Source organism: Mobula birostris, chromosome 5 (genome assembly GCF_030028105.1).
Source record: "Mobula birostris isolate sMobBir1 chromosome 5, sMobBir1.hap1, whole genome shotgun sequence".
Lineage (NCBI taxonomy): Eukaryota > Metazoa > Chordata > Chondrichthyes > Myliobatiformes > Myliobatidae > Mobula > Mobula birostris.
Genome location: NC_092374.1, coordinates 181,985,823 through 182,057,911, shown reverse-complemented (window position 1 = coordinate 182,057,911; position 72,089 = coordinate 181,985,823). Strand labels below are relative to the sequence as shown.

The window sequence follows — 72,089 nt, the reverse complement described above, 5'->3', positions numbered from 1 at the left end:
AGTCAACAACGACAGCATTTAATTTCCAGAATACTTTAATTTCTAATTATTACTAAACATGAAGAATTACAGTTAACAGCTGTAAGAATGTCTCATGATATGCTATGACTTGGTCCTCATAATCCCACTTCCGTTCTGGAGTGATGAAATACGGGTAAAATGGACGTGCGCACATTGGACAATGGGATATATCTGGTGAAATATGCTTAGTGCATAAAAGAAATGAAATTTCAACATGATCAGTTGAGTCTGGTTCGGATACAGGACACCATGTGATGTACTTGTACATTTATTTATTCTGTGCTTACATCAGTCTATGCAGAACACTGAGCCATTTCAATGATAGTTTGCACTCTCGATTTATTAAATTTCCGTAAAATTCCGTTGCAAGCTAATTTTCGCTTGGGGATTAGAGTGTGCACATTATCCAGTACACCGCGTGTTTGAAAAGGTAGCATTGAAGCAAGGAGAATCTTAAATTAATTTAAATAAAACTGAAAATCATAAATATAAATATTGGTATTAATTTAATAAGTCCAGATTCACATGAGTTTGTTATTCTACGTCGTAGAGTCACCAGTTTTTGCCACTACAGGATTTGAAATATGAACAAAATATGTCACCTTTTCTAAAGCAACACTCCAAACTATTCCAATTTTTCGATCCACGACTTTGCTTCCAGTAACCATAATTAATCCTCGCCAGTGCGGCGATCAAAGAATCTCCCGCGCGACAGCTTGTTTCTGTAGAAATGCCGCTCCAATTTATGACAGCAAGTTCTCTCTAACAACTTTAAAACGACCACTACGTAAACTTCATCTCGGACGTTACATTCACCTGTAAACGTTTTTTTTTTATCTGAATCGTGTATAATTATATTTTGTCTCCTGTTATAGGCAATCTAATGGCAATTATAATTCTCTCAAGAGGGACTTGCGGTCTTTCTAAATGCATCACTCGCTATATGGTTGCAATGGCCGTGGCGGATCTACTGGTGATAATATTTGATGTAATATTGTATGAGATTAATGACATGTATTTTCCGGGCTCACTCTTGGATTATACACCTATCTGCAGCCTCAACATCGCCCTAGTCTTTGCGGCCATCGATTGCTCCGTCTGGCTAACTGTTGCCTTCACGTTCGATCGATACATCGCCATTGGTTGTCCGAAGCTGAGGGGAAAATATTGCACAGAACGGACTGCCACAAAAGTTATTTTGATTGTCTTTGGACTAAGTTTTGTACAGAATATTCCAATTTTCTTTGAAAATGAACATGTGTATATTATTGACAATATACCGTATCTCTGCAAAGTGAAATCATATCTCTCTAGTTTAACGATATGGGTTGCATATTTTTTCGTTGACATTATATTAACACCGTTGGTACCATTTCTGTCGGTTGCGCTGCTTAATGCGCTGACAACCAGACACATTCTACAGGCCGCTAGAATAAGAAAGGGACTTAGAGGAAAGGGGAGTCTCGAGGATTACAATGATCCGGAAATTGTGAATCGCAGAAAATCGATCATATTGCTTCTCTCTATATCAAGCTGTTTCATACTGCTATGGCTGGTAACGTTTGTACATTCAATATGCACACAACTTGTAGGCGTTCAGTTTATGCTCACGGATTATAACCATCCTTTCGCCACCATGGAACACACTGGATATATGCTTCAGTGCCTGAGTTCGTGCACCAATACATTTATTTATGCTGTGGCTCAGGCTAAGTTCAGAGAAGCATTTGCGAAATCTGTTAAATATCCTTTCACTTTAGTTAAAAATATTTTTCAAGTCATTCAAACCTCACACTAGATGTCGCTTAGCATTAATCATAGCTTGGTATCCAAATTCGTTTACTTCTGACACATTACGAAATATGTTTCAACAGCCCAATGATGACAGGCCTTCTGAATTTCTAAAACTATTAAAACCACGAGATCATTGTTGAGGTACTTGTATCTAATTTAAATGACCCGGGCATTCAAAAAAAAAAAAATAATATGACTTGCCAATGTTATTCGTTTGAATTAAATTTGAATTGTCCCCATGGAGATCACTGAATGGATGTCCACATTTGTTTTGCTACAAAGATGGATCCAGAGTTTGCATGGAGGTAATATTGTACGATGCAAGAATGCTCTTACTAAAATCATCAAGTTTGCTGTACTCTTGCCATCCCCATCAAAACAATAAAAAATGTGTGCAGCTCCGGTGCAATGAATCTTAATTTGACGCAACAGAGGTGTAAATTATCTTCGACAGAACTTCTGAAATGCCACGGGAAATTCCACAAGGTGCATATTTTTCTTTGGATCCTGTAAGATGATGCCAATTTTTACGTTCTGCTCTCGGTATTGAACAGAAATCTTGAATCTGAGGAAACTGCTACTACAGTTGTGGCGAAGACATTATTTTTTCAAAACTTTGGGTGTTGTGCTTAGTATCAAACGATCAAGGTATCAGGGCAGATCCAGCGAGAACCTGCTACTGTTTTGCGCTCAGTGGCCACTTAATTCGGGCTATATTGCTGCTGTCGGTAAAATCTAATTCAAGGTCAATTTGTTTTGCGTTTAGAGATTATCCTCAGCACATCACTGTTGTAACACTCCGTTACTTGAGTTACTGCCTTGAACCTGTCTGGCAATTCCCCTCTCACCTCTTTCATTAACAAGGTGTTGTCAACCACAGAACTGTCGCTCACTTGATATTTTTGTTTGTTTTTCGAAACATTTTCTGTAAAGACTGCAGAGCCGGTTGTGCATGAAAATGTAAAAAAAAAACACAACAGTTTTTTGTCAACTTTCCACCCCGTCGGGCAACAGCAAACATTCCACAGACAAACTCGTTTCGATCACTTTCTTGCCCATTCCAATGTTTAGTCTGAACAACAACTGAAACTCTTGGCCATGACTGCATGTTCTTTAATGCACTGAGTTTCTGAAACATGGTTGGCTGATTAGGTTTTGTATTAGTAAGCAGGCTGATTAGGATTTGTATTGATAAGCAGGTGAATAGTGCAACTAATAAAGTGGCAAGTGAGTGTATAAATATAAAGTATATAATACCGGGACATGGAAGATTTCCTTTCCAACCTTTACAGCAACATCACACAACATACTTAATTCCCTTGGCAAAAGTGGGCATGCAGGAGCTTGAAGCTTTCAGAAAGTATGTCGTTAGCACTCAGTTTCGGAATGTTAATATTAGCCTTTATATAGATATAGTTAATTTTTGTAATGTACTTTGGTGTTATGAAGCAAACTCAAAACATTAAAGGATCATTAGGTTGTTGAATCACTTGGTGATTGTCCCAAATATCGAAAGAAGCCAATTCTTTGACCAGATGATGGAGTAGTAGACAATTTTAATATTTTGATTTGCGGTCAAAGTCTAGTGATTACATCATTACTACACACAACAAACATATCGTGGGCTACATGGCTTAAGATCAAAAGAGTTTTGAAGGTAAAAATATGTATAGCCGAGAAATGGGCACTTCCACCATCAAGTTTACGCCAGCCACCGATCATACTTTTTCACTGATCCCAATTTATTCTCTCCACATTCCCAGTAACTCATTCCATATTTCAGAAGACACGAACACGCTGGTGGAAAATTAACCTACCGGTCTGCACATCTATGGCATGAGGGAGAAGACAGGAACAACTGAAGCAAATTCAAAGTTTCTCTGCAGTCTTTTGAGCTTAATGATATTTCTCCAACATTAGGGTAATCAAAACAGTATCTAATCCTCCAAGTGCGCTCTCAGAAGCATATTCGACAACTGCAACCTAATATTCCAATTCATATACAGCTATGGATCTTGTCACTATCATTAATTACTCAGTTTTGTTATCCACTAATTAATTATCTATGGATCAAGAGGTTGGCCATGTATTACTGCGAGCTTGGTAAACGCCTGAAATCTCCAGTCTCCCTCTCTGTGCAGTCCTGTTTGCCATTAAAGGACTTGCATTCAGTGCCATCTTCTTGGAAGAAGTGAAGTATGAATAGTCAGTATGGAGTGAGAACCAGGATCCAAAGCATTGGCTGCATGTGTAGTCAGAGCTGGGATTCAGATGGGCAAAACTGAGAGTCAGGAATGTTGGTACAATTCGATCCTGAGATCTATCAGTATTGTGGGCTTGATGTGTAGTTTGGACCACAGGGGCTAGGAATATGGATAGGTTTACCTGAAAGCTGAAATTAAATGTTAAGAGCTGAAAACTACACAGAATTTATTGTATCCATGCAGAGAATGAAGCTTACTTTCATTGTATCTCTAGTTTCATTGGAAGTGGTGTTAATGGTTATGCCCATTTTAATGTTTGAATCTGGAAATCTGAACCCCTATCTCTCACATATAACAACACAGTTTACATATATTGATATATCAATATTTTTACATGTACCGAGATAGAGCAAAACACGTAGCTTGAATGAAAAGTTTGTACGTCTTTTTAACTTCTGAACTGTGTATAAGAAATAATATTAAACCATTGGAAAGAGATGACATAGAATTGGAAGGTGTAGGATCTCAATGGGTTGAGTTAAGAAATGGCAAGGGTAAAATGACCCTAATGACAGTTGTATACAGGCCTCCATACAGCAGCCTGGATGTGGATTACAAATTACAGCAGGAGATAGTAAAAACGTGACAGAAAGTCAATGTCTTGATAAATGTTGGGGATTTTAACATAAAAGTGGATTGGGAAAACCAGGTCAGTACTGGACCTCAAGAGATAAAATTTGTAGAATGTCTAAGGGATGGCTTTTTAGAACATTTTTTGTTGAGCCGAACATGGGATTGGCTAGACTAGATTGGGTGTTGTGCAATGATCCACGGGTGATAAGAGGGTTTAAGGTTAACGAACCCTTAGGGAACAGTGATCACAATGTGGTCGTGTTCACATTGAAAGTTGAAAGGGAAAAAATAAAATCCAGTGTGTCGGTATTTCAGTGGAATAAAGGAAATTACAATGGCATGAGAGGGAACTGACCAAGCTTGACTGGAAAGGGACTCTAGCAGAAAGGACAACAGTGCAGCAATAGCTGGGGTTTCTGTGAAAAATGAGGGAATGGCAAGACAGATACATTCCAAATAAGAATAAATTTTCAAAGGGAAAATTTTCAAAGGCGAATGCAATGTGGCATTCATTTCTAGAGGAATAGAGTATAAGAACAGGGATGTGATGTTGAGGCTCTATAAGGCACTGGTGAGACCTCACTTGGAGTACTGTTGGCAGTTTTGGTCTCCTTATTTAAGAAAGGATATGCTGACGTTGGAGAGGGTACAGAGAAGGTTCACTAGAATGATTCCGGGAATGAGAGGGTTAACATATGAGGAACGTTTGTCCACTCTTGGACTGTATTCCTTGGAGTTTAGAAGAATGAGGGGAGACCTCATAGAAACATTTCGAATGTTAAAAGGCATGCACAGAGTGGATGTGGCAAAGTTGTTTCCCATGATGGGGGAGTCTAGTACGAGAGGGCATGACTTAAGGATTGAAGGACGCCCTTTCAGAACAGAAATGCCAAGAAATTTTTTTTAGTCAGAGGGTGGTGAATCTATGGAATTTGTTGCCACGGGCAGCAGTGGAGGCCAAGTCATTGGGTGTATTTAAGGCAGAGATTGATAGGTATCTGAGTAGCCAGGGCATCAAAGGTTATGGTGAGAAGGCAGGGGAGTGGGACTAAATAGGAGAAAATGGATCAGCTCATGATAAAATGGCGGAGCAGACTCGATAGGCCGAATGGCCTACTCTGCTCCTTTGTCTTATGGTCTTATGGAAGAAGGACATTACCGTGTCTCACAAATGAAGTCGGAGTTAAAATAAAAGCAAAAGAAAGGGCATACAAGGAAGCCAGAGCTGGTGGGAAGATAAAGGATTGGGGGCTTTTAAAGACTTGCAGAAGGAAACTAAGAAGGTAATCAAGAAGGAAAAGATGAATTATGAAGGGAAGTTGGCAAGTAATATCAAAGAAGATACTAAAAGCTTTTTGAAGTATATAAAGGGCAAAAGGGAGTCGAGGGAAAATATAGGACCAAAATAAAATGTCACTGGAGATATTGTAATGAGATATGCAGAAATGGCAGAGGAACTGAATGTGTATTTTTCATCATTCTTCACTGTGGAAGACGTCTGCAGTATTCAAGACATTCAGAGTGTTAAGTAAGTGAAAGATCGTGCAGTGAAAATTATGACTGAGAAGGTGCACAGGAAGCTTAATAGTCAGAGGGTGGATAAATGTCTTGAACCTGATGGAACGTACACTCGGGTTCTGAAGGAAGTAGCTGGAGAGATTGTGGGGGCATTAAAGATGATCTTTCAAAAATCGATAGATTCTGGCATTGTACCGGATGATTGGAAAATTGTAAATGTTACTCCACTAACTAAGAGGGGTGGGAGCTAGCCGAAAGAAAACTATAAACCTGTCGGACTGATATCAGTGGTTGACAAGTTGTTGGATTCGATTGTTATGGATAATATTACGGGGTACGTGGAAGCACATGACAAGATATGCCAAAGCCAGCATGGTTCCCTGAAAGGAAAATCCTGCCTGACAAACATACTGTAATTCTTTGTGGAAATTACAAGCAGAGTAGACAAAGGAGATGCAGTAGACATGGTATACTTGGATTTTCAGAAGGACTTTGATGGGATGCGGCACATGAGGGTTCTTATCAAATAGGAACCCATAGAATTACAGGGAAGTTACTCGCATGGATGTAACATTAGCTGATTGGCAGAAAACAGAGAGTGGGAATAAAGGGATCCTGGCTGCTGGTTACCAGTGGAATTCCACAGGGGTCGGTATTGGGACTGCTGCTTTTTACGATGTCTGACAATGACTTGGACTATGGTATTACTGGATTTGTGGCTAAATTTGCCGATGATCCAAAGATAGATGGAGGAGCAGGTAGTGTTGAGGAAACAGAAAGACTTAGATAGTTTAGGGGAATGAGCAAAGCAGTTGCAAATGAAATACAATTTTGGAAAGTGTCTGATCATGCACTTTGGTGGAAGAAATAAACGGGCAGACTATTATTTAGATGGGGAAAGAATTCAAAACGTAGATATGCAAAGGGACTTGGGAGTCCTTGTGCAAGACAGCCTAATGGCTAACCTGGAGGTTGAGTTGGTGGAGAAGAAGGCGAATGCAATGTTGGCATTCATTTCTAGAGGTATAGAATATAAGACCAGGGATGTGATGTTGAGGCTCTATAAGGCACTGAAGAGACCACACTTGGAGTATTATGCGCAGTTTTGGTTTCCTGATTTTAGAAAGGGTATACAAACATTGGAGAGGGTTCAGAGAAGTTTCACAAGAATGATTCCAGGAATGAAAGGATTACTGACTGAGGAACGTCTAGCATCTCTTGGGCTGTATTCTCTGTAGTTCAGGAGAATGAGGGGGAATGTCATAGAAACATTCCTAATGTTAAAAGACAGATTATTTAAAGGTTGAAAATTATTTAAGAGACGGATGAGATATCACAAAGTTATTACCCATGGTAGGGGATTCTATGACAAGAGGATTGAAGGACATCCATTTAGAACTGAGATGTGGAGAAATTACTTTAGTCAGAGGGTGGTAAATCTGCGGATTTGTTGCCAGGAGCAGCTGTGGAGGCCAAGTCATTTGGATGTACTTAAGGCAGAGATAGATAGGTTCTTGATCAGCTGGGCATCAAAGTGTATAGGGTGAATGCAGGGGAGTGGGGATGACTGGAAGAATTGGGTCAGCCTATGATTGACTAACGGAGCAGACTCGATGGGCCGAATGACCTACTTCTGCTCCTATATCTTATAGTCTTATGGACTTTTGATCTTCATAGAGATCAATTAATTACAACAGTATATTAAGGTAGTACAAGGTAAGACAATGGTAGAATGCGGAATAAAGTATTTTGCAGTCCATAGCAAGTAGTGAGGTCAATAGTCCATTTCATCCTACTCAAGATTATTTAATAGTCTTATAACAACAGGACAAGAGCCTGGTGTTATATGTTTCAGGCGTTTGAATCTTCTTCTCTAAGGGAAGGCATAGAAGAGAGATCTTAAACACATGAAATTCTGCAGATGTTCGAGTTCCAAAGCAACACAAACAAAGTGCTGGAGAAACTCAGCAGGGTCTCAGCCTGAAACGCTGACTGTTTATTTATTTCCATAGATGTTACCTGATCTGCTGAGCAATTTGTTTGTGCTGGAGAAGAAATAATGTCTTGGCTTATGGGATCTACTTTACTGGGACAGCAGGAAGTGGAGACAGAGGCCATGGAGTGAGGTGGGTGCCACAGCTCGTTGCAGTTTCTTGCATTCAGAGGTAGAGCAATTGTACTTGGCACTAGCATTAATAATACAGGTTTTTACTGTTTGTATTCCCCTATTTCTTTGAGTGATATCGTTTTCTATTAACATAATCATCTTCACAAACTTCTTAGGAAATCTCTAAATATGAACATCGAAGCCAGCAGGAATGGTTCGACATGTACCTCTTTAATGGTCAGATTATCCATTGTTCCAACCCACTAACACTCTTCCAACATTCCAACTTCTATAGTGCACCAGAATTTTAAGTACCTTTTCCTTTACTACAATTATATTCTGAAGAATGTATTTATTTATTTTAAATTTAGAGATACAGTGTGAAGTAGGCCCTTCAAACCACTCTGTCCTGCAATCCCCGACACCACAATTATACCCTAACCTAATCACGGGACTCCCTACAATAACCAATTAAACTGCCCTGAATGTCATTGAATTGTTGGAAGAAACCAGAGCACCTGCGGGAAACCGATGCATTCCATAGAGGATATAAAGGTTCTTTATGTACGGGGTCTTTCTTTTGTTACATTTAAAATGGCGATTTTGTTATGTTAATCTGTGGAATGCAGCTTTGTTGTGTTTTAACGCTGCAGAGAGTTTGCGCTAACAGTTTGGTTTACTTTAAATGAGATAACCAGGTTCTATCAGCCAATGGGTGGTTATGTATCGTTTTGTTTTCGGATGCCATGCTGTATGATATGACTGTGGACTGAGTTTTGGCGGGGAGTCGGAGGAGAGACGAGGAGGACGGCGGACGTGCGGAGAGGCTCCGGTCGATCACTCCGGGTGGTCCCGAGCCGTGGGTCGACGGAATTCGGTGGTCGTCTGACGTCGAACTGAGCTCCAACGGTAGCGCGCGAAGAACTTGGACTTTGATAAGTGTTGGCGCCTTTTTTTTCCCCATTACTTTCCTTTCTGTATCAAATGTATACTAATGTCATAGAATTAGTAATATCTATAAAGTGTATGTGTTAAAATTTACTGGGTGTGCTGGCTGATGATTGATGTTTGTGATTGATTCGGGCGGTGACCAACCCTGTGGGGAGTGTTGAAGCAGGTGCTGGGCGGGATTTCCCCTAGACATACACGAGCCAATATAACGGAACGTTACATTTACAAATGACACTGGAACTGAATTCAGAACTCCAAGCTATAATAGTGTCACGCTAACCACTACACGACCGTGACGCGTACATTTTATCAATGTATCTGGCTTAAATGTCTGGGTTATCTCTCCACTCTCTTCATCTCATTTGTTCGTTTAGATGTTTTGTTAAGAAAATCCACAACACCCTTCCCATTCACACCCAGCACTCTCACCTTCTTCCTGTACAGGCCCTCCAGAATCTAACAGCTGCCCATGGTCCTTCACAACACCTCACCATCCTGATCATCTTTCGGTGAATCAGAAGCTAATGTTTTTCTTTTTTTCAAACACCGTGCTTACTGTCCGCAATTCAGCATGGGTGTGACCCAAGTGTCCAGGCTCCTGACATTATGTTTCAGATTCAATGATAACTAATCTCTCTTTCCTTGGTTTAACTGCACAAATCTCTTCATTTACTAATGAAGCTCGTTGGAAGTTTAAAGAACAGCATCTCATTTTACACATAGCCATTTGATAGCACTCAGACTGAGTTTCAAATTTCAGGGCATGATCACTGGAATCCTTTTTGCACGCTACTAGTGTAGGAAAGGACACATGGGACAGTCACGAGAACGCACACCAGTCGTTGTTGAGCAGTCAGCAGAGGAAAGGGTGAGCAGCATCAAGCTCCTGGATATCAATTTCTCACAGCCCCTTTCCTAGACCAAACATATTGAATAAGTCACGAGGATGGCAGTGACAAAACATCATGAGTATTTTGATTAGTTAGGATACGTCATCAAATACTCTTGCAAATTTCTAACAGTGTGCTGTGGAGACAATTCCCATTGATGACATCACTGCCTGATATGGAGTCTCCAATTCACAAGATAAAGAGAGGCTGTAGAGGTTTTCAAACTGTCAAATTTCTACTGGTGTACCATGTAGAGCATTCCCATCCACTGTATCGCTGCCTGGTATGGTAGCTCCAATGTGCACTCAAAAGAGTCTAGAACGGGTTGGGTTGTCAGAACAAACCTTCTCTAAATGCAATGTTGGCATTCCTTTCTAGAAGTATAGAATATACGTGCAGGGATGTGATGTTAAGGCTCTATAAGGCACTCGTGAGACTGCACTTAGAGTATTCTGTGCAGTTTTGGGCTCCTTATTTAAAAAAAAAGGATATACTGATATTGGAGAGGTTTCAGAGAAGATTCATGAGAATGATTTCAGTAATGAAAGGGTTACTGTATGAGGAACTTCTGGCAGCTCTTGGGCTGTATTGCCTGGAATTCGGAGAATGAGAATGAGGCGGGATCTCATAGAAACATTCCAAATGCTGAAAGGCCTGAAAATATTAGATATGTGAAAGTTATTTCCCATGGTAGGGGAGTCTAGGACCAGAGGGCACGACTTCAGGATTGAAGGATGTCCATTGAGAACAGAGATGTGGGGAAATTACTTTAGTCAAAGGGATGTAAATCTTGCTGCAAGTGGATAAGGAGGCCAAGTCATTGGGTGCATTTAGTCATAATAAAGCACAGCACAGAAACAGGCCCTTCAGCCCATCTAGTCGGTGCCAAGCAATGAACCAGTCTACTCCAATTTCGTATTTTTCATGTATATACAGTATCTGTAAGAAGATGAACCTGAAGTTAATATATAGTAACGTAGTCGTGTTTTGAGAATAAACTTACTTTTAAATCTGAACTTTGAAATGCACTGTAACAAAAAAGGTGAAACTTTCATTATCATTTCGGAAAAGACGGGACGTTTTAATTCCATCTGGGAGAGGACATGTGCACCGTTTTCAACATTGCAACCACACATCAGCTGCACCAATGGAGAATCACCAAAGGATCAGTCTGTGCTTCCAGATGGAGGGTAATGGGCCGCAACGTGGACTCTTTATTTCTCTGTATAGACGCTGCCTGACCCGCTGAGTTTCTGCAGTGAATGCTGAGCATTTCATTCTTAAGCCTCTAGTGCAGGGGCTCCCCACCTCGGGTCGACTGACCCCTTGGTTAATGGTAAGGGTCCATGGCATTTAAAAAAAAGGATGGGATCCCCTGTCCTGCTCCAGTGGGATTTGAACAGACCCATGAAAGTACTGCTGACCGACTGACAATGATGTCTATGTTGACTCAAGAACATGTAACATGCTGTAATGTTTCATGCTCGTGTAATGGTTTGTCTGCTGCAGCAGTGGTTGGGTTGTGATTAGAGATAACGGGGGCTTTGGAATGTGCGCTGGGCAATGAGGGAAGATGTTTTCTTTCTTGTGGGCCCGAGCGAAGTTTTCGCGGGCTTTTGTTCGGCGGAAGGTAGAGAGAGAAGATGCCAGAACGGGGAAGCCGTAGTCTGCAGGACGGAGTGGACGTGGAATGGGGTCGGGAGTTGACGCCCGAGGGGAAAATCGATGGATAACTAACAGACGGGAAAATAGTGAGCTCCAACGTTGCACATTAGACTGTTTCACGAGAATGGGCCTTTTTTCTTTTTTGTTTCTTTTCTAACATGTAGTCAAATTAAGAATTATAAAGCTCAATCGTTTAATTGCATATTGTGTACCATTTGTCATTTCGGGGTACTGATTTGTAACAGGGGAACACATCACGCAGCATCCACCCAGACATGATTCCTCAAGTTTAGCCAGGCCGGAGGCTGTCTTCCCCTAGATTAAGCTACTAGCTGAACCTGAGGATCACGAGCACATACATCAAGAGTAAATGTACTTTGAGCAGAGTCCCCACAAACAATCCCTCAAGTGCAGCTCGTAGAGAAACACGGCTGAAGGACGATCAGGACTAGAATCTGAATGATCGACTGCTCAAGGGTTCCTGGGCGTACATGGCTCCGAGGCCAAAACATATTGGTGCAATTACAAAGGATTTAACTAGGAGCTTGAGGATGTTCAGTATGTCATTAAAGACACTCGCAAATTTCTACTGATAGACCGTTGGGAGCATTCTAACTGTCTGCATTGCACGTCCGGTATTGAGGGGCCATGGCACAGGATAGGAAAAAAACTGCAGAAAGTTGCACTAGCCTCCCCAGCATTGAGAACACTTTCAAAAGGCATTGCCACAAAAAAAAAGCGGCATCAGTGATTAAGGACCCCGACACCCAGGATCCTGGGGCCTGAAGACACGCACCCAATGTTTTAGAAACGGATTCTTCCCCTCTGTCATCAGTTTTCTGCATGGACAATGAACCCTAAACACTATTTCACTGTCTACATTTTATACATCCAACTGAATCTTTATGTGCTTTCTATCTTGTGTGTGTTATGTGTGCTTTGGTCTGTGTATTACTGTTGGTGTTGTGTTTCGTACCTTGGCCCTGGAGGAACGCTGTCTCATTTGGCCATATTAATGGATATTCATATACGGTTGAATGAAAATTACACTTGAACTGAATTTATGTTAGGGGGAGGATCACTGGACTAAACACTAGTGTAAACATTCAGGCAACGACGATTTCAATGAGAAAATCCAGCTCTCACCCCCTGACGTTTATGGCAATTCCATCAGTGAACGCCCCACTATCAATCTTCTGGGGAATTACCATCGACCAGAGACTCAACTGGAATAACCATTTAAAGGAGAGATAGATAGGTTTTTGACTAGCCAGGACGTCAAAGGTTATGGGGAGAAGGCAGGAGAGAGGGGACGACTGGAAAATTGGATCAGCACACGATTGATTAGTGAAGCTGACTCGATGGGCCGGATGGCCTACTTCTGCGACTATATTTTATGATGGATATGGTCTTATGATGGACACAAGCATCCCACCTTTCAGGACATCTTCAGAACGTGGTGCAATAAGAAGCTATGATGCATTATTAAGAATCCTCTCCATCATGTACATGCTCTCTACTCATTACTACCATCAAGAGCATTTTAAAAACAGTTTCTTCACCTGTGCCATCAGATTGATGAACTGTCAGTGTGTTATTCCGCTATTGTACTGATGTATTTATTTACTTATTTCTTGTAACATAGTAATTCTCTGTGTCTTAACTAAACTACTGCCACAAAATAACAATTTTTTTACCCTAATGCCAATGTTAATAAATATGATCCTAATTCTGATTCTCAGAATATATATAACACATTTCTTTAATTCTAAGCAAAGATGGCGAAGAATACAGTTTTCATTGATGAATGCAAAGAGAAAGCTTTGATGAAAAGTGATTCTTAAATTCTTCCAATTTTTTAATCCAAATCTTCGTCGGAATACTAATACAAATGTATTACATGAAGCATCCCTCTTTGGGCAGCAAACCATATTTAAGCATAGCATAAGTAAACACTTCTCAAATATTCCTATCTCGGGCTCCAATAGATTAAATTCTCTGTGCAGAGAATGAAGTCTTTAGTTATTCAGACTTGGTTGGTGCCGATCATCTAAGGAAAAAACAATTCCACTTGTGTTCTGCACTGTAGCATACTCTACCATTTCTTTGGGAATGTGGATGTTCCTTTTTCCCTTGGTATGTTTAGGCCACCCCAGTTCAGCATATTGTGTGCCAGCTTCTTCGTATGTTTTCTGTTAAAAAGACAAACACATTACTGAAAAGTTCAATGCCATCAATTCTTCATTGAATAAATTCTGAAGGACATCAGTAAACAATCTGGATTTCTACAACAATAAACAAGCTGCTAGAGAAACTCAAAGAAATAAGCAGCACTTGTAAAGGGAATTGAACAGCTCACAGTTCATCTGAACTGAGATTTTAACAACAGTTCATCTCAGTCCATATTTACCATTAGTCTCATGTCATAGTTACCACTTACGAGGTTTGCGATTGCAATTTCAGGTATATTTGATTATAAGACTGTTTACCTCAGAATGAATCAAACTGTGGATTATATATTTCAGGTTTCTTGTGGTTGGTCCAATAATTCACCTGCATTAGAACGTCAATTATCAGAGGAACTCAGCTACTGACTTTAGAGGAGCAGCAAGGGAGTCAGAAAGATGATAAGAACAGTAGAGCAAAGATCCTGATGTCACTGATGAGAAGGAAGGAGAATATGGTGGAAGGACACACTCAGCTTGAATCTCCTATGCCAGAAGACCCACGATATGCTACCTGGGTGTAGACAACAGTGTGCGCATCTATCAGAGGCAGGTAAGGGGCTTGCGTTGATGGTGTTCTTTTGTCGTTGCTTTTCAGTTCTGAGAAGATGATTGGCATGCTATATTGGTACTGGGATGTGTGGCAACACTTGCAGCATGTCCCCAGCACACTCTTAGCTGTGTCAGTTGTGATGCCAATAATGCACCCTGTTATAGGTTTTGATACGCATGTGATAAATAAACAAATCTGACTGTGAATCTGATTCTGAGGATTTAAAAGGGATCACGTGAGTGTTTTTGCAGCTCACAGCTAGAAGAAACAAATTGCATCAAACTCTGAAATAGTAACACTTGCAAAAAAAATTGCAACTGTGTCCTGGCTTATTGCAGTTCAGTAAAAATAAGTTTCATTTAATTTATTTTTCCTTGTAACATAGTCTTGATGATAAGGCCAGTGTTCTGTCATTGCTAATTGGCCTTGCAAAGGTAGCAGTGAACCATCCTCTTGAACCCCTGCAATGCTTCTGAAGTAGATGCTCCCTGATACTGAAACAGGAGTCAACAGGTGTAATTTGTGGCTGAGCCTGGAGGTGGCGGTGTTCCCCTTCTGCAGTTCTTCCTTTCGAAGTTCGAGACTGTGAGTGTGGAAGCTGAATGTCTTCATAATCTAAGCAAGTCATTGCTGTGTGTTTTCTGAATAGTGCTAACTGCAATCAGCGTCTGTCAAAGGTGCAGGAAATGATATGTTGTGATAAGGATACCGTGATTCTACAAGGGGATGTGGACAGATTCATGGAAAAGTACAAGACTGGCAAGTTAAGGACAGGAAGTAAAGGACATGCGCTTTATTAAGATAAGCCGCAAGAGGAAGATTGGTAGTTACAGTAAATGGAGACAATTTGGAACTGGGAGAATTTCGAAAGGACCTAGGTGTTCTGGTGCATAAATCATAAAATGGTGGCAGGTAGCAAGTAGCAAAAAGTATTTTGGCCTTCACTGCAAATGGGTTTGAGTAAAAAAAAACAAAATGATTTATTTTCCAATTTGTGCAGAGCGTTGTTGATACCACACGAGAACTGAATAAAGTTTTGATCCAAAAGTCCATAACGCATGTGATCAGAATTAGGTCATTCAATGCATTGGTGTTTGTGCCCCATTCGATCTTGCCTGATTTATTTTCCATCTCAACCACATTCTCCTCTCTTCTCCCATAACCTTTGTTGCTTTCATTAATTATGTAGCTGCCAACCAGCACTTTAAATATCCTCACTGGCTTGGCCCCCACAGCTGTCTGTGGCAGTTAATTCCACAGATTCACCACCCTCTCACTGAAGAAATACCAACCAATCAGCATTCTAATCGAAGTCATGGAAGGGAGGTGACAGGTGAAGCCAAGTGGGCAGGAAAGGAAAAATGCTGGAGAGGAAAGATACCGATAGAAGAGGAGAGTGGACCATGGGAGACAACCCCTGCAGATTTATCTGTAAAGCTTTCCCTCACTGGAAGGAATGTTTGCGGACCTTAATGGAGGTGAATGGGAGGACAGAGTGCTTTTGTGGCTTGCAAGGATAAGTGCTGGGAGGGAGATAGGTGGGAAGAGACGAATGGAGAAGGGAAACTTGGAAGGTGTGATCGCTCCAGTGACTCTAATTTCTTCATCCAGCTTGCAATTTCTTCAGTGATTTGCAAGAGATACTTCAGGAAATGTTTCCACTTACAGATTATTTTATTGTGTGCCTCCAAGTATCCCAAAACCCCTTTAGCAATTGTGTTGCTGACCACTAATCTCAGGCAAAGTGTTCCACTTATGAACAAAAATGCAATGTAGTAAAACTGGAGGCTAAATGCAAACAAGTAGCTTATGTTACTAAGAAAGATGAAATAATTTAGATCTGTATTGGTTGGATTTTAGAAGAATGAGGGTTATGTCTTAAAATATCTATGATCCCAACAGGATTTGACAGGGCAGTTGTTGGAACACTTTCCCACTTTCTTGAGAAAAATGGATATAAAAACAAGGTAAGGAGTCGGTCATTTAAAATTGGCATACACAAAAATCCTGCTCACTGAGGATGTAAACATTTGGAAATACTCTTGCCTGAGGGTGTTTGAGACTAGATGACTAGAACCTTTTAAAGTAGCGATGATAGAGTGAAGAAAAGTTTTAGATAGACTGACGGATGAATAGAAGGATAGGGAGAGATGGCACTGAAGAGAAATTGAAGGAAGGATATTTAACGCTCTGCTCAAAAGTCATATGCATTAGTTTACGTAATGTGTTTATGTAAGAATTTATGTAAAGGCATATGTAATGCTAAGGTCATATCTAAGACTGTACTGCGAACGTTGTAGGATATTTCATTGAATGACTTTCTCTAGAAGCCGTGTGATCTGCTGTTTGTGTTTGAGGTACCACTAAATAAAAGGAGTTGTGAAGTTTATGCTTAGGAATGTCGTGTCCTCCAATCAGGATGATGGAACTCGGAGAAGGTTCTACAGTACGCTGCGCAGAGGAACATTGTATGGACACTGAGTTGGGTCGAGGTCTTTCTCGGTGGAAGAAGGAGAGAAAAAGCTCAAGATATCCAGCTGTCTGATCCGATCCAACAGGAATACACTTCTCGATGGAGGTGAAAGGGGAACTCCTACCAGTGAACAGTGAATAGGAGTTCGTGTCATGAGTACATCAGTCACATCAGATTGTGGAAGGTTTGAGCCCTAACCTGTGCACATTTGTTTTAGCTATGTAGGGCCCTTTTGTTTCTTTTTTTCTTTCTTCTTTAATTGTGGTTTGATTAAGTTAAAATTTATAAATATATTTTCTTTATAATTGTATGAAGTGCACGCTCTGTTATTTCTTGCCGAATGGCAATTGTCTGCGGGCAGCAGTTAAACAGTATTAACACGGATTGCGAGACATTCCAACTCCCCAGTTTTGGTAGGTATCAGGACATATAAACCCTAGATGTTCGGAGCCTGAAACAGGTAGTTTTCTCACTGCTGAGTCTGGTGGCTGCTAGCAAGGAACTAATGAGCTGCATCTTTAGAGATGCCCGGTATAAAGGGGCTTCACATAGATCAGGTCTGATCATACTGAATGACAGGAAAAGAACTGAAGGTGATATTGGTCTAATTTTCATACATTGCATTTCCTTGTGTTTTAGAATAAATATGTTAGAACATACACACAATGACCACTTTATTAAGCATATCAGCATACTTGCTTGTTAAAACAAATATCTAATCAGCCGAACTTGTGGCAGCAACTCAATGCATAGATGTCATGGTCCTTTCCGTGAAGTCGCATTCTGGTTCCATGGACTCAGGACTCCAGGTATTCCAGCAGACCCTTGTTTGGTTGTGCTAATCATAGGCACTTGATTCCCATCTTTGGGCTTGGATATAAGTAGCATTGGGGTTGAGTGTGGGCTGCTGGTGTGTCTTGTCAGTCGCCCTTGGAGCAAACTACAATGGAAGGCTATTAAAACCATTTGAGATCTCTAGGCCTGGTTGGAGAACCACAGCTTCATGGAGCCTTGTTGCCACTCGTTGGAGTAGACTTTGTGGTATGGATTCGGCTGCTTCCCGGGCCAGCTGAGTGGCCGTCAGCCACTCGGAGCTACATACGGATCCGACTGTTTCGTAGCCAGCGGAGGTTTCTGGCTGTAACTGCGACTCGGAGCAACCCCGAAGCAGAGATGGAACTATCTGTCGTTCTTTGGTGTTTGTCTCTTCTTGTCCTTGCCTCTGTGGAGAAAGCAGACCGTTTTGACGTTGCCCTGCGGGGGGATCTGTCTTGTCTTGTCCTCGCCTCCGCGGGGTAAGTCAGGCCGTTCTGCCGTTGCCCTGCGGGGGGCGGGGTTTCATGTCTTGTCTTGTCTCTGCCTCTGTTGGGTAAGTCCGGCCATTTTGCCGTTACCCAACAGGTGGACCTGTACCACCTTGGTGTGGAGGGGGGTGAGTCCCGGCTTGTCTAAGTATAAGTCCCGGCTCCATGTCTACGTACTGTCCTTTCTCATTTTCGTGTCGTGTTACCGATGCGTCCTGGCTTCTCGAAGGACAAGTCCCGCTCTACGTTGATGCTCAGTTTCCAGTTGGTCACTCAGGTCCAGCCTCCGAGTTATAAGCCTCCAACCCTCAAGATCAGTCCCCAGCCTCCCAGATCAAGACCCAAGGCCCCAGCCTGCAGCCAAGCTCAAGATCCAAGACCCCAGCCAGCAGCCAAGCTCAGGATCCCAGTCGCCAGCCGGCAGCCAAGCACAAGATCCCAGACCCCGGCCGGCAGCCAAGCTCAAGGTCCCAGACCCCAGCCGGCAGCCAAGCTCAAGATCCCAGACCCCGGCCGGCAGCCAAGCTCCAAGAATGCTAATCTCGAGGATCCCAAGCTAAGCTTCAAGAACACAAGCCCTGGAGGAACGCTGTCTCAGTTGGCCGTATTAATGGGTATTCATATACGGTTGAATGACAATTACACTTGAACTGAATTGATGTTAGGGGGAGGATCACTGGACTAAACACTAATATAAACATTCAGACAATGGTGATTTTCAATGAGAATATCCAGCTCTCACCCCCTGATGTTTATGGCATTTCCATCAGTGAACACCCCACTATCAATATCCTGGGCAATTACAATCGATCAGAGACTCAGCTGGAATTTCCATTTAAAGGAGAGATAGCAACACACATCAAAATTGCTGGTGAACGCGGCAGGTCAGGCAACATACCTAGGAAGAGGTACAGTCGACGTTTCAGGCCAAGACCCTTCGAGGGACTAACTGAAGGAAGAGATAGTAAGCGGGGCGGGGGGGGAGTTCCAAAATGAGAGGAGAAGACAGGAGGGGAAGATATGGAGCCAAGAGCTGGACAGGTGATTGGCAAAGGGGATATGAGAGGATCATGGCACAGGAGGCCCAGGGAGAGGGAAAAGGGGGAGGGGGAGGAACCCAGAGGGTGGGCAAGGGGTATAGTCAGAGGGACAGAGGGAGAAAAAGGGGAGTGAGAGAAAGAATGTGTGCATAAAAATAAATAACCGATGGGATACGAGGGGGAGGTGGGGCATTAGCGGAAGTTCGAGAAGTCTATGTTCATACCGACAGGTTGGAGGCTACCCTGACGGAATATAAGTTGTTGTTCCTCCAACCTGATTGTGGCTTCATCTTTACAGTAGAGGAGGCCGTGGATAGACATGTCGGAATGGGAATAGGATGTGGAATTAAAATGTGTGGCCACTGGGAGATCCTGCTTTCTCTGGCGGACAGAGCGTAGGTGTTCAGCAAAGCGGTCTCCCAGTCTGCGTCGGGTCTCGCCAATATATAGAAGGCCACATCGGGAGCACTGGACGCAGTATATCAGCCCAGCCGACTCACAGGTGAAGTGTCGCCTCACCTGGAAGGACTGTCTGGGGCCCTGAATGGTGGTAAGGGAGGAAGTGTAAGGGCATGTGTAGCACTTGTTCCGCTTACAAGGATAAGTGCCAGGAGGGAGATCAGTGGGGAGGGATGGGGGGAGGGGGGACGATTGGACAAGGGAGTCGCGTGGGGAGCGATCCCTGCGGAAAGCAGAGAAAAGAGGGGAGTGAAGGATGTACTTAGTTGTGGGATCCCGCTGGAGGTGGCGGAAGTTACTGAGAATAATATGTTGGACCCAGAGGCTGGTGGGGTGGTAGGTGAGGACCAGGAGAACCCTATTCCTAGTGGGGTGGCGGGCGGATGGAATGAGATCAGATGTGCATGAAATGGGGGAGATGCATTTGAGAGCAGAGTTGATGATGGAGGAAGGGAAGCCCCTTTCCTTAAAAAAGGACACCTCCCTCGTCCTGGAATGAAAAGCCTCATCCTGAGAGCAGATGCGGCAGAGATGGAGGATTTGCGAGAAGGGGATGGCAGTTTTGCAAGAGACAGGGTGAGAACAGGAATAGTCCAGATAGCTGTGAGAGTCAGTAGGCTTATAGTAGACATCAGTGGATAAGCTGTCTCCAGAGATAGAGACAGAAAGATCTAGAAAGGAGAGGCAGGTGTCGGAAATGGACCAGGTAAACTTGAGGGCAGGGTGAAAGTTGGAGGCAAAATTAATAAAGTCAACGAGCTCAGCATGCATGTAGGAAGCAGCGCCAATGCAGTCGTCGATGTAGCGAAGGAAAAGTGGAGGACAGATACCAGAATAGGTTCGGAACATAGATTGTTCCACAAAGCCAACAAAAAGACAGGCATAGCTAGGACCTGTACGGATGCCCGTAGTTACACATTTAGTTTGGAGGAAGTGGGAGGAGCCAAAGGAGAAACTACTAAGAGTAAGGACCAATTCACCTAGACGGAGCAGAGTGGTGGTAGAGGGGAATTGATAGGTCTGGAATCCAAAAACAAGTTGGGCCAGAATAGGTTCGGAACATAGACAGAACTAATCAGTTCCCCTCTACCATCCTCCCGCCACCCCACTAGGAATAGGGCTCCCCTGGTCCTCACCTAACACCCCACCAGCCTCCGGGTCCAACATATTATTCTCCGTAACTTCCGCCACCTCCAACGGGATCCCACCATATAGCGCATCTTTCCCTCCCCCTCCCGTTTTACACAGGGATCGTTCCCTACGCGACTCCCTTGTCCATTCATTCCCCACCCCCAACCCATCCCTCCCCACTGATCTCCCTCCTGGCTCTTATCCTTGTAAGCGGAACAAGTGCTACACATGCCCTTACACTTCCTCCCTTACCACCATTCAGGGTTCCAGACAGTCCTTCCAGGTGAGGCGACACTTCACCTGTGAGTCGGCTGGGGGGATATACTGCGCCCGTTGCGTCCGATATGGTCCTCTATATATTGGCGAGACCAGACGCAGATTGGGAGACCGTTTTGCTGAACACCTACGCTCTGTCCACCAGAGAAAGCAGGATCTCCCAGTAGCCACATATCTCAGTTCCACATCCCATTCCCATTCTGACATGTCTATCCACTGCCTCCTCTACTGTAAACATGAAGCCACACTCAGGTTGGAGGAACTACACCTTATATTCTGTCTGAGTAGCTTCCAACCTGATAGCATGAACATTGACTTCTCTAACTTCCGCTAATGCCCCACCTCCCCCTCGTACCCCATCCGTTATTTATTTTTTATGCACACGTTCTTTCTCTCACTCTCTTTATTCTCCCTATACACATTGCCCATACTCTGGGTTCCCCCCCTCCCCCTTTTCCTTCTCCCTGGGCCTCCTGTCCCATGATCCTCTCATATCCCCTTTGCCAATCACCTGTCAGCTCTTGGCTCCATCCCTCCCCCTCCTGACTTCTCCTATCATTTTGGATCTCCCCCTCCCCCTCCCACTTTCAAATCTCTTACTAACTCTTCCTTCAGTCAGTCCTGATGAAGGGTCACAGCCTGAAATGACGACTGTACCTATTCCTAGGCATGCGGCCTGGCCTGCTGCGTTCACCAGCAACTTTGATGTGTGTTGCTTGAATTTCCAGCATCTGCAGAATTCCTCTTGTTTGCTTTTTTAAAGGAGAGATAGACAGGTTTATGACTAGCCAGGACGCCAAAGGTTATGGGGAAAAGGGGGAAGAGAGGGGATCACTGAAAAAATTCGATCAGCACACGATTGATTAGTGAAGCTGACTCGATGGGCCTAATGGCCTACTTCTGCGACTATATTTTATGATGGGCATGGTCTTATGTTGGACACAAGCATCCCACCTTTCAGGACATCTTCAGAACGTGGTGCCATAAGAAGCTATGATGCATTATTAAGGATCCTCTCCATCATGTACATGCTCTCTACTCATTACTACCATCAAGAGCATTTTAAAAACAGTTTCTTCCCCTGTGCCATCAGATTTATGAACTGTCAATGTGTTATTCCTCTATTGTACTGATGTATTTATTTACTTACTTCTTGTAACATAGTAAATCTCTGTGTCTTCACTGCACTGCTGCACAAATTAACAACGTTTTACCCTATGCCAATGTTAATAAATCTGATCCTAATTCTGATTTTCAGAATATATATAACAAGTTTCTTCAATTCTAAGCAAAGATGGCAAAGAATACGGTTTTCATTGATGAATGCATATGGAAGAGAAAGCTTTGATGACAGGTAGTTCTTAAACTCTTCCAATTTTTTCAATCCAAATCTTCATCAGAATACTAATACAAATGTGTTGCAGGAATCATCCCTCTTTGGGCAGCAAAACCATAGTTAAGCATAACATAAGTAAACACTTCTCAAATATTCCTATCTCGGGCTCCAATAGATTAAAATCTCTGTGCAGAGAATGAAGTCTTCAGTTATTATGGTTGGTGCTGATCATCTAATGAAAAAAACAATTCCACTTGTGTTCCGCACTGTAGCATACTCTACCATTTCTTTGGGAATGCGGATGTTCCTTTTTCCCTTGGTATGTTTAGGCCACTCCAGTTCAGCATATTGTGTGGCAGCTTCTTCCTGTGTTTTCTGTTAAAAAGAAAAACACATAACTGAAATGTTCAAAGCCATCAATTCTTCACTGAATAAACTCTGAAGAACATCAGTAAACAATCTGGATTTCTACAACAATAAACAAGCTGCTAGAGAAACTCAAAGAAATAGGCAGCACTTGTAGAGGGAATTGAACAGCTCACAGTTCATCTGAACTGAGATTTTAACAACAGTTCATCTCAGTCCATATTTACCATTAGTCTCATGTCATAGTTACCATTTACGAGATTTGCGATTGCAATTTCAGGTATATTTGATTATAAGACTGTTTCCCTCAGAATGAATCAAACTGTGGATTATATATTTCAGGATTCTTGTAGCTGGTCCAATAATTCACCTGCATTAGAATGTCAATTATCAGAGGAACTCAGCTACTGACTTTAGAGGAGCAGCAAGGGAGTCAGAAAGACGACAAGAACAGTAGAGCAAAGAGCCTGCTGTCACTGATGAGAAGGAAGGAGAATATGGTGGAAGGACACACTCAGCTTGAATCTCCTATGCCAGAAGATCCATGATATGCTACCTGGGCGTAGAAAACAGTGTGCGCATCTATCAGAGGCAGGTAAGGGACTTGCGTTGATGGTGTTCTTTTGTTGTCGCTTTTCAGTTCTGAGAAGATGATGGGCATGCTATATTGGTACTGGGATGTGTGGCGACACTTGCAGGCTGTCCCCAGCACACACTTAGCTGTGTCAGTTGTGATGCCAATAATGCACCCTGTTATAGGTTTCGATACGCATGTGATAAGTAAACAAATCTGACTGAATCTGATTCTGAGGATTTAAAAGGGATCACGTGAGTATTTCTGCAGCTCACAGCTGGAAGAAAGAAGTTGCATCCAACTCTGAAATAGTAACACTTGCAAAAACTTTGCAACTGTGTCCTGACTTATTGTCGTTCAGTAAAAATAAACTTCATTTAATTTAGTTATCCTTGTAACATAGTCTCGATGATAGGCTAGTATCTTGTCATTGCTAATTGGCCTTGCAAAGGTAGCAGTGAACCATCCTCTTGAACCCCTGCAATGCTTCTGAAGTAGATGCTCCCTGATACTGAAACAACAGTCAGCAGGTGTAAATTGTGGCTGAGCCGAGAGGTGGCGGTGATCCCCTTCTGCAATTCTTCCTTTCGAAGTTCGAGACTGTGAGTGTGGAAGTTGAATGTCTTCATAATCTAAGCAAGTCATTGCTGTGTGTTTTCTGAATAGTGCTAACTGCAATCAGCATCTGCCAAAGGTGCAGGAAATGATATGTTGTGATAAGGATACTGTGATTCTACATTGTGATGGACAAGTACAAGACTGGCAGGTTAAGAACATGAAGTAAAAGGACATGCGCTTTATTAAGATAAGCCACAAGAGGAAGATTGATATTTACAGTAAATGGAGAGACTGTGGAACTGGGAGAATTTCGAAAGGACCTAGGTGTTCTGGTGCATGAATCATAAAATGATGGCAGGTAACAAGTAGCAAAAAGTATTTTGGCCTTCATGGCAAAGGGGTTTGAGTAAAAAAAAACAAAATGATTTATTTTCCAATTTGTGCAGAGTGTTGATGAGACCACACTGGGGTACTGAATAAAGTTTTGGTACAAAAGACCATAACGCATGTGATCAGAATTAAGTCATTCAATGCACTAATGCTTGGTCCACCATTCGATCTTGCCTGATTTATTTTCCATCTCAACCACATTCTCCCATAACCTTTGTTGGTTTCATTAATTATGTAGCTTCCAACCAGCACTTTAAATATCCTCTCTGGCTTGGCCTCCACAGCTGTCTGTGGCAATTAATTCCACAGATTCACCACCCCCTCACTGAAGAAATTCCTACTCATCACTATTCTAATCGGAGTCATGGAAGGGAGGTGACAGGTGAAGCCAAGTGGGCAGGAAAGGAAAAATGCTGCAGAAGAAAGATACTGTTAGAAGAGGATAGTGGACCATGGGAGACAACCCCAGCAGATTTACCTGTAAAGTGTTCCCTCAGTGGAAGAAGTGTTTGTGGACTTTAATGGAGGTGACTGGGAGGACAAAGCGCTTTTGTGGCTTGCATGGATAGGTGCTGGAAGGGAGATTGGTGGGAAGAGACGAATGGACAAGGGAAACATGGAAGAAGTGATCCTTCCAGTGACTCTAATTTCTTCATCCAGCTTGTAATTTCTTCAGTGATTTCCAAGAGATACTTCAGGAAATGTTTCCAATTATAGATCATTTTATTGTATGGCTCAAATTTTCCCAAAACCCCTTTAAAAATTGAGTTGCTGACCACTAATTTCAGGCAAAGTGTTCCACTTAAGAACAAAAATGCAATGTAGTAAAACTGGAGCCTCAATGCAAACAAGTAGTTTATCTTACGAAGAGAGACGAAATAATTTAAATCTGTATAGGTTGGATTTTAGAAGAATGAGGGTTATGTCTTAAAATATCTGTGATCCCAAGAGGATTTGACAGGGCAGATGTTGGAACACTTTCCCACTTTCTTGAGAAAAATGGATATAAAAACAAGGTAAGGAGTCGGTCATTTAAAATTGACATGCACAAAAATTCTGCTCACTGAGGGTGTAAACCTTTGGAAACACTCTTGCCTGCGGGTGTTTGAGACTGGATGACTAGAACCTTTTAAAGTAGCGATGATAGAGTGAAGAAAGGTTTTAGATTGACAGATGGATGAATGGAAGGATAGGGAGAGATGGTACTGAAGAGGAATTGAAGGAAACATATTTAACGCTGTGTTCAAAAGTCATATGCAATAGTTTTATGTCTTTACGTCTTTATGTAAGACTTTATGTAAAGGCATATGTAACGCTGAGGTTCTATGTAAGACTGTACTGCTAATGTTGTAGGATATTTCATTGAATGACTTTCTGTAGAAGCAGTGTGATCTGCTGGTTGTATTTGAGTTACTCTTAAATACAAGGAGATGTGATGTTTATGCTTAGGAATGTCGTGTCCTCCAATCAGGATGATGGAACTCGGAGAAGGTTCTACAGTACGCTGCGCAGAGGAACATTGTATGGACACTGAGTTGGGTCGAGGTCTTTCTCGGTGGAAGAAGGAGAGAAGAAGCTCAAGAGAGCCAGCTGTATGATTAGATCCAACAGGAATGCAGTTCTCGATGGAGTCCAAAGGGGAACTCCTACCAGGGAACAGTGAATAGGAGCTAGTGTCATGAGTACATCAGACACATCAGATTGTGGAAGGTTTGAGCTCCAACCTGTGCACATTTGTTTTAGCTATGATGGGCCCTTTTGTTTCTTTTTTTCTTTAATAGTGGTTTGATTAAGTTAACATTTATAAATATACTTTATAATTGTATGGAGTGTATGGTCTGTTATTTCTTGCCAAATGACAATTTTATGGGGGCAGTAGTTACACAGTATTAACATGGATTGTGAGACATCCCAACTTCTCAGATTTGGTAGGTACCAGGTCATACAAACCCTAGCTGTACGGAGCCTGAAACAGGTGGTTTTCTCACTGCTAAGTCTGGTGGCTGTTAACAAGGAACTAGCGAGCTGCATATTTAGAGATGCCCGGTATAAAGGGGCTTCACATATATCAGGCCTGATCATACTGAATGACAGGAAAAGAGCTGAAGATGACATTGGTCTAATTTTCATACATTGCATTTCCTTGTGTTTTAGAATAAATAAGTTAGAACATACACTGAATGGCCACTTTATTAAGCACATCAGCATACTTGCTTGTTAAAACAAATATCTGATCAGCTGAACTTGTGGCAGCAACTCAATGCATAGATGTCATGGTCCGGTCCGTGAAGTTGCATTCCGGGTCCATGGACTCAGGACTCCGGGTATTCCAGCAGTCCCTCGTTTTGTTGAGTTAATCATAGGCACTTGATTCTCATCTTTGGGCTTCGAATATAAGTAGCCTTGGGGTTGAGGGTGGGCTGTGGGTTTGTCTTGTCAGTCCCTCTCAGAGCAAACTGCTGGTGGAAGACTAGTGAAACCATTTGTGATCTCTAGGCCTGGTTGGAGACCACTGTTTCATGGAGCCTTGTTGCCACATGTTAGAGTAGTCTTTGTGGTATGGATTTGGCTGTTTCCTGGGCCAGCTGAGTGGCTGTCAGCCACTCTGAGCTAAGTAGGGATCTGGCTCTTCCTGTAGCCAGCAGTGGTTGCTGGCTTTAACTGCAACTCGGAGCAACTCTGAAGCAGAAGTGGAATTGTCTGTTGTTCTTTGGTGTTTGTCCCTTCTTGTCCTTGCCTCTGTGGGGTAAGTCAGACATTTTTGATGTTGCTCTGTGGGGGATCTGTGCTGTCTTGTCCTTGCCTCTGTGGGGTAAGTCAGGCTGTTCTGCTGTTGCCCTGTGGGTGGTCAGGTCTTGTCTTGTCTTTACTTCTGTTGGGTAAGTCTGGCCGTTACCCAACAGGTGGACCTCTCCCACCTTGGTGTGGAGAGGTTGAGTCCTGGCTTGTCTAAGTACAAGTCTCAGCTCTATGTCTATGTACTGTCCTGTCTCATTTTGATGTCTTGTTAATGATGAGTTAGGGCTTTACTCTTTGGAGAGAAGGAGCATGAGAGGAAACATGATAGAATTGTACAAGATAATAAGAGGAATAGATAGAGTGGATAGCCAGTGCCTCTTACCCAGGGCACCACTGCTCAATACAAGAGGACATGGCTTTAAGGTAAGGGGTGGGAAGTTCAAGGGGGATATTAGAGGAAGGCTTTTTAACTCAGAGTGGTTGGTGCATGGAATGCACTGCCTGAGTCAGTGGTGGAGGCAGATACACTTGTGAAGTTTAAGAGACTACTAGAGAGGTATATGGAGGAATCTAAGGTAGGGGCTTATATGGGAGGCAGAGTTTGAGGGTTGGCACAACATTGTGGGCTGAAGGGCCTGTACTGTGCTGTACTGTTCTATGATTCCCGGCTTTTTGAAGGACAAGTCCCGGCTCTACGTTGATGTTCAGTTTCCAGTTGATCTCTCAGTTCTAGCCTCTGAGTTATTAGCCTCCAAGCCTCAAGACCAAGTCCCCAGCTTCTCAGATCAAGACCCATGGCTGCAGCCAACAGCCAATCTCAAGTTCCAAGCCCCAGCTGGCAGCCAAGCCCAGGATGCAAGACCCCAGCTGGCAGCCAAGCTCAGCTCATGATTCCGGACCCAGCCAGCAGCCAAGCTCAGGATCCCAGACCCCAGCTGGCAGCCAAACTCAGGATCCCAGACCCCAGCTGGCAGCCAAGCTCAGGATCCCAGACCCCAGGCAGCAGCTAAGCTGAAGATTCCAGACCCCAGACTCCAGCCGGCAACCAAGCTCAAGATCCCAGACCCTGGCCGGCAGTCAAGCTCCAAGAACCCAAGCCTCGAAGATCCCAAGCCAAGCTCCAAGAACCCAAACCTCGAAGATCCCAAGCCAAGCTCCGAAAACCCATGCCTCGAGGATCCCAGGCCAAACTACAAGAACACTAGCCTCGAGGATCCCAAGCCAAGCTCTGAGAACACTAACCTTGAGGATCCCAAACCAAACTACAAGAACACTAGCCTTGAGGATCCCAAGCCAAGCTCCAAGAACACAAGCCTGAAGTCCCCAGCCTCCAAGCTCATGACCCAAGGCCCCAGCCTGCAGCCAAGCTCTAGACCCAAGACCCCAGCCTTAAGCCTCAAGAGCAAACACCCCAGACTGTCTCGAAGCTTAGGCCTCCAGACCCCAGCCACATCCTCTCCTGAAGTCATGTCATCTCCTTGCCTGGTTCTGGGGCCTAGCCCAAGGCAAGACCCAACTTCTGGGTCCTTGTCCACTCTTGGGCTCGGAGTCGAAGCCTTGTCTCCTAGTCCATGGTTTCTAGTCCTGGTCCTGCTTTCCCTCGCCCAAGTCTGCGTTCTTCTCTCTGCTCCTGGTCTGAATCCTGTCAGGTCTCTACTCTAGTCAAGTCCTGTTCCTTGTACTTCAGTGTCTTGCATTTGGGTCCATTCCCACCGCCCAATTGTGACAATAGAGGCATGCAGACATGGTCAAGAGCGCCAATTGTTATTCAGATCCAACATCAGAAATCAGAATGGTGAAGAAATATGAACCCAGTGATTTTGCTAGTGGTTGTTCGTACCAGGCAAGTTGGTTTACAGAACACGTTGAACCTTGAAGTGGATGGGCTACAGCAGCAGATGACTACAAACATACACTCAGAGGCTACTATATTGGGTACAAGAAGTACCTAAAAACTGGATGTGTGTGTGTGTGTGTGTATACATGATGTAGTGTAAATTATAAACCTACTCCACAATAATCTAACCCTTCACTCCTACACAGCACATTTCCCCTATTTAATTACAACTACATTCATATCTAAGAATCCGTTAAATGGCCAGTATCGTAATAACCAATACAAGCTATAGAAATGCATCCCAGGCACCTACCACTCTCTGTCTTTCTCTGTCTTTATAATATTTATAAAAAAAAAAACTATAAAAACTACCTCTGGCATCTCTCTTAAACTTTCCTCCACTGGGCTTAGATATATGTCCTTTAGTATGAGCCATTGCAATTCTGTGTATTGGCTCTCCACTCCATGGTTGGCATAATCTTATACACCTCTATCAAATCACTTATCCTTCCTCTTCACTCCATAAAGAAAACCCTAGTTCCCTCAACTTATCCTTATGTAAAGCAACATCCTAGTAAATCTCTTTTGCACTCTGTAAAGTTTCTACATCTTTCCGATAAGACCACCAAAGCTGAACATAATCCTCTATGTGTGGCCCGTGCAGAGTTTTACAGAGCTACATCATTCTCTCAAGGCTCTTGAATTCAATCTCAGACTAATAAAAACCAACACCATAGTCAAGTCAAGTCAAATTCATTTATAAAGCACACTCAAAAGCAGCCCATGTTGACCAAAGTGCTGTACACCTTCTTAAACACCCTATCAACTTTTGTGGCAACATTGACATGGACTCTCAGATCCTTATGTTGCTCTACATTGCTAGGAATCCTGTTCTTAATCTTCTCCTCCACCTTCAAGTTCGATCTTCCAAAGTGCATTATCACACTTTTTCCGAATGGATCTTCATCTGCACATTTCCATCCTGCTCTGCATCTTGTCAGTATCCTCTTGTAACCTATGAAAACCTTCTACACTATCCAAACAACCCCAATGTTAGTGTTAGCAGCAAACTAACTAAACCACCTTTTCACCTCCTTATCCAAGTCATTTATAAATTGCACAAAGGCCAGGGTTCCTAGTTCAGATCACTGATACATCAGTAGTCTCTGACATCCAGACAGAATATGCTTCATCTACTGCCACTTTCTGTCTTCCATGGGCAAGCCAGTTCCAAATCTACACAGCCATGCTTCCATACTCTGACTTTCTGGATGTCCAACCATGGGGACACTTGTCAAACACCTTATCAAAGTCTGCATACACAGGATCCTCCAACCTACTTTCACCATTTTAATTTGTCACCTCTTCAAAACACACAATTAGGCCTCCGCTGCATTACCTGCCCCTCACAAAGCTACGTTGACAATCCTGAATAAGACAATGATTCTCCATTTGGTCATGAATCCCATGACTATGTATCCTTACCAGAATGTTACCCACCACTGATATAAGACTCACTGGTCTATAATTCTCAGGATTATCCATATTCCATTTCTTGGACAAGTTTAGGGAGTTGGATAGGTCTGTCAATCAACTGGCTACTTCAACTGGGATAGTATTAATTTCTTGGTAGTTGTCTGAATAAGGAATTCAGGTAAAATAGGACTATTCTATCTCATTCATGATTTGTATTTTGAAGATGGTGGAAGGCCTTTCACCTGCTGTGGTAAAACCTACCATGAAATTCTATATTAGCCAGATTACCAACTCGAATATTCCAGTTTAGTTGTTGGACTGAAACTGAGATATAAAAAAAAATAAGTTACGTTAACTGTTGTTACTCAGCATTAGCTTCCCTCAATGAGATAATGACCTTAAAGTAATGCAAAACATTTGAAAGGAAAGTACACTCACTGCCAGGCTTAACCATTTGTGACACAACTTCTTGGTTTTACTGTTCTTTTCATGCAGATCCATAAACCTACCAGAAAGTGCTGTTTCCCCTGCATCTGCTACCAACTGTTGGAGAACTGACAGTACATTTTGCTTGGAGATTATAATATCTACAATGATCTCATGCCTTTGATGGGTGAATCACAATGTGTCAGCTGTTTTTTGCATTACGTGAGGAAGAAGTGTCTTGGATGCATCGGTGAGAATAATTACGAATTGGCTGCAAGAAGCATTTTGATATTTCAAGACTGCCAAATCCAGGCTCACGGTACTTGGCAGGCAATAGTGTAGATAAGTAGTCCTGTATAGTTTGAAAGCCAGTTGTCACAGTCTCTAAAGTTGGTGGTGAGAAAGGCAAATACAACGTTAGCATTCATTTCAAGAGGACTAGTATATGAAAACAAAGATGTAAAGCTAAGTCTGCACCAAGTGAGTCTCATAACTTCAAGGATTACAACACTCAACGTCTTTCTGCTGATATAGATTTTTGCATCATTTTAAAAGGGCCACTTCGTCCTACTTGCAGAGATAGAAGCTGATGTCATTGACCCATGACTGTCTGGTACTACTGCACCTAAAAATCATCATTTTCCAACAAAATGAGCAAACACTTGCCCACAGATTTTCATTCAATATTGATATTTCATCTGCTGGAAGAGTTCTTCACATGCAAAAAAAAAAAAAAATGTTCCTTGGATTTTATATTGCACGTTCCTTTAATTATAGCTTTCCTGTCTAAAGCATTGCTCTCGTGTTTTCTCTGTTGTGGTGGCTGTGTTCAATGTTTGATTCTATGCATCTTGAACACTTTTTAAATGTTAATCTATAAATGGGCACCTATCACCTTAGAGATGATGTGCTAAACTGTGAAGGAAGCAGTGTGAAATGCTTTGACACACAAACCACTGACGCTGTCCAGAAGTCATTTGGTACAATTTAGAAATATATGTGTGTGATGAATTATTATTTTCAGCTGCTTTGTGGTCAGCTGTCCTTCACTATTGATGCCAGAAGAGTGAATTGCTTTAAAAGTGAATATTTTTCAGTATCACTCCTACATAGAGGTACCTGTCTATGGCCAAAACCACCTGTACTAATGAGTGAGGGTGGCAAATATTGCAATCAAATAATATCCAGCAGCGTTGATGTCGACACAGTATCTCCAGGTGACTGGGGCATGCTAGCCTCATCATCCAGTAATTAGTCACTTTCTCCTCTTGAAGTTCTTATGCAGAACCTGTTGTACCAAAATAAGCAGCACTGATCATCCCCTACAACTAACAGACTTTAACAACAAGACTGAATAATTACAAGAGATACTGTGTTAATACATTATTATGGTCTACTTGAATGATTTTGTGAAGAAAAGTCAAGGAAGTAGATGTTTTGGAATAATGAAGTTATGTACAAATTGTGCAGCTAACATTCTCATAGCTGCCATAGGTGTGGAGGTATAAATGTCTGAGGTTCCACACCACCAGCGTCAAAATCGCAACTTTCCATTAGCCACGCAGCCCTAGAACAAAACTGCACCAGCATGATCACTAGAGTTTCGCAACACCATTATCACTTTGATCACTTTGCACTAAAATTGATCTTTTTTTGTTCTAACTGTGTTCTTCCTCATTAAAAATTCTATATAATTTACGTTAAATTATATGTTTTTCTTGTGAGTGGTATGTATGCGATACCATGTGCCTGGGATGCTATTGCAAGTAAGTTTTTCATTGCACCTCTGCATGCATGTACTTATGCAGATGGCAATAAACTTGAATTTGACTAAACTATTGGCAGTCACAGCTCTGCCGAAATACTCCTACGCTGCACACCACCCTTCTTTAAAAAACTCGCTTTAACTGTGTTTTTTTTAATCACGTGTTTTATGTGGAATACTATGATTTTTTTTTCTGATTTTCCTGAACATTTATGATATTGAAGGTATGATATAGTTAAGGACTTTAGATGATTATGGAAAGCACATGGTTATAAAAGAACAAGAGGAAAATATCAACATGATGCCTTTGTTTGCTTCACTTTGGTGAAACGTGGGAGGCAACACAAAAAAAATCTTTACATTAGTCAAGTTTAGCAGTTAAAAGCAAAGATAGGTGTTTCAACATATCAACTGAGGTGGGAGCAGCATCAACCAATGTTGCGGAGGCGTTTCAGTGAACGATGTAAATTTGTGGTCAGAAGTACATTTTCGGAATTGATTCTCTATGCTTGCCAAAAAGTCCCATTTGAGTTTCATTAAATGAGTCATGAAAATCCTATCTGCCAAACACTAACTATTGTTCTAAAGAACAAAATAGATCTCAACATTGTCCTTGTAGTATTATATTTCCAACCTTCTCCAAACCAACAATCTTTCAAACAGCATCCTGGTATTTCTTCTAATATTATGCAACTCAACACTTGAAACAAACTCTGATGAAAGATTTGTCTTACTGCCTTTTTAAAGACATCCATACAACAAGTCGTCCATTTCTTCATCTCCGCATAAAGTCATATTAAAAAAGTTTTTTTTTCATAAATTGATACTGATTTATCTATTTGTGTCTTTGTGCGTTACTCTCAACGTTTACTGTTATTCTTACAAATTATGGTTTGAAATCCTATTACACAGAATGTACGACTCGAAATAATCTATTGTTGCCAAATCGATCTCTATTCTCCTTTTTAAAACAAAGCTACTCTATTTGTTTCTCCCTGACTGAGCAGAAGGTGCAGGGAGATTCATCATCTATTAGAATACCTCACTATTAACCAGCACTGAGAACCATTAGGTTACATTACCCATGCTGGTTCCTTGGTAGAGATCTCCATTAAATCCACATATTTCACATGGTTCTACATTTGCATCTATGTAATTATCCAATTTTCTTTGAAGATTGATTCCAAACCTCAGAAATCCCTGCTCAACAACACTGTATGAGAAACTTCACCAGAAAGCTTGGGTGGTTCAAGTTGGCAACTCTTCTTTCAGAGACAATATGGGATGGTCTTTTGCAGAAACATCAGCATAAAGAAAACAAACTGTATTCCAATTTGGAAGTTGCTATCTAAAATCATACTTCCTTACAACATCTCTGGTACCTACCTTTCTGCTACAAGAACTAATATTTAATTTAACAGAATGGTTCAGTTTTGGATCACTTTGACAAATCTTAATATAACTTCCCTGCTCTGACATGCCCCACAGCAACTTCTGAAATTCGAAGCAATATGGACATCCTTCATTCTCGGGAAATTTCTTCTGATTTTGGATATCATTTCATAAGTGTGGGAGCTAGAAATGTACACAACCCTCCGTCTTCAAATGACCCACTAGTCAGATATGCCATAATGTATGTTCCTTTCTTCTAAAAATAAAGCCAAGCATCCAATATTGTTTTCTAAATTGATTTTCTCAGTTTTTTTTTACATTTACCTCCATATCTGGCCCTTCCTACAACCTCCTTAAACAGTTACTATTTACCCTATGTACCATGTCTGATTTTTCCCAGAAAAATGTTTCACATTATACTTATTTGGAGTGAATTCGATTAATCATTATCCACCCATTATGCCAGAACAGATATAATAAGACCATCAAATATAGGAGCAGGATTAGGCTATTAGGCCCATTGAGTCTACTCAACCACTTGATCATGACTGATCCATTTTCCCCCTCAGACCCAATCTCCTGCTTTCTCTCCGTATCCCCTCATGCTCTGACTAATCAAGAACCTATCAATCTCTGCCTTAAATACACCCAGTGATTTAGCTTTCACAGTCTTCTGTTGCAATAAATTTCACAGATACTCCACTCTCTGGCTAAAGAAATCCCTCCTCATCACCATTCTAATACTATACATATTATTGCATTTGTAAATTTTGTGGCATTTCTGAACTTAAGTTTTGAGCCGATAGTCTACGTACAGCATAAAGATCAGTGGTGTGGGGAGCATTACTGTATTGTTCTCTGCAATCAGAAAAATCATTGTGTCATGGTCCGGTCCGTGAAGTAATATTCTGGTTCACATTCTGGTCTGTAGACTCAGGACTCCGGGTCTTCCAGATGTCCCTTGATTGAGTTAATCATAGGCACTTGATTCCCATCTTGGGGCTTGGAATATAAGTAGCCTTGGGGTTGAGTGTGAGCTGCTGGTTTGTTTTGTCAAGATACCCTGGGAGCAACGTGCCGGTGGAAGGCTAGAGCGGTCACTTGCCATCTTTAGGCCGCATTGGGGAATCATCCCCTCATGGAGCATCCCCTCTGTCAGTAGTCAGAGCTGTCTTTGTGGTATTTCCCGGACCAGCAGAGTGTCTGCCAGCCACTCCGAGCTAGGTAGGGATCCGGCTGTTTCCGTAGCCAGCTAAGGCTGCTAGCCGAACTGAGACCCGGAGCTACCGTGAAGCAGAGATGGAACTGTCGGTCATTCTTTGGTGCTTGTCTCTTCTTGTCCTCACCTCCATGGGGCAAGTCAGGCCGTTTTGCCGTTGCCCTGTGGGGGGACATGTCTTGTCTTGTGTTTGCCTCTGTTGAGTAAGTCTGGCTGTTCTGCCATTAACCAACAGGTGGATCTGTCCCACCTTAGTGTGGAGAGGTTGAGTCCCGGCTTGTCTAAGTATAAGTCCCGGCTCTATGTCTGTGTACTGTCCTATCTCATGTTAGTGTCGTGTTAACGATGAGTCCCGGCTTTCCGAAGGACAAGTCCCGACTCTATGTTAATGTTCAGTTCCCAGTCAGTCTCTCAGATCCAGCCTCCGAGTTATCAGCCTCCGCAATTCAAGACGAAGATCCTGCAGCCAAACTCCAAGAACCCAGGCATCGAAGATCCCGCAGCCAAGCTCCAAGAACCCAAGGCTCGGGGATACCGCAGCCAAGCTCCATGAACCCGAGCTTCGAAGATCCTGCAGCCAAACTCCAAGAACCCGAGCCTCGAAGATCCCGCAGGCGACCTCCAACAACCCAAGCCTCGAAGATCCCCACCCAAGGTCCAAGAACACTAGACTGAAGTTGCCTGCTGCCAACCTGAAGACCCAAGACCCCAGCAGGCCTCCAAGCTCCAGACTCTGGACCCAAGAACCCAGCTGGCCTCCAAGCTCCACACTCTAGACCCAAGACCGCAGCCGGCCTCCAAGCTCCAGACTCTAGACCCAAGACCCCAGCCGGCCTCCGAGCTCCAAGCTCAAGATCCAAAACCCCAGCCTCAAGCCTCAGGGGCAAAGACCAAGCCTGTTTCCAAGCTCAGGCCTCTAGACCCCAGGCTCCTCCTGTCCTGAAGCCATGTCATCTCCTTGCCTGGTTCTGGGCTCCGAGCCCGAGGCAAGACCCAGGTTCTGGGTCCTTGTCCAGTCTCGGGCTCGGAGTCGAAGCCTTGTCACGTCCCTACTCTAGTCAAGTCCTGTTCCCTTGCACTGTCTCGCATTTGGGTCCGTTCCCAGCACCCCATTGTGACACAGTGTTCACTAGTACTGTTTTTCCTTCAGTTAATTATGACAATTTTGTTTTGTAATTCTATATAAACATCTTCAACTTCATGGCTCGAATAATATTTTCACTCACTTCAAAAAATATCTCAAAGAAGATAGTAAATCATTTGTTTCTATTAATAAATCTGCAGTGTATTTTTAGCGACCAGCCTATATATTTTAATTAATTTTGACTTATTTTATTGATTTCAAATATTTATCCACCACTGATAAAAACTTGACTGACTTGTTAATGACAAATTTATCAGACTTCCCTTTCTTAGGAGAGTGCATAGTATTTAAATCTGTCTACTCCACTGACATCCAAGAAGGCATGAAATTCAGAACCAATTTGTCATTAACAGGCCAGTCAAACTATAATCAGGAGTGAACAACCAGATGATGCAAAGGCCATGGGAGTTACAATTTCCTCCCTTATTGTGTGTCATGTGGGAATATTTCTTCAGACCACTACTTTTAAAAATACATTCTCTTTATACATCCTTTTTAATTTTGCATCTTATCCCAACTACTTTAGCTGTCTCCTGCACCAAGAAATAACTTGCTGTTTCTTAATTATTTCAATCTCTACATTTTTCAGTCATCCAGAAAGCTCTTTGTGGTTACTCTTTCTTGTCTTCACAGATAACTTAGTACCTGAATCCTCTACTCCTCATTGAAGGACAACCCATTGCTCAATTTTATTATTATTTTTTTTTTAAATGAGCCCAAAGAGCTACACGACCCAGCAACCCAGTTACTTAATCCTAGCCTAATTACAGGATAATTTACAGTGATCATTTTAACCTACTAACTGGTAGGCCTGTAGAACATGGAAGAAAACTGGAGCACCCAGAGAAAACGCAGGCTCTCACAGGGAGGATGTACATACTTCTGGCAGTCAGCATCAGAATTGAATTCTGAACTCTGATGTCTCATGCTGTAATAGTGCCATGTTAACAATTATACTACCGTGTTGTCCAATCATTGTACTAACCAATCATTTTATTCTCGTCTAGATGGATCAGATTACGTCTAAAGAAAGAGCACACTATTGCAGACCTGGCCATCTGAAACAAATGCAAAATGGCTCTGTACAATCTGCCCTTGTGGTCAAACCACTAACTCACAGTAGACACTGCAAACACATTCAATGCAGAAGTTATCTTTTACACATTTTACAATTTATTTTCCATCCTTGCACTTTACAATCTTCGTACCCTAGTCTACATAAAAATGTTTGAAGTCCCTCTATATACAATATATTAAGTATTTTCTCATACATCTTGTTTTCTCAGATACTTTGTGGGCTGATATCAGCTGAGCTCTGGGTGGAAAATGGAAATAAAGATAAGATCTATTGCATGCTGAATGCAGTAACATCTGTAACATACGCGGTTTTGTGAACACCTAAGAATTAAACATACAATACTTGACTGAGCTGTGTGAAATAATTTATACCATTAATCAGATCATTCACTTAGTAACCTATTCCTTGTGTCCACTATATTTAAATACAATGCAGCATTAATTGCAGTTTCATATGTGTAATTAATTTATATGACAATAAATTAATCTGATCCAATTATGAAAAAAAATCAGTTGAATCATTACCCATTTACACTTTGTCAAAAAGAAAGAGAAACATTCCAAACAAAACATTATCACTGATGGCACTGATTAGAACATATATGCAAGAAATATTGAACCAATACTTGATAAGCAGAAACACATTTTTGTATATACAGAAGCCTATTGTGTCTAATTGATTAGTGTAATGCTGATGATAGAGTTAGATGTGTTGTTAATTGAATTTACTTTATTAATTACATCCTTCAGATACATAAGGACTAAAAATCTTTACGTTACATCTCCATCTCAATGTGGCAAAGTTGTTTCCCATGGTGGGGGAGTCTAGTGCGAGAGGGCATGATTTAAGGATTGAGGGGCGCCCATTCAGAACAGAGATACAAATATTTTTTTTAGCCAGATGGTGGTGAATCTGTGGAATTTGTTGCTACGGACAGCAGTGGAGGTCAAGTCATTGGGTGTGCTTAAGCCAGAGATTGATAGGTATCTGAGTAGCCAGGGCATTATATGTTATGGTGAGAAGGGGGAGGTGTGAGACTAAATGAGAGAATTGATCAGCTTATGATAAAATGGCGGAGCAGACTCGGTGGACCCAATGGCCGACTTCTGCTCCCTTCCTTTTATGGTCTAAATGTGCAATGTGAGACTTATAGTAATTTATCATAAATATTATGTACAGCAGGATAGTCTATATAACATAGAAATACAGTTGTGTCAGCATAAATTAGGCAGTCCGATGGCCTGGTGGAAGAAACTGTCCCAGAGCCTGTTGGTCCTGGCTTTTATGCTGCGGTATCATTTCCCGGATGGTAACCACTGGAACAGTTTGTGGTTGCGGTGACTCAGGTTTCCAAAGATACTTCTGGCCCTTCGTACACACCTGAATTTGTAAATGTCCTGAACAATGGGAAGTTCACATCTACAGATCTGCTGGGCTGTTGGTACCACTCTCTGCAGAGTCCTGCGATTAAGGGAACAGTCTCTGAGCTTCTTGCCGAGCCTGGAGAAAATTATGGTGTTGAATGCTGAACTGTAGTCCTAGAACAGCGTTCTCACATAAGCATCCCTCCTCTCCAGATGTGAAAGGATGGTGTTTACAGCTGAGGCTATTGCGTCATCAAAATAACTCGAAGGGGAATATTCTCCATATGCTTTCATTTCTCTAATGCAGTGACAAGTGAAAATTTCCTCAAAATGATTTGGGATTTTCTCAAGATAATTTATCCTAAGAACTATTAAAATATGTACTTCATTCCTTATTGGCACTTACGATATGAAAATTTCTCTGTCTCTCAGATATCAAAACTAAACATCTCAGTAAACCTTGAATGTCAACCTTTTTTTAATGAAAAAAGGATGAGTCTTATTTACATGCATTACAGTTTTACTATTAATAAAACTGGAACAGACAGATTGAAAGAAATGAAGCATTTTCGAAAAACTGTTCAAATTTATTTCTATTAATCTCTAAAAAGATCATCAAAATATATCGTTTATAAATAATTGTAATTCTAACCATGTACCAGCAAATACTGATGAGTAACCAAGTCTGCAAGGATTTCAAAATGTATTACACAACGTCATGTGTTCTCACAACTGTCACTGGCACCAAGCTGGAGTGAGATATAGACAATAGACAATAGGTGCAGAAGTAGACCATTCAGCCCTTTGAGCCTGCACCACCATTCTGAGATCATGGCTGATCATCTACTATCAATATCCGGTTCCTGTCTTGTCCCCATAACCCTTGATTCCCCTATCCATAAGATACCTATCTAGCTCCTTCTTGAAAGCATCCAGAGAATTGGCCTCCACTGCCTTCTGAGGCAGCACGTTCCACACCTCCGCAACTCTCTGGGAGAAGAAGTTCCTCCTCAACTCTGTCCTAAATGACCCTACTCCTTATTCTTAAACCATGCCCTCTGGTACTGGACTCTCCCAGCAACTGGAACATATTTCCTGCCTCTGTCTTGTCCAATCCCTTAATAGTCTTATATGTCTCAATTAGATCCCCCCTCAATCTCCTTAATTCCAGCGTGTACAAGCCCAGTCTCTCTAACCTCTCTGCGTCAGACAGTCCGGACATCCCAGGAATTAACCTAGTGAACCTACGCTGCACCTCCTCCACTGTCAGGATGTCCTTCCTTTACCCTGGAGACCAAAGCTGCACACAATACTCCAGGTGTGGTCTCACCAGGGCCCTGTACAAATGCAAAAGGATTTCCTTGCTTTTGTAATCAATTCCCTTTGTAATAAAGGCCAACATTCCATTAGCCTTCTTCACTGCCTTATCTTTTTGAAAATATCTCACTGTTCTCAGGTTTAGAAAAATGATTTGTTACTTGGGTTTGGGTAAAAAAAGTCATTATATATCTTTTTATTACATGTGGGGTTTAAAGAATCGAGGGGCGGAACTGCATGATACATGCCTTCAAAACTTCTGTGTGTGCTCTCTTGTCTCCTGCATTTTGTTTCCTGCAGTACTATTATTTACCAGCTTATACAGGTCTGTTTGAGCTCCAGGAGTACTTTTCCAATCTAATGTCTGCTGTCAATGTAACATCAATTACTCATGAAATGCATTCCTCATTCGATCAAAGTGTACTGTTTGTATTGCAGTAAGTCTACGAATAAAAATACAATATAGAGCAAAACACCCTGCAATATAACCAGTCCGTGCTAGTATTTCCATTCTGCTGCAGCTACCTACTGTTTTCAATCCTCCCAATATATAAAGCAAAGCCTCTTCTTTCTCATTCATATAGTATTCTGTCCTTCCTTACCTATACTATTATAAAGCTACACAAAATATACCTATGCCATTCAACTCAGTCACTCTATCTGGTCAGGAGTTGCACAATTTCAGCTCTTTCAAATTCTCTAGTGGGAGAATGCAGCAGTGCCTCGAATGCGTTTTCAAGTTCATCTCTTATTTAATCTTTATTTACATTTCTGTTTAATGTATCTCTAAATTTGCCGGTTTCAAATGTTATATTTCTCTTTATCCTTTTGTTGGCTAAGTAGGGCAAAACAATACAGGTAATAGTCGCAAGTTGACAGTGTTGTTACGGTGTATGGTGTGTTGGCATTCATCAATTGTGGGATTGAGTTCCAGAGCTGTGAAGTAATTTTACAACTATACAAGAACTTGGTCAGACCGCACTTGGAGTATTGTGTTCAGTTTTGGTCACCTTACTACAGGAAGGATGCGGATACTATAGAGGGACTGCAGAGGAGATTTAAATGCATGTTGCCTGGATTGGAGGGCATACCTGATGAGAATAGGTTCAGTGTACTTGGCCTCTTTTTCCTTGGAGTGACGGAGGACGAGAGATGATCTGATAGAGGTCTGTAGATGTTCAGGGGCACTGATTGTCTAAATAGCCAGAGGCTTTTCTTGCAGAGCTTAAGTGGCTAACACGAGTGGTCATAGTTCTAAGGTGCTTGGAAATAGGTGACTGGGGGGTGTCAGGAGTAAATTTTTCACACAGAGAATGAGGGTGCATGCAGTGCCCTTCCGGTGGTGGTGGTGGAAATGAATACAATAGTGTCTTTTAAGAGTCTCTTAAATAGTTACATCGAGCTTAGAAAAATAGAGGCCAATGCGCTAGGGAAATTCTAGGCAGTCTCTAGAGTAGGTTACATGGTCAGCACAAAATTGTAGCCAAAGGGCCCGTATTGTGCTGTAAATTTCCATGTTCTATGTGCTGTGACTAGATGAGGTGGATGTGGAGAAGATGTTTCCTGTGGTGGGGGTATCCAGAACAATAGGGCACAGTCTTAAAATTTAGGGGTGACCCTTTATAACAGAGGTAAGGAGGAATTTATTTTGCCAGGGAGTAGCAAATCTGTGGAATGTTCTGCCACAGACTACAGTAGAGGCCACGTTCTATGTGTTATAATGGTGCTACAGACCATCTGTAAAGATAACATTGCTTGAGTATTATCCTATCAATTTCAAAGTTCAAAGAAAATTTATTATCAAAGTTTCTAAATGTTACCATCTACTACCCCAAGTTCATTATCTTGCAGTCTCTCACAGTAGAACAAACAAATGCAATCAGATCAATGAGAAGCTACGTACAAAGACTGACAAGCAATCAATGTGCAAAAGACAAACTGTGCAAATACAAAAATAAATATCACTGAGCTATGAGTTGTAGAATCCTTGAAAGTGAATCTGAGGTACAGAGATAATGCAATGTTAATGATTAGTTTAAAGATGCAATGATATTTTCTTACCATGAAACCTGCTATTTCTGGTCCAAATGCACTCTACATAGAAAGGTGGAAAAAGAAGAACAGGAGTAGACCGTTGGCACTGTTCCCTCCAAACTGTGTGGGAGCAAGGCTATGCAGTAATCTAAATTTCCCCTTGTCTCAGTCCAAAATGTTTTGCCTCATCTCCTTAGATTTCACCCCCCAGTTCTAGACCAACACAAAGGAAACATCCTCATTGAATCCATCATGCTAATCATATCAGACATTTGTATTTTTATGTGAGAATATACAGAGGCCTGGTTGACCCAAACTCTCCTCATTTGACAATCTTGCCATTTGTAATCATCTGCTTCTCTCCCTCAAAAACAATAAAACTTATTTAGATAAGGGGAGCAGTATTTCTTTAGTAAGTAGATAAACATTCATTGTGAAATTAAGCATCTGCAAGGAAATAATTTGCATTAATGCCCGGGTCCAGAAACTCACAATTCTTACTAACTTGAATAGGAAACCTTGTGCCAAAATGGTAATTCAATCTGCTTTATTAAGGCTAATAAAGAAGTGATGTGAATCATCATGTAATCTGTAGAGAATGGGAAATCAGAGTAAACTGTAGCATTAATTACAAATTAACAATGGAGCATAACAATAATATGTTCCTATTTACCTAATGATTTCTGGTTATTTATGCCTGCAATGCGTGCGAGACAACCACAATCGCTTAAGATGCTGACATATATTTTTAGTCAGTTTCCTTTGCATTAACACAAATTAGACAGCATGTATTTTTCATTCTTTCAACCATAAGTTTAAAACTAGTTGTTTAAAACATCTGTAAAGAACACCAACATTTACTACAAGTGCGATCATATTTTCTGTGTCAACTGTTTCACGTTAAATCCTGACCACAGCTGATGTTTCTAGTCACAGGAACATGAACATAGAACAGCGCACTGCAGTATAGGCCCCTCATACCACAATTTTGTGCTGACGTTTTAACCTACTCCAAGATCAATCTCAGCATTCCCTGCCACATAGCCCTCTATTTTTCTTTCATCCATATGCTGCTCTGAAAGAATCTTACATTTCTCTAATATACCTGCATCTACTATCATTTCCAGCAGTACTTCCTATTATCTGTGTAAAAAGAAACTGGCTCCGATACCTCAAACCATACTTTTTCCACTCACCCTAATAGCCACTGTCATTCTGGGAATGGGGCAGTGGCTGCCCACTCTTACCATTCTAGACACCTCTGTCAGGTCACCTCTCATCCTCCTTTACTCCGATAGGTAAAGCCTGACCTCACTCAACCTTTCTCAGAAGACAAATCTCTACTCCAGGTAGAATCCTGGTAAATCTCCTCTGGATTCTTTCTAAAGATTTCACATCCTTCCTACAATGAGTTAAACAGAACTCAATATAATACCCCGAGTGTTGCCTGATCAGAGTTTGATAGAGCTGCAACATTTCCTTGTCTCTTCTGAACCCAATTCCCCAGCTAATAAATGACATCATACCATATGACTTTTTAACCATCCTATCAACTTGTGCAGCCACTCTGAGAAATCTGAGTTTCGACTGCAAGATCCCTCTGTTCCTCTTTACTTTTAAGAATCCTGCTATTGTCCTTATACTCTGCCATCAAGTTAAGTTACAAATTTTGGAAGGTTGAACACTATCCTGGATTGAATTACATCTCCCACCTCTCAGCCCAGCTGGGGATCCTGACAATGTCCTCTGACAGACATCTGCAGTATCCACCACCCTACCAACCATTGGGTCCTATGCAAAAAAAACACATTAACTCACCCTTCTGCTTCCTTAACTAAGCCACTTATAAAATTCAACAAGACCAGGGGCTCCGGAATATATCCCTGCTGTACAGCTCCAGTCATATACTTCAAGAAACAATACGTTTCATCTACTACCACTCTCTGCCATCTGTGGGCAAGCCAATTCCAAACGTACACATCCAAGTTTCCTTGTTTTCCATGACTTATGACCCTCATATTATGCTTACACGGGGAACCCATGTCAAATATTTACTGATATACATACATGCACATACACCGCTTTACTTCCTCAATTTCATTTTAGGCAATAAGGTATAGGAGCAGAATTAGGCCATTTGGCTGAGAGTCTGCTCCACAATTCAATGAAGGCTGATCCTTCTTTTTCCCCTCTTCAGCTCCACTCAACGGCCTTCGTGCCGTAACGTTTGATGCCATGGCCAACCAAGGTGCTTGTCAATCTCCACCTTAAATATACCCAATGACCTGGCCTCCACTGCTGCCTGTGCTAACAAATTCCACAAATACACCTCCCATGGCTAAAGAAATTTCTCCGCATCTCTGATATAAATGGACGCCCATCTATCCTGAGGCTGATCACTCTTATCCTAGACTCCCCCATCTGGGAAAACATCCTTTCCCCGTCTACTGTTTATGTCGTTCAACATTTGAAAAGTTTCAGTGAGATCCTCCCTCATCCTTCTAAAGCCCTGCGAGGATTAGCCCAAAACTATCAAACATTCATCGTATGATAAACCCTTTAATTCCTGGAACCATCCTTGTAGACCTCCTTTGAATACCCTCCAACGTCAACATACCTTTACTTAGATAACAGGACCAAAATTGTTCACAATACTCAAGATGAAGCCTCACCAGTGCCTTATAAAGCGTCAGCATCAGATTCTTGCTTTTGTATTCTAGACCTCTTGAAATGAATGCTAACCTCACCACTGACTTGACCGGCAAGTTAACCTTGAGGGCATTCTGTACAAGGACTCCCAAGACCCATTCCATCTCAGACTTCTGGATTTTCATCCTGTTTAGAAAATTGCCTGCATATTTATTTCTTCTGCCAATGTACATGACCATGCATTTTCCAAGATTTTATTTCATTTGACAATGTCATGCCCATTCTCCTAATCTCTTTAAGTCTTTCTGCAGCCTTCCTGTTTACTCTACCTGCTGCTCCACCAATCTTTGTATCAACTCCAAACTTGGCAACATATCTATCCAATCCATCACCTAAATTATTGATATGCAGCATAAAAAGAAGCACTCTCATCACCAACCCCTCCAGAACACCACCAGTCACTGGCAGCCAACCGGAAAAGGTCCCCTTTATTCCCACTCACTAGATCTTACAAATCAGCCAATGTTTTATTTATTCCAGTAACCTTCCTGTAATGTCATGGACTCTTGAATTGTAAGCAGCCTCATGTGCACCTTGTCAAAAGGCCTTCTGAAAATCCAAATATACCACACCACTGCATCCCCTTTATCTATCTTACATGTAATCTCCTGAAAGAAGTCCATCAGGTTCATCAGGCAAAAATTTCCATCAGTGAAACATTGCTGACTTTGTCCTATGTTGTCTGTGTTACCAGGTACTCCATAACCTCACTTTTTACAGCTGATTCCAACATCTTACAATCCACTGAGGTCAGGCTATCTGCTCTGTAATTTCCTTTCTGTTGGCTTCCTCCTTTCTTAAACTGTGCAGCGACACTTTCAATCTTCTAATCCTCTAGAAACATGTCCAATGATTCTTGAAAGGTAATTACGAATGTCTCCACAATCTCTACCGCTACCTCTTTCAGAATCTTTGGGTGCAGTTCATCTGGTCCAAGTGACTTACATACCTTTAGCACTTTCAGCTCTTTCAGTACATTCTCCCTTGTAATACTTACTGCACTCACTTCTCTTCCCTCAGACCGTTCAACAACTGGCACACTGCTTGTGTTTTCCACAGTGAAGATTGATGAAAAATACTCATTTCGTTCATCTGCCATCCTCATGTCCCCAGAACTTTCCCGGCCTCATTTTCCAGCAGTCCTATAGCCACTCCCATCTCTCTTATATTTTATATATCTGAAAAGCTTTTTCCATAAACTTTGATATTGTTTGATGGCTTCCTTTCACATTTCATCTTTTCCCTCCTCATGATTCTTTCAGTTGCTTTCTGAAGGTTTTTAAAAGCTTTCCAATCCTTTATCTTCCCACTATTTTTTGCTTTGTTTTATGCTCTCAATTTTGATTTATTATGAGCTTTGAATTCCCTTGTCAGCCATGGTTGCATTATTTTGCCATTTTTAGTATTTCTTAGTTTTTGGAGTATATCTATCCTGCACCTTCCTCATTGTTCCCAGAAACTCATGCCATTCCTTCTCTGTTGTCATCCCTGCCATCTGTTTCCAGTTTACTTTGGCCAGATCCTCTCTCATACCACTGTATTTCCTTTACTCCACTGAAATACTACTGTATCAGACTGCATTTTCTCCCTATCAAATTTCAAGTTGTATTCAATCATATTGTGATCACTCCTTTACTGTAGGCTCCCTAATCACCTTTGTTCATTACCAGACACCCAATCCACCAGACTCAACCCCTTGTAGTGCCAATGACAATCTGCTCTAAATAAACATCTTGTAGGCATTAAACAAGTTTATCCTTGAGATCCATTACTAAACTTTTTTTCCAAATTGACCTGCATGTTAAAATCTCCCATGCCCAGAAAAACAATGTCAGGTTGTGTATTGTATATATTTCTCTGACATTAAATGTACCTATTGAACTATCACAGCATTACATGCTTTTCTACTTCCCATTGTAATCTTCATTCCACATTCCAGCCAATGTTTTGAGGCCTGTATATAACTGCCATCAGGTTTGTTTTATCCTTGCAGTTTCTGAAATCAACCCACAAAGATTCAACATCTTCTGATCCTATGTCACAATTTTCTAAAAATGTAACTTCCATTCTTTACCAGCACAGCCATGCCACACACCTTGCCCACTATCCTAGCCCTCCGATACAGTGTATAACCCCAGACATTTCACTTCCAACTACAAGCATCCTTCAGCCAGGATTCAGTGATGGCCCACAACATCATATCTGACCATTTGTAAAAGTGCTAAAAATCATCTACCTTATTTCTTATTGTCAATGTAATGAGATATAACACTATGAGTACTTCTACTACTCTTTGTTGATTCTGCATATCTAATGCACTGATCTTCACCCTGTGGTCTGCAATTGTATCCCTCTTGGCAGTCTGACTGCACGCTATTTTTGCTTTTTTGCCATCCATCCTATCCTTAGTCCCTTCACTCTGGTTCCCACCCACTTGCCAAATTAGTTTAAATCCTCCCTGACAGCTTTTACAGCAAGAATATTGGTCTTCCTCTGGTTCAGATGCAACCCATCACTTTTAAACTGATCATTCACCCTCTCCGAAGAGATTCCAATTATCCAAGAACCTGAAGCTCTACCCCCTGCGCCAGCTTCTCAGCCAGGCATCAATCTGTTTCTACCCTCACTGGCATGTAGCATAGGCAGCAATCCATAAAGTACTATCCTGGAGGTCCTGCTTCTCATCTTATTGCCTAGCTCTCTAAATTATCTCTCTAGGACCTCATTTCTTTTCCTTCATTTGTCATTGGCACCAATATGTACCAAGACATCTGACTGCTCTACCTCCTTCTCCAAAATGCTGTGAACGCAATCTGAGACATCAGTGCCACTAATCTGGTCTCCATGTCATTCCCTGGGAGGTCATCACCCACAACAGTATCCAGAACGGTATGTCCACAGGGATGCACTGCGCTAACTGCTCTAACTGCCTATTCACATATCCATTTCTCCTTATTGTCACCCAGCTGCACGCCTCCTGCAACGTAGGGATGACTACATTCCTGTAACTCTGATTGATTGATCTACTCACTCTCCCGTACAAGCCAAAGGTCATCCAGCTGCTGCTGCAGATCTCTAACACAGTCTCCAAGGAGCTGCAGCTGGATTCTCTTCACACAAATGTAGTTCCCTGGAAGACTCTGGGTCTCCGAGGACTCTAACATTCAGCATAAAGAAACACAACAGCCATTTACTACACTAGGTACAGTAAAAGGGAAAAAGAAAGGGAAACCTAACAGAAGGTTACCAACAGCCAGCGCCTCATTTGAGCTCAAACCTCCTTTGAGCCAAAGCATGACACTCCTACTCTCACCACTGGCCTACTCCCGCTTGTCCCTTCTATATTTTAATTAAGTGACGCTGAGCTACAAGAAATCTCATCACTGTGGTCTGTTCCTGCCGCTGATTTGGCCGTTAGACTGCCCTACCATATGCTCTTCCTTACAGTCTCACTACACACTGCATCAACTGATTTGTGCACGAACTTCTCCATCCTCAATCCTATCACTCTAGTTCACAGACGGCTGCCAAATGAATTTAAACCCTCTCCAAAAGCTCCAGAAACATCTTCTCAGAAGAGATCCCAATGTTCTAGAAATCTGAAATCCCGTCACCTGCACCAATTGCTCAGCCGCACGTTGGTCAGTCAAATCATCCTATTCTTATCCTCTCTTGCATGTGGCACAAGCAGCAATCCACAGATTACTACCCAGATAGTCCTACTTTTCTGCTTCCTCAACTTGTTGTACATAATACAACTTTGTGTTAGTGCTTTGACAATGCCAGCAAAACTGAAAGTTTGGGAATAATTCAGGAACCAAACAGCCAAGTTTGTAAAACAATATGCTAAATACATTATTTTACTTACCTGGTGATACTGTGGAGTATTGATTTTTCCTGTTTGTCCCTGGGCTTGTTTGCAACCTGAAGAGAAAAACCTTTGTTAGTGATCAGGCATGCATAACCACTTGTTGGTTACATTACAATCATGCAATAGTTGCATATACAAGAAAAATCTGAAACAATGTGGATGTAAAGTTGTGCATTTTTCAGATTACTTCTGTTAGCTTCCATTGAACGTCTGTGGAAAGCCTGGTTGCTCCTTGCAGGATTGTAATGATGAGTGATAATTTCCTTTTCTGAGGAATAGCATATGTTTATTGCTTGCTGAATGTCAACTTTGGTGAAGTTCATCTATTTAGATTTAACCAGAATATTGACTACACTCCCTGAATCATTTCTGAGTTTAGCAACCCAGAACAGTCGCAACTAGAACAAGAGCATGATAGAATGTTCTGATCGTTTTGAGTAAATAATGTACCTCAAGCTTAATAGGGTTTTATTTAAGAAGACAGCAATAATTTCAAAATGGTTGAAGTGCTCAATACCAACATTGCATGGGTTATTACAGCAGAGGATGAGATAAAATGCCAGAAAGTGAAAAGTGAAGCAAGCAAGCAAATTAAAGCAAGCTGCAATACAATACTGAAATAAGTTAATAAACAAAATAACTAGACTATTGTGCTATTCCCTCTAAGCTGAGGGAGTGCGCAGCCATGCAGTAACTGAAATGCACCTGTGTCTAGAGCTTGTTTTGCCATGCAGCTGAAATTCTTTTATATATTTCTAATATAATTTTGAAACCTACGTTGATATAATTGTGAAATATCCTGTGATTAATCATGTTATATTAACATGATATAAAAGAAAATCCCAGCTGCACAGCAAACAGATACGTGCATGGAAGCATTTCAGTTCCTCTGAGGCTGTGCACCCATGTACCTTAAAAGGTAGTCTGGACCACCGATTGATAAATCTCTGGAACCTGGTTTCATCCAACAGTTTTAAAAAATGGAGGAGGAAATTCGTGGTTTACTTCTCACAAACCTAAAAACAGGTGTCTTTTGGGATTTCCCACTTCTATTTGCACACTATTGATACCATTGACTATTTTTAAATAGTGAGAGTTTGTCAGGGAGGTCTCGTAAAAGGCATTAGTGCCATCTGTGAATGACTGTATTTCTGGATGCGTCCAATATAATTATTCTTATTTAGTGCCGTCCTGTAGACTCACTGAAAGGTAGATATAGTCTTGTCTCCTTGAGCAGGGTCTTTCTCTCAAGATGTGGCAAAGGTCATTGGCAGTGACAATTTGGAAAGATACAAATGTTGGCAGGACGAGAGTGACTGTGAACTGTGAACTCACGTATATCATCAACGACAACAAATGAAGTTTAACCACTGATCGTTAAAGAACAGTGTGTCCAGGGAGACGTTATTATTCTCTGACTCTCTATATGAACTGTTAAATTTCTGTTGATATAATTTAAGTTTTGCATTCAAAAATGCAAGGAATAATCAAGCACCGATTCAAAAGTGAGGTAAATATCCCGGCAGCTTCTCCGGAACTACAAAAATGTATCTGTGTTTGATAGGCACTGAGTTAACCTCATTGTCCTTGGATAAGAACTCATAATTGGCTGAGATTCAAAAGACAGAGGAGCAATTTTGTGTGATTATGGATATAGCTTGTGATTTTCCATCATCCATCTCTCTATACTGAGGGTGCACATCTCCAATCATCTGGTCCTTTGAATAGTCTGTTGCTCTATCTGGAAAAATCTCCACATTGCTCAATTCCGAGCACAGCATGGCAGGAATATCTAAGAGTGTGTATAGGTTCATAAAAGTGGCACTTTTGTTCAACAGGCTAAATTCTAGGGACCACTTGCACGTGGTCCCTTGTATTAAAGGTGACTAAATTAAGTGATTAAGCAATCTGATGTCTCAGAATGTCTGGATTAGAGAAACATAGCTTTAAAAATAGAGCAGGACTGGTTCCAGAAGGCACATTTTCAACTGGTGGGTAATAAAAATTTATATATCATTCTCCTCAGACCACTGAGACCCAGTCACATAAAATTTTGAAAATAAAACTAAAGTAACCAGATGAAATTATGGTACAGGTGGAAATGGCTTGAAGGACTATCATTGCTCACCTAATGAAAACACTGAACTTCCTAAAGATATTGCATGGGATTATATATCATTGAAACAGACTCAGACAAATCTACTCATGCTGGTGCTTATGCTCCATTTTCGATTAGACCATAGAGGTCAAAAGACGATCAGATATAGGAGCAGAATTAGGCCAGTTGGCCGTTGCACCTACTCTGCTATTTCATCATGGCTGATCCATTGCCCTCTCAGCCCCAGTCCCATATCCAGGTGGGTGATGGTTGTATGAGCAGCGGGTGCATATTATCATTGCTGTTCATGTGACCACTGATGACAGGCAGAGACTCTCTGAGGAGTATTGAAAATGGCTGGAGTCACTCATCTTGTAAATACACTGTAAAGAAGAAGGTAGTGGTAAGCTACTTCTGTCAAAAACTCTGCCAAGAACAATCATGGTCATGGAGAAAAGCATGATCACCCGCGTCATACGACACTGCACACAATAATGATGATGATACATATTTATCAGGGTTATACATAAAGCAAGCAGGCTTTTTCCACTTGGGAGAGACAAGAATTAGGGCCATGGGTTAAGGGTGAAAGTTCTATGTTTAAGTTCAACACGAGGAGAAAATTCTTCACACCGAGGGTGTTGAGAATGTGGAACATGCCCCCAGCAGAAGTGTTGTATGCAGTTTCAATTTCACAATTTAAGAGAAACTTGGATAGGTATGCAGATGGGAGGGGTATGGAGGGATATGTTTTGGTCCAGATCAATGGGACTAGTAAGATTAAGAGTTTGGCATGGACTTGTTCTGCCAATGGGTCTGTTTCAGTGCTGTAATTTTCCATTACTATGACTCTGTAACTACTGGAAAATAGCTGTAAGTAAACTTCAGAATTTGGTCAAGGATGTTTGGTTGCAATATCTGGTTCCATGTAGTTAAATCAAATCCTCAGAACTGATTCAGATTGTTAATCTGGTTCTCCTCACAATTAGTGAGAAATCTGTAGTTATTGAAGCAGTAGCTCCTTAATTTCCACCACATGTAGGATTGCATTAACCACAATAATAATCCTCATAAATTATTTATATATGTAGGTACATTTGTACATACATAGGTGACAACAAATCTTTGCTCCCTGATGAGCTAAATGACTTTTATGTTTGGTTTAACCATCAAAATATGGAGGCACCTACATGCATTCCCACAGTCCCAATTACCCTATGCTTTCAGTCTCTGAAGCCGGCATGAGAACGCCCTTCATGAGGGGGAACCCAACCCAGAAAAGTACCTGGCTGAGTACTAAAGACATATATTGATCAACTGGCTGGAGTGTTCACCGATATCTTTAACCTCTCACTTTGGCAGTCGGAAGTACCCACTTGCTTCAAAGCAGGCTTCAATTACACCAGTGCCTGGAAAGAGTATGGTAACCTGCACATAACTATCATCAAGTAGAATATACATCCACACAGATGAAGAGATTTGAGAGATTTGCAATGAAACATGTCAATTCCCGACATTTCCTTGGCTCCTCACTCAATAATGGAACATCTGGATGCCTACATCAGGATGCTCTTCATTGACTACAGTTCAGCATTCAATACTATCATTCTTCAAAACTAATCAATAACCTTCAAGACCAGGGCCGCAATACGCCCCTTTTTTGATTGGGTCCTCAATTTCATCACCTGCTACCTCAGTCAGTTTGGGTTGGCAGCACCTCGTCCACAATCACCATCAGCACAGGGGCAGCACAACGCAGTGTGCTTAGCCCCCTCCTCTACCTGCTTTAAACTTATACCTGTGAAGACCAGCACAGCTCCAATAGCATATACCATTTGCTGATTACACCACTTTGTTCTCCGTATCAAAGGAGGTGACAAATCGGCATATAAGGAGGAGATTGATAACATGGCTGAGTGGTGTGACAACAATATCTCACTCAATGTCAGCAAGACCATGGAGATAATTATTGACATCAGGAGGAGGAACCTGGAGATCCATAAGCCAGAATTCATTGGGGGATCAGCAACTTTAAATTCCTTTGTGTTATCATTTCTTTGGATCTGTACTGGGTTCAGCACGTAAGTGCCATTATGTAGAAAGCACAGCAGCACCTCTATTTCATAGAATTTTTCAAAGATTCAGCATCTTTTCTAAAAACATTGACAAACACCTATAGATGGCTGGTTGTTTGGTTGCTTCATAGCTTGGTATGGAAATACCATAAGACTACTAAGACAATAAGATATAGGAGCAGAAGTAGGCCATTCGGCACATTGAGTCTTCTCCGCCATTCAATCATGGTCTGATCGAATTATTCCAGTCATCCCCATTCCCCTGCTTTCACCCTATACCATTTGATGCCCTGGCTAATCAGGAACCTATCTATCTCTGCTTTAAATACGCCAAATGACTTGGCATCCACAGCCCACTCGTGGCAACAGATTCCACAGATTTACCACCCTCTGACTAATGTGATTTCTTCACTAAAGTAATTTCCAATGCCCATGCACGGAAAAAACTTCAAAATGTAATGGATAGGCCCCAGTTCATAACGTGTGAAGCCCTCACAATAACTGAGCACATCTACACAGAATGCTACTGCAGGAATGCACCATCTATCATCAAGGACCCTCACCATCTAGTCCATGCTTTCTCTTCAGTGCTGCCATCAAGAAGGTAGTACAGAAGCCTAAGGACCCACACCGACAGGTTCGGGAATAATTATTACCCCTCAACCAGCAAGCTCATGAACCAAGGGGATAACTTCACTCAACATCACTCAACCCATCTCTGAACTCTGCCCACAATCTGTGGACTCTGTTTCAGGGACACTTCATCTCATGTTTTTAATATTTATTGCTTAATTATTGTAAGTCTTATTATATTTTGTTTCTTTCTTTTTGTATTTGCAGTTTTTTTGATTTTTTTCTGCACATTGTTTGTTTGTTGGTCCTGTTTCGGTCTGGTCTTTTATTATTTCTCTTGTGTTTCTTGTATTTAATGGGATTGCCCACAAGTAAATGCATCTCAGATATGTATATATTGACGGATATGTAAAGCGACATTAAACTTACTTTAAACGGGAAAGTACTATACAAGCAGGATGTTTCCTGAAACTTGTTACAACATGATGGCTTACCTCTTCTCATTTTGATGGTGAGATGCAAGGAGATAATAATAACAGCAATACCAACAGCTGGAAGGATGAATACAAGTGTTGAGTGTGGACCTATGCAGAAAAAGAAAAGAAAATGTGAAATAAAAGCTGATCTGATTTACCTGGATATTACCTGGTAATAAAACTGATCTGATTTACCTGGACCGTGCGTATGCGCCGGTCGTGTATGCAGCCTGTAACAGCCGTTCCGGCTAATTCTTACTTTTTTCATCTTACTTTTTTAACTTACGTTATTTTTCGTATTTCTTTTTCACGGTAACACGTTGAAACTGAACCCTCTCTAACATGCTGGTAGAGAGAGTTTTATTTGGGTTTTTAGCGCTAGAAGTAGTTACATTCGGACACGTCTCATTAGCGGGGCAGAAGCAGGTCGCATTGTTTATTCCAGGGACCAGCTGATTGAGCTTATGCCGGCTGGTTTAGCGAGCAGAGCGGCGGACATTGCGACTGAAATCTGGAGGAAAACACACAGAGGATGCAGAGGGGGATCACAAAGGCGAGGAAAGAGGACCGGGTCGAGACAACAGAGACTTATGGAGAAGAGGAGTTCGGTGGGTAATAAAATGGACGAGTTAACGGCGCTAGCCAGGCGTCAGAGAACACTTCGTGAGTGCAGTGTTACGTGTTTTACTGGAACGGGGCTGCACGAGAACATACCCGATCAAAACTTTTCCAAGGACGGCTTCCAGGTCGTTCGGGCTGAACGGAAGTGCACTGAGAGCGGCAAGCGCCTGGGAGTTGGGTGCTTACTGTTGTGGCTAAAAACGGATGGTGTAATCCGGGTCATATTACGATCGAGGAACGTGTTTTTAGACCGGATATTGAACTTTCTGCTGTTGGTCTCCGGCCATATTCCACCGAGATACAACATTGGGCGTCACGGGAGGTTGTTCCTGCCTGTGGCTATCGAACTTTGCAGCTCCTCCCGTGGAGCGTCAGACACCCTGAGCCAATAGGCTGGTCCTGGACTTATTTCCATCTGGCATAGTTTGTATTTTGTTGTTTGATTGTAGTTTTTGTATTGCTGTATTTATGCTCTATTCTTGGTTGGTGCGGCTGTAACGAAACCCAATTTCCCTCGGGATCAATAAAGTATATCTATCTATCTATCTATCTATCTATCTAAAAGTCTATTGACTTACACTGTGAAAATGCCCAATAATTGAATATAGTCAACTTACCGAGCAGATAATTGCAAATAATCAAACACTTTGAGATATAAATTTTATCTTTTCTGAATTCTTTGCTCCTTTCATCAATTTCAGATAAACTAATTCTTATCCTGATATTATCCTGAGACACTTAAGTCCAGGTGCCTGTTTCCCACAGGTTGTCAATTAATATTTAGTGGGCAATGAACAAGCAGGGATCTGGAGATAAAATCTTCTGTGAAGCTTAAGATTCAAAAAGCACGCTCAGTGGCTCAGATTCTCTCTTGGAATTGTACAATGGAGGTTGTATGAAGCAACCTTCAGTGTACAAAAAAAAATACTGTATAATATAATCTGATCCTTTGCTCTTCCTGAAATCTGTGTATTTCCCCCCACCCCCCAAAGTTACCAGGCCTAAACCTCTGAAGGCTATACTCCAAAACAGGCTGAATATTTTCTCATGCTAATTGTTCCTTTTTTTTCTCCGTCTCAGCATACCATAAAATAAAGTTTGACACTTTGCATCCTAGCCGCCCTTAATAACCATGACATAATAAAGTGTCAGTTTTATCCATAAATACACCTACAAACTGTTATGAATAGATCCGTGTTAATGAAGCTGGGTGAGTTCATGCCCCTGCTTAGCTCTATCCAAGTAAATAGTTGTGATTGATCATCCTTCGGAACTTTAGGAGTTTCTGGTCATTCAATAATTTTACATACTGTTATATTGTGGACTTGCAAACATCATTTCCAAATCATTTCAAACCCCAAATGATTTCTGGGATTTTACTTCCTAATGTATCACATGACAGAAATCCAGATAGAACAGAATATGAGCACATCTTAGAGAGAAAATGAATTCAGATTGGGGTCTAACCTTTCCCAATTGAAGTAAAAATCACGAGTGTGAGCGCAAGAGAAAAAGGGAAATCAATGGAGGATCATATTGTTTTGATTGCTTTGAAAGCTAGCATGGTTTGGTCTTCTCAAAGGAACATTTTGCGTGTCAAATCTGTTAGAATTATTTGAACAAGTAACAAGCAGGATAGACAAAGGAGAATAAATTGATATTGTGCACTTGAACTGTCAGAAGGCCTTTAACAAGGTGCCAGATATGAAGCTGCTTAACAAGCTATGAGCCCCTAGTATCGCAGAAAAAATTCTAGACTGGATGAAGCAATGGCTGATTTGGAGAAGGCAAAGGGAGCCATTTCTGGCTGGCTGCTGGTGACCAATGGTGTTCCACAATGGTCTGTCTTTGGACTGTTTCTTCTTGCGTTATATGCCAATAACTTGTATGATGGAATTAATGGCCTTATTGCAATTTTTTGCAGATAATATGAATATAGGTGGAGGTTCAGGTAGATTTGAACAAGTAGAAAGGCTATGGAAGGACAGACAGATGAGGAGAATGGTGAAAGAAGTGGCAGATGGAATACGGTGTCAGAAAGTGTATGCTCATGCACTTTCGTAGAAGGAAAGAAATGGCTGGCCATTTACTAAACACAGAGAAAATACAAAATATGAGATGCAAAGGGACTTGGGAATCCTTGGGAAAGTTTCCATATAGGTTAATTTGCAGGTTGAGACAGTGGTGAGGAAGGCAAATGCAATGCTAACATTCAATTCAAGGTGACTTGGATATAAGAGCAAGGATATAATTTTAAGACTATATAAGGCACTTGTGAGAGCATAACATCACAAGATATAGGAGAGGGATTAAGTCATTTGGCCTTTCAAGTCTGCTCTGCCATTTCATGATTGATATCAACTCTCTGTAATGTGCCTAGAGGTTGTGGACGTGAGCGACGTCCTCAATGAATACTTCTCTTCGGTTTTAACCAATGAGAGGCAACTTGATGACGGTGAGGAAAACCTGAGTGATGTTCTGAAGCCCGTTGATATTAAGGGAGAGGAGGTATTGGAGTTGTTAAAATACATTAGGACGCATAAGTCCCTGGGGCCTGACGGAATATTCCCTAAATGAACCACAAGGAGCGAGAAGAGATTGCTGAGCCTCTGGCTAGGATCTTTATGTCTTCATTGTCCACGGGAACGGTACCGGAGGATTGGAGGGAGGCGAATGTTGCCTTCTTGCTCAAAAAAGGTAGTAGGGATAGTCCGGGTAATTATAGGCCAGTGAGCCTTACGTCTGTAGTGGGAAAGCTGTTGGAAAAGATACTTATAGATAGGATCTATGTGCATTTAGAGAATCATGGTCTGATCAGGAACAGTCAGCATGGCTTTGTGAAGGGCGGATCATGTCGAACAAACCTGATAGAGTTCTTTGAGGAGGTGACCGGGCATGTAAATCAGGACAGTGCAGTGGATGTGATCGACATGGATTTTAGTAAGGCATTTGACAAGGTTCCACGTGGTAGGCTTATTCAGAAAGTCAAAAGGCATGGGATCCAGGGATATTTGGCCAAATGGATTCAGAATTGGCTTGCCTGCAGAAGGCAGAGGGTCGTAGTGGAGGAAGTACATTCGGATTGGAGGGTTGTGACTAGTGGCGTCCCAGAAGGATCGGTTCTTGGGCCTCTAGTTTTCGTGATTTTTATTAACGACTTGGATGTGGGGGTTGAAGGGGGGTTTGGTAAATTTGCAAACGACACAAAGGTTGGTGGTGTTGTGCATAGTGTAGAGGATTGTCGAGAATTGCAGACAGACGTTGATAGGATGCAGAAGTAGGCTGAGAAGAGGCAGATGGAGTTCAACCCAGAGAAGTGTGAGGTGGTACACTTTGGAAGGGCAAACTTCAAGGCAGACTACAAAGTAAATGGTAGGATACTTGGAAGAGTGGAGCAGCAGAGGAATCTGGGGGCACATATCCACAGATCCCTGAAAGTTGCCTCACAGGTAGAAAGGGTAGTTAAGAAAGCTTATGGAGTGTTAGCTTTCACAAGTCGAGGGATAGAATTTAAGAGTCGCGGGGTAATGATGCAGCTCTATAAAACTCTGGTTAGGCCACACTTGGAGTACTGTGTCCATTTCTGGTCGCCTCACTATAGGAAGGATGTGGAAGCATTGGAAAGAGTACAGAGGATATTATGATCAAAGATTAAGGGAGCTGGGGATTTATTCCCTGGAGACAACGAGGATAAATGGAGAGATGATAGAGGTATGGAAGATATTAAGAGGAATAGATCGATTGGACAGCCAGCGCCTCTTCCCCAGGGCACCACTGCTCAATACAAGAGGACATGGCTTAAAGGTAAGGGTTGGGAAATTCAAGCGGGATATTAGAGGAAGGTCTTTTACTTAGAGTGGTTGGTGCGTGGAGTTCACTGCCTGAGTCAGTGGTGGAGGCAGATACACTAGTAAAATTTAAGAGACTACTAGACAGGTATACGGAGGAATTTAAGTTGGGTGGTTATATGGGAGGCAGGGTTTAAGGGTAGGCAGAAATTTGTGGGCCGAATGGCTTGTATTGTGCTGTACTATTCTATGTTCTATGTCTATGTTCTATATTCCAATTTTCCTCTCAGCTCCAGTCTCCTGTTTTATCCCCTTAGCCCTTCATGCCCTGACCGATCAAGAAAATATTAACCTCTGCGTATACTTTCCAGAATATCCATAAACACTTGTCCTCCACAGTTGCCTATGGCAAAGAAGTCGACAGATTCCCCACTCTCTGGCTGAAGAAATTCCTCCTCATCTCCATTCTAAAAGGACACCCGTGTATTCTGAGAATGTGTCCTCTGGTCTTAGACTCGCCAGTCATTGGAAACATCCCCTCCACATTCACTATAGCACGGCCTTTCGCCATTTGATAAATTTCAATGAGGTTACCTCTCATTCTTCTGAATTCTTTTGAATACGGGCCTAGACACATCAAACACTCTACATATGACAAACCATTCAATCCAAATGAGACTCACTAGTGCTTTATAAAGCCTCAGCATTACATCCCAGTGGGCTCAACCATAAGCTGCTCTAAAATGCCATAGCGTAGACACTCTGGAAACTGCCCTTCCTGGAATCCAGAACCAAAATGATTTTCCACGTCCATATTGAAATCCCCATGAATATTGTAATATTGCACTTTTGGCATTCATTTATTATCTCCTTTTGATAGAGTGGACGTGCTGAGAATGATTCCTCTGGTGGGAATGTCTAAGATAGAGGGCACAGCCTCAGAATAGAGGGTTACCCTTTCAAACTGGAGATGAGAAAGAATTTCCTTAGCACGAGAGTGGTGAATCTGTGTAATCTCTTGCCACAGACAGCTGTGGAGGCCAAGAGAAAAATTGGATCAACCACGATGAAATTGTGGATCCGACTTGATGAGCCAAGTAGCTTAATTCTCCTCCTATATTTTATTACAGTCTTACAGTTGAGATGATCCGAATGTGGTTACACTAAAGGCAACTAAAGCCTTGGGCTACAAATGCCTCACAGTAAGGATCTGCCTCCCAAGCTTTAAGCAACATCCTGATACTTGAGTGTGAGAACACCAGAATCTCTTTCATCACAGACATTTAGTCGTTGTCATAAAAATGTACCATTTATTTTCCATTCTTCCTATCAAATTAAACAACTGAGCGCATTATCCACCATTTGTCATTGTTATTCACACACTTGAAATATATCTTGTTCACTCTATAACCTAGATGCATCCTTCTCAGAGTTCTCTTTCACACCCAGATTTGTTTTATCAGCAAACTCTGATATATTGAAAGGAAATATATCGATTCAGATGTTCTTCAAGCCCATCTTCAAATCTGCAATTGCTCTGTTAATTCCCACATACATTTTTCTTTACCATCAACTAACTCTCAACCCTACGAGTTCTTAGTTGTATTTCACCTTTTTATTATTGAATCAATTTTGAAAATCTAATTAGCCGGCATCCGTAACTCCCCTATATCTGCATGGCTGGTGAAAAAACCTGTGAGAACTCCTTTAATAACGTACAACATTTCAGAAATCAGCCGTTTCCCCGACATCAGCCATTGCTGACAATTACAACAAATTAATATAAGAAAGAAATTGTAATTTCAGCAAAAAAATCTCTATATTTGATTTTCCAAATGGTTTCTCTATGAACACTTTCAATAATTTAATTCGTCTGCAGCAAATACAGTAGGGAAGAAGCTTGAGAACGCAGAACATAGAGCTCTACAGCACGTTACAGATCCTTCGGCTAATGATGTTGTGTAGACCATGTAACCTACTCTAGAAACTGAATTTCCCTACCATATAGCCCTTTATCTTTCCAAGCTCCATGTACCTATTAAGAGTCTCTTAAAAGACCCTATTATATCAACGTCTACCACCATCATTGGCAGTGTATTCCATGAACCCACCAATCTCTGTATGAAAAACTTAACTCTGACATCCACCTTGTACCTACTTCCAAGGACCTTAAAACTACACCCCCTCATGTTAGCCATTTCAGCTCTAGGAAAACGTCTCTGGAAATCCACATGATCAGTGCCTCTCATCATCTTATACACCCTTAGCAGGACACCACTCATCCTCCATTCCTCCAAGGAGACAAAGCCAAGTTCACTCAACCTATTCTCATAAGGCATGCTCTCCAATCCAAGCAACATCCATGTAAATATCCTCTGCACTCTCTGTATTGTATCCATATCCATATCGTTCCTGGAGTGAGGTGACCAGAACTGAACACAGTACTCCAAGTGGTCTCAAACTGGGGTCTTGTATAGCTGTTACATTACCTCATGGCCCTTAAACTCAGTCCCATGGTTGATGAAGGCCAATACACCATATGCGCACTGTGAACCAGCGCAGCTGTTTTGAGTGTCCTATGGACACGGACCCAAAGAACTCTCTGATCCTCCACACTGCCAAGATTCATAGTATTATGATTCATAGTAATATATTCTGTCTTCAAATTTGACCCTCTGAAATGATCACTTCACACTTATCTGTGTTGAACTGCATCTGTCATTTACCAGCCCAGTTCTGCATTCTATCAATGTCACGCTGTAACCTCTAAAAACCCTCCAGACCATCCACAACACCCCCAACGATGGTGTCATTAACAAACTTACTAACCCATCTTTCTACTTACTCATCCAGGTCATTTTCAAAAATCGCAAAGAGAAGGGGTTCCTGAACAGATCCCTGCAGAACACCACTGGTCACCATCCTCCATGCAGAATGCGAACCATCTACACCTACCCTTTGCCTTCTGAGGGCTAGCCAGTTCTGGCTCCACAATGCAAGGTCTTCTTGGAACCCATGTCTCATTATTTTCTGAATGAACCTCACACTGGGAACCTTATCAAAATCCTTGCTGAAATCCATGTGTGCTATATGTACTGCTCTATCTTCATCAATGTGTTTTGCTACATCCTCAAAGAACTCAGTCAGGTTTGTAAGATATGGCCTGCCCTTGACAAAGCCAGGTTGACCATCCCTAATTAAATTACGTCTTTCCAAATGCTCATGAATCCTGCCTCACAGGATCATCTCCAAAACTTGCCCACCCGAAGTAAGACTCGCAGTTCTAAAATTGCCTGGGTTAACTCTACTCGCTTTCTTGAACAAGAGAACAATGTTTGCTACATCTCAATCCTCTGGTACTTCTTCCGTTCCATTTGACAATGCAAAGATCACCGCCAGAGGTCAGCAATCTCCTCCCTCGCTTCCCACTGCAGCCTGGGGTATAACTTAATACCTTTCAAAAGCTCCAGCCTATCGTATTTCTTTATTTCTGCTCACTCAAACATTTCAGTCCACTGTAAGTCATCCCCACAATTGCCAAGGTTCTTTTTACTGGAGAATACTGAAGCAAAGTATTCATTAAGTACCTCTGCTACCTCCTCCGGCTCCATGCACATTTCCACACTCGCTCCTGAATGGTCCTACTCCCAAAAGGCTCATCCTCGGGCTCTTCATATACTTGTACAGCCACTTGGGGATTTCCTTAATCGTGCTCGCCAAGGCCTTCTCATGGTCCCTTCTAGCTCTCCTAATTTCATTCATAAGTTCCTTCCTGGCACCCCTGTAACATTGCATCAGCATTTCCTTTCTTAACTAGATTTTCTACATCCTTTGTACACCATTGTTCTTTTACTCTACCGTCCTTCTCCCGCCTTAATGCACAATGTCATGCAAACGTTCCCTGCACATTTGTCACATACCTGCCGTGCAATTCCCTGAGAACATCTGCTCCCAATTTATGTTCTCAAGTTTCTGCCTAATAGCACCATATTTTCCGCTACCCCATTTGAATGTTGTCCCAAATTGTGTGTTCCTATCCCTCTCCATCAGTATGGTAAAAGGAGACAGAGTTGTGATCACTACCTTCTAAATGATCTCCCACCCAGAAATCTAACACCTGACCAAGTTCATTTCCCAATACCAGATCAAGTACAACCTCTGCCAGAGTTGGTTTGTCTACATATTGCATCAGGAAACCTTCTTGAACACACCTAAAAAATGCCACCTTATCTAAACACCTTGCTCTAAGAAGATACCAGTCAATATTAGAAAGTTAAAATCACCCATCACAACAACCTTATTATTATTGCACCATTCCAGAATCTGCCTCCCTACCTGTTACTCAATGTCTCTGTTACTATTGGGGAGGGACAATAAAAGCAGGAAGTTATTAGCCCTTTCCTGTTTCTAACATCCACCCATAATGACTCAGTATACAACCCTCCATTTCTTCCTCCTTTTCTGCAGCCGTGATGACATCCCTGATACACAATGCCACTCCCCACCACTTTAACTTCCCTCCCTTTCCTTTTTGAACTTTTTGAAACATTTAAAGCCCGTCACACTCGGCAGTCATTCATGCCCTGAGACGTCCAAGTCTCTGTAATGCCCGCAACATCATAGGTCCACAGATTGATCTACGCTGTAAATTCATCTGTCGTGCTTATAATCCTCCTTGCATTAAAATAGGCATATTTTAAACCATCTGGATGAGTGCATCTTTAATCTGCCATCTGCTTATCCTTCCTCAAAAACATCTTACAAGCTGTCTCTACTTGTGCGCCAACAGCCTCATCCTCAGCCTCTTTCCTTCAGTTTCCAAACCCCCTGCAAATCTAGTTTAAACCCCCCTTAATAGCATTAGCAAACCTCCCTCCCAGGGTATTGTTTCCCCCCCCAGTTCAGGTGCAACCTATCCCAGTTGTACAATGACCCTTCCCCTAGTAATCGTTCCAATAATCCAACAACATGAAACCCTCCTCCCTGCACCATCTCCTCAGCCACACATTCAGCTGCGCTATCCTCCACGAGCTAATGACACCGAGGGTAATCCGAGAATTACCACCTTGGAGGACCTTCTCTACAGCCTCATCTCTAACTCCCTAAACAAACTACGTAGGACCTCTACCCTTCTCCTGTCTATGTCATTGGTACCAGCATGTACCAAGGCCCTCTCCTTCATGAATAGTCTGCAACTGCTCAGAGACGTCCGAGACCCTAGCATCTGGGAGACCCCCTAACTATCGAATCCCCTATGTTTTTGTTCCGGCTGACTTTACCCTACCTTTCTGAGGCTCAGCGCCGACCACAGTGCTGTTGGTCTGACTGCGGCTGTCTTGTCCAGATAGGTCATCCCCATCAACAGTATCCAAATGGGTATACCTGTTGCTGAGGGGAATGGCCACACGAGTACCCTGCACTGACTTCCTTCTCCCTTTACCTCTCCAGGTGTACACCCATCAAGTCTCAGAATACTGTACTCTGGGTATAGCCACCTGCTTAAAAGTCGTATTTATCAACTGCTATGCCTCCCGGATGATCCTAAGGTCATCCAGCTACAGCTCCAACTCCATAATGCGGACTTTCATGAAGTGGAGTTGGCTGCACTTCCCGCAGGGGTAGTAACCGAGGAGACTATCAGCTTCCATGAATTCCCATACCTACAGGAGGAGTATTCCACTGCATATCTGCCATACTGCCTGCCCTGTACAATAGGTAACCAAGACCAAATCTTTCAATCTGTTTCTTTGGCCTTAACTTCTTCTTGTCGAAGTCCCTTGATTCGAAGCGCTTTGCTGCCGACGCTGATTGGTCCTCCGGAATGTCCGAACGCCCGAGAAGCTTTCCTTTTATACAAGGTTTCCCGACATGCGAGTAACCTCCTCGGAGTCCTCTGTTCCCGACGTTGACTGAGCATACATTTCATCTGCATTTACTTTAATGATAATCTGTTTAACAACTATTCACTTTTTTTAAAAAAGATTATTAACAACTTCTGGCGCAAAAATGGAAATATGTTCGCGGAATTAAATTTGCAAGTTATCACACAATGATAGCGAACACAATATTAAATCAGGCCTCAGACATCCAGAAAATGGAACACAACGACAACGGAAAAACAAATCTCATTCTACCACACAAAAAAAAACTGCATAAATCCCCTGACAAAGTTTTCTCTGGTGAGTACTTATGCCTAAATGTATAAAGAAAATTAATTATGCTATGTTGTTGAGCTTAAGGCAATCCTCTGCCCTTCTTTAACTGAGTCATAAATATCTCGAGGGTTAGTTATGGATTAATTTTCCAGCAAAGCTCATTTATCTTCATTACAGCATCTTTCTTTCTGTAAAACCCAAATTCACATATATTCCAGGCACTAATCGATAAACTGCTCGCTATCAAGTGTAGTGGAATCCGCGTAATCATAATCTTTACTTCATATATGTAGACTGATTTTACAATCGTGATAGAGCGATGTATCACAGACACTGGCTCTTCAGCTCACCATATCTACGCGAAAGTTTTTGTCCATCTACAACAATACCATTTGCCACATTAGATCTATACCTTCCTCATTTTAACTGTTCAGGTAGCTTGTAAATATCGCTTAAATATGGTTACGGTATCACACAATTGGATTAAAACGTAGCGCACATTCCAGCAGTTTCGTGTGCAGAATAAAATGACTTTGATGTTTATTAACAGCTTACGTGAGCATAAAACCATAAGATAAGACCATAAGATCATAAGATACAGGGGCAGAAGCAGGTCATTCGGCCCATTCAGTCCGCTCCGCCATTTAATCATGGGCTGATCCAATTCTTCCAGTCATCCCCACTCCCCTGCCTTCTCGCCATACCCTTTTATACTCTGCCTAATCAAGAACCTACTTATCTCTGCCTTAAATGCATCCAATGACCTGGCCTCCACAGCCGCTTGTGGCAACAAATTCCACAGGTTTACCTCCTTCTGAAGAAAGAAATTTCTCCGTATCTCAGTTCTAAATGGATGTCCTTTAAACTTGAAGTCATGCTCTCTTGTCCTAAACGCCCCTACTGCGGGAAATCACTTTGCCATATCTAATCTGTTCAGGCTTTATTAACATTTAGAATGTTTCTGTGAGATCCCCTCCCCCACGATTCTCTGAACTCCAGGGATTACGGCTCAAGAGCTGCTAGACTTTTCTCATACGGTAACCCTTTCATTCCTGGAATTATTCTCATGAATCTTCTCTGAATCCTCTCCAATGTCAGTATACCTTTTCTAAATTATGTCATGATTGCCAAGTCCACAAAAGACAGAAGACATGAGAATCTGATAAACAAGGAGGTGTTCCAAAGTGCAGAAGGACATAGAAAAACGTCACGGGCAGAAACAAGGCAGATGACATGTAACAGAAATATTAAAAGCAAGCAGGAAAGGTAGCATTTTAAATATAGTGCAAGATTACAGAGATGAAAGAAGTAATTTAGGAAAATATCTGAAGAGGCAGGAGAAATTGAAAAGTTGTAAGGTTCTGGGTTTATTTACAGGGCAGGATAACAAACAAAATTTGTGCACAGTGGCTAGACACATATGAATTTGTTCTGGTCTGAGAACAAAAATCTAGGGAAAATGTCAAAGCATTGAGAGATGTTGAAGAATTTTGAAAACGTTCCCTGGAACAAAGGACTCAGTTCCTTTAAGGTTTGCGTTTTTCTTAATTTTCCTACCGTAATGGAAAATGATGCTCAGAATCTTAAATGATTTCACAAAGTAAATAACGAAAAATGACATTTTTTTTTGCAGAAAGATATGTAGAACAAGACTGGTGGTGAAGATAGAATTAAATAATTTTCAAATATTTTCAAAAGGAAGTTGAAATACTTGCAGAGTTGTTGAAAAGGGCCATAACAAAGAATTTAATCTCAAGGAGTTCACGCAGAAATAATATGCCAAATGGCTCTTTCTGAGGTAAAATTAACTTTATTTATTCCATTTCAATCCGATCAAAATTCTTGAGGTAAATTATTCTAGTTTCATGCAGATTGCTTTTATACACCACAATGGATTTGTAAAAGGATATGTGTTAGAAAAGTTTAAAAAGTCTTGTGTTTGAAAAGTTCTCGCAGCATTCGGAGAACAAAGTATAAAAAATTCAAAACTTTGGACAAAGAGATGTCATCCACTACGGTTTAAAAGAATAAATCCGCCAATTATTTTGACACCTATCCACACAAATCATTCTTTTTCCACTGATTTCTGGTGAGACTGCATCTAGAATATTGAATAGAGATTTTGTCTCTGTAACTACCTATGATGAAAAGATTTCATCAATGTTTATCAGACTGATTCTTAAGATTGGTTATATGATGAGAGATTAAGCAGCCTCGGCCTACGCTGGAATTTAGAAGAACACCAAATCATCACATCGAAACATATTCAGTAGGGTTCTATGGAACTGGACAGAATGGATGCAGAAACGTTTTTTGCCCTGGTAGGGATGTCTAATCTAGTCCCATCCCGAAGAGCTGTAGGAGGGAATTGCTTTTCTAATAGGGACAGGAAGCTTCAGTATCCTCCACCCAGTGCAATGAAGATTGATCCGTCGGGTTTTGGTTCTTAAGTGAATCAAAGGTTTGCTGGAAAATTGGGATATGGAAAATGAGTTGTCATGATCAAATTAAATGCAGGAGCAACCTCAAAGGGCTGAGGAGGTCTTTGAATGGAACTACCTCACTACTAGTAAAGGTACCAACCTTTAGTATTTCCAGTGTTGGTTCCATTCCCAGTTTGGGACCTGCCGTCTATGTCGGTTCCACTCTGGGGCAGGACCCTCAATGTGAAGCTGCAATTTTCCGAACCCTTTGAGTGGCTGATGGATAATTCATAAATCCCGCTGTCGCTGATCTGTAAATCTCTCAGCAGCAAGGATGCATTCTCCGGAAAAAGCACAATACGAGTTTCATAATTATCAGAAATGGAAGGAGTCTGTTCACATCCAGCGAAAGTATCGTTTCTCTTCTCCGGGCAACGATAATTCACGATTGTCATCCCTTTTCTGGACAATCTGATCCGCATATACGCTTGAAAATTTGAAACTATGTGAGAGGCGGAGAAAAGCACGGACTGGCCAACGGTCCCATTCACACGTTTCGGGTGCTCTCTCAGTGTTACAGCGACTGGGGGATATATAGTAATTATTTTAGTATAAATAAACAGAATCTACGTAACGAAATAATACTTTATTCCATGGTATAACCAACTACAACAAACATTCCATATATTTCATCACCACGTGATGTTCTTAGCTCCGATGAGCTTTACGGTGGAACTTGCTGAGACGTTCTCCGACACTGGTAATATATATTATTAACCATAGACTGAAATCAATGGAAAGACCGTTAAGTGTGGCACCTAATGCCTGGCGGTATACCAAATTATTTCCCGTATGCATCAACTCATGAAACTTGCGACGGTGTTTTGAGATTGTCTAAACTGATAACGTGCGCAGTCAGGTCCCTAATTTATTCTAGACAGTGTTGATTAAGTAATTTGTGATTCAGTGATTCAGTTTGAAATGAAAAAAAAAACACAAAATGAGTTCAATCGGTCTATCCAGCAGGTACAGTTATTTGAAACACCTTTCGGCTTAGGATAGCTGCCTTCCCCCATCCCCGACACGCACGCCCGCTCGTTTCCCTGCAGTTCTACATTATGTTACCTTAGCAAACCCGTTCTGTTTATTCAATTGACAGTTCATCCCAGAACAGCACGTCGATCGCGTATTATAGTATTAACTCCAATGAACACATCTAAATACTCAAGAAGTATTAAAATATATAACCTTATATGTCAGACGTGGAAGTTCTTACCGTTAACAACAAAGAGAAAAATGAAAAGAAAGGGGTTGCCCTTTCCAGAAGTCTCAACAAGTTGCATTTTTCTGCAGGTTGTGTTTAGGTGTTAAGATACATTGAATTTAGGTCAGGACACTTTTGATGTTCTTTGCCCCCAACAAACCAACATCCGGGTTTATATTCATGAATGGGCGTTGTTTAACCCTGTGAGCAGAGTCCTGACACTACGGTAATTCTACTTCCTGGAACGCTGACTATAGCTTCAGTACAACCTAGGCGACATACTGGTAAGATCTGTTTTAACCATTCGTACTTTTCATGGGCTTTCAGCCTCATATCAGAAACAAAACCTGACAAATGAATGTCCGCATTAATGCAACTAACCAGCCATATACTGCTGGATGGCCGAAACGTTTGTGATTGAATATCTTTAGTGTGTTATCACTGCTGCAGTACGAAGGACATGATGACAGAATGAGGCTGGTGTCCGTTGAGGTTCGAGCTGCAGTGGTGTGAATTGCACTGAAACAATTTCAGGACTGTTCCACCCTTAATTACATTGGCAAGGGGGAATGAGAGCGAGTGACGGTCTGAGTTTTTCCCGTTGATCACTGGAGGACTGATCGAGGTCATATTCATTTCAATTCGATATTGCAATCAATTTTAAGCAACCTGACACCCAACACTTTCAAAGAGAAAACGAACAATATGGAAACTTTAAACAAAAGACATCTGCAGATGTTGGAAATCCAGAGTAACACGAACAAAAAGATGGAGGATTTAAGCAGGTCAAACGGCATCTGCGATAAGGAATAACAAGTCGACGTTTCGGGCGGAAGGTCTTTGTCTCTTTCCACAGATGCTGCCTGATCTGCTGAGATTCTCCAGCATTTTGTGTGTGTTTCTGGAATTCTAAATTTTTCCTTAAAGTAGAAAAAGGTGATCAATTCCATATCGTCGATTTACCACCATAGCCTAAAGTCGGTCTATCTCTTGGGATCTAGAGTAGCTAAGAATCCCCATCGCTCAAACAGATATCCATGTTTACTTTACAAATAATGAGCTAACCATCATAAATATCTGGGGTAGAGAATTCGAGAGATTTGTAAATCCTTTTACTAGTACACAGTATATAGACGTGAGGTGAAGTTGACATTTTGCAATGCTACATCTTTGCGCCGATGATACAAAGATGGGTGGAAGAGCGGGTAGTGTTGAGGAAAAATAGAGCCTGCAGAGAGACTTAGCTTAGGGAAATGAGCAAAGAACTGGCAAATGAAATATAATGTTGGAAAGTGTCACACATTTTGGTGGAAGAAATAAACGGACAGACTATTATTTAGATAGGGAGAAAATTCAAAATTCAGAAATGCAAAGAGTCTTGGGAGTCCTTGTGCAAGATACACTAAACGTTGACATCCAGATTGAGTTGTTTGTGAAAAAGGCGAATACAATGTTGGAATTCATTTCTAGAAGTTAGAATATAAGAACAGGGATGTGATGTTGAGGCTCTATAAGGAACTTGTGAGACCACACTTCGAGACCTGCGTGCAGTTTTGGGCTCTTTATTTAAAAAAAAAAGATATACTGACATTAGAGAGGTTTCAGAGAAGATTCAAGGGAATGATTCCAGGAATGAAAGTATTCCCGTAAGAGGAACGTCTGGCAGCGATTGGGCTGTATTCCCTAGAGTTCATGAGAATGAGGGGAGATCTTATACAAACATTCCGAATGTTAAGAGGCTTAAACAGATTAGATATAGCAAAGTTATTTCCCATGATATGGCATTCTTGGACAAGAGGGCACGACTTCAGGATTTAAGGACGCGGAATGCGCAGAAATGCGCAGAAATTACTTTCGTCAGAGGGTGGTAAATCTGTGGAATTTTTTGCCACGAGCAGCTGTAGAAGCCAAATCATCGGGTGTATTTAACGCAGAGATAGATAGGTGCTTGATTAGCCAGGGCATCAAAGGGTATGTGGTGAAAGCAGGAGAGTGGGGATGACTGGAAGAATTGGATCAGCTTGTGATTGAAAGGCGGAAAAGACTAGATGGGCCGATTGGCCTACTTCTGCTCCTATATTTAATGGTCTTATGCTCTTATGACTCAAATGCAGGATCACACAGAGTCTCGGATGGGTTAACCAAAATTAAAAATTATAATAACAACAGAGACTCAAAACCAATAGAACTTGCAGTGCATTGGATAACTCGGAACAACTCGGCTGAAACATATCTCAGAAGGAATCAGGCGAAACGAGCAACGAGGGGGTTAGCACTTTTCCTTTATATACGTTTCACTGCACGAAGGAATCTGTGCCCAAAAGATTAAACCCCAGAGTCTTAATAAACTTAATAATATCCATTCTATTTACAACCTAAGTTCAACATTCGTCAGTTGAGCACCTGAAAAGACTCGGGGAGAATTAACTGTAAGTATTCGAGGACAATTGCAACTTAATGTAAACTAGACACCGCTTAACTACAAGAAATAAACCACCCGAAGGGCAAAACAAATTAGAATTAAACTTAATAAAACGCGGAGAAAATAAAAAAGAAACCAACAGAAAGCAACTCAGAGCCCTCAGAATGCTCTACCGATGACAGGTCGTTCTGACAAAACCTCTCTCCGTAAGGCAGGCACCAGACTGCACAGAGCTACCTGGATGTAATTGATGGAATTCTGAGATAAGAGCAGAATCCAAAATATCTCTGGAAGTAATTGCACACCGTTCCTCCAGACCATATACCTCCGAGTCTGCGAAGTATTGGAATTGCCCTCTTAATTTCCGTAAACTAAGCGGTCTACCGTCTGTGTGGACAGTTTCGCCGTCTGTGATCGTTGGACGAGGGAGGGTGTCGGGGCCAAGGAGCTACAAAGGAAATGTTTTAATTTGGAATCATAAAGGTGGGATGAATTCCCTGCGAAGTTGTAACATGTACATTACGCGGTTAGTGGTTTTAAGGGGGTCCATAAAGCGATCGGTGAGTTTCCGCGAATCCAGTTTAAATGGAAAACCCAGACTCGCTGACCAATATAGAAAGAAAGACACAGCTGCTTCTTTCTCTAGCCTTGTTCTGTAGCAGGGCTAAATTCTCTTCCAGAGGCAATTTAGCCTTGAGCCACCTTTGTTTGCATCTCTGAACAAATAGTTCAGCTGAGAGGATCCCAACCATTGCCTCCTGAAAACAAAATTAATGTTTAAAATAGATCATATTAATCTTGAAAGTTGAAGTGGAAGGATTGTGGGCGAAATCCTTCCAGACGAAATGGTCGCTTAAGTGACCGATTTACCGAAAACAAGGCAGCGAAGGGTTCGCTCCAAGTCCTGGTTCGTCCTCTCAGTCCTCCACAGTACGAGCATGAATCCCCGAGGAAAAACTAGCAGCAGCCTCAATCAACACGAAAAATGGTTGCCAGACTTAAGAGATGAATCGGGGTCTGGTGTCCGAAGCAATATCAGTGGGGAAACCATGTATACGGAAAACCTGGTGCGTTAGAAATTCTGCGGTCTCTCGGGCTGGCGTCATTGTGATTGGAGGAAGGAATCGTCGAGTGTTTGAAAATCTGTGGACCATAACTAAAACAGTGGTAAAGTAGTTTGATGCTGTCAGACTGATATTAAAATCTAATGAAAGGGGAGGCCAGGGTCGTGAAGGAGTGTATAAGAGGCTGAAGCAGGTCTTGAGAAGGGGCATTAGGATCTTCGTTATGGGCACAGAGGTCACTAGGTTGCACAATTATATTGAACCACCAATATCTTCTTCTAATGAGCTCTA

The 72,089-nt window shown here is 41.7% G+C and overlaps 2 protein-coding genes across 2 annotated transcripts; one reads left to right on the top strand and one right to left on the bottom strand.

The window, feature by feature from the left end:
- The first annotated feature begins 964 nt into the window (after positions 1-964).
- LOC140198435 (probable G-protein coupled receptor 139) lies at positions 965-1,819 on the top strand. The gene has a single exon (XM_072259525.1). The coding sequence runs from the start codon at positions 965-967 to the stop codon at positions 1,817-1,819; it is 855 nt and encodes a 284-aa protein (XP_072115626.1).
- Positions 1,820-13,640: 11,821 nt separating this feature from the next.
- LOC140197391 (uncharacterized) lies at positions 13,641-68,543 on the bottom strand. The gene is made up of 6 exons (XM_072257352.1): positions 68,325-68,543; positions 67,209-67,631; positions 54,080-54,169; positions 48,837-48,892; positions 22,863-22,955; positions 13,641-13,975 (listed from the first exon to the last, which is right to left on the bottom strand). Exons 1-6 carry the CDS (start codon positions 68,389-68,391, stop codon positions 13,802-13,804), a joined length of 903 nt encoding a protein of 300 aa, XP_072113453.1. The 5' UTR covers positions 68,392-68,543; the 3' UTR covers positions 13,641-13,801.
- Between the last annotated feature and the right edge of the window lie 3,546 nt (positions 68,544-72,089).

What these genes read in the sequence shown, in the direction of transcription:
- LOC140197391 (XM_072257352.1), bottom strand. Translation starts at nt 68,391, where the DNA reads ATGCAACTTGTTGAGACTTCTGGAAAGGGCAACCCCTTTCTTTTCATT. An exon ending in CACCATCAAAATGAGAAGAG is followed by an intron (nt 48,893 to 54,079) that starts GTAAGCCATCAT and finishes TTTTCTCTTCAG; the next exon opens with GTTGCAAACAAGCCCAGGGA. An exon ending in ATACTCCACAGTATCACCAG is followed by an intron (nt 22,956 to 48,836) that starts GTAAGTAAAATA and finishes TCTTTTTAACAG; the next exon opens with AAAACACAGGAAGAAGCTGC.
- LOC140198435 (XM_072259525.1), top strand. Translation starts at nt 965, where the DNA reads ATGGTTGCAATGGCCGTGGCGGATCTACTGGTGATAATATTTGATGTA.